A 72089-nucleotide genomic window follows, 5' to 3' on the forward strand; every position below is an offset into this window, starting at 1 on the left:
TGCTATACACAATGCTATATGGATCAAAGTGTGGGAATGTGACTGGTCAAGTGCTGTTAAAGGAGCTATATGTAAGAAATTTAAAGCAAATAGTCGTAAAATCATCCTAATATGTCACAGAGACTAAGGAATAATGTTAATATAACATACTGATCTCACCGACAACAATAGCACAGCCAGAATATTCGCATTTTAAAAAAAAATTTACGGTCTGCAAATTATATTTATGTTTTGAATTTGTGTTTTGGCCTGTTGCACCACCCACCGCTGTCTACCAGTCACGTAGTCAGTAGAGTCTCAGCATCAGTTACGGTTACGACTGAGCTACAATGGCTGACTGGCTGACGGTGCGACTAAACACAAACGACCTTGTTATGATTCTATATAGGAGATGCTTTTGAACAGTGGAGACGGTTGAAAGCGGAGAAGAATTTGAAATCGGATGTCGAAGTGGCTACTCTTCTCCTCGACAGGTAAGCTTTAGCCAAAGTTGGCTAACTAGCATCATAGCTAGACGGGGATGGACATTTCGAATACTTTCAACTGTTATTCATTTTCGATCATACATTGTAGCCCATGTGCAGGTGGGTCATCGACTCGACTGATTTTTTTGAGAAACAAAAGTTAGCAGCACGGCAAGCATCATTAGCAGTGTCCCGGTATATAGCATTAGCAGCCGGCTCCTCCTCAGCTGTATCCCGGCAGCAGCGTTAGCAGGAGAGAAGCCGGACTTGCACGAACGGTCCGCTGGAAAACCGAAGATCAAGGACACGGCGCCGCAGCCCTGCCACGGCAGCCGCCCGTGGGCAAACAAATCAGTCTCCACCGTGCCGCTGTCCAGCAACCTCGAATCTGTAGGGGAGGGGGGGCGGACACGATCACGGCAGTATTTTGAATTTGAGTGCAGTAACCGCTTTGGCCACATTCTTACATATGGCGCCTTTAACAGTGTACAACTTCAGAGGGTCCAGAACCGTTGTGATCTGATTTATTTATGTATGTATTCATTTAACTGAACTGAAGCTTCCTACCTCAAAACTGCCCCACCAACTGACCTTTCACCTCAACCCCAATATTTTATTTGTCAGTATAGCAACATTATCTCATAAATACTGTCATAGTCAATACTATGTATAAGTAATGAATCCCATTGCTGTATTGTAACAATAAAAACTTTCTGCTCATTTGTTATAACTGCCTGTTTTCCACGGCCCGTGTTACCTCTTCCTAACTAAAAGCAAACATTGTATTGTTTCAGTGTTTCCAATTGATGACGTCCTAACCTGCCCTGTGCGTCAGTGAACAGGCTAAGCCATGTGTCACATGTAACACCGCCCTAGCTCTATTATGGCGAAGCTTTGCGCACCTTTTTTTCAGAGCAACAGCAAGCCATTGCGTAGGCTCGCTAAGGGCATCGATAGGCTCCCTAAATGTTGTCGTTGCATGAATATATCTGACATCTATGAGTTCACTTGCTTGCTACCTATATTTTAGGAGGTATTACACTCCAGCTGTGGAGGATTGCACTTTAAAATTCATCTCCAAAGGTTTCTTCAATTTTTTCTCTCATTTGCTGGAATGTTTTTGTGGAGTTTTCTGGCCTGTTGCTGCTCTGGGCTTTTCAATAGTCATGGAAACATTGTATTGATATTGAGCTTTACAAATACAAGACATAAAATGACTTAAAGTATTGCACTATGCAGCCTAATGATTTTCAGTAATTACCGTACAGGTACTGGTCTGGTGAAAATTGTATTACACATAAAATCTTATGCACTGAATTAAAACCAGACTCCTGTTTTGCAGGTGTCAGATAATGGCAGGTAAGAGTGACATTTAGAAAGCAATGGGTAATGAATAACGTGATTGCTTTCTTCTCTGAGTCATGAGTAAAATAATAAATAATCACTGACATATATATTTTTTTAGTAAATTCCTGAACACCACTATTTGCATTAATTCTTCTTGATATAAATGGGCCAAAAGATTCTGACCCGATTTAAAATAACACTGCCAGAACCAGAGACTTGCCTCACTTAAGTACATGTGGTCCTTTAAAGTAAATTGGATTTTTTTCCTCCATTGCAAAGCCTAAGAGACTGTCCCACTTTATCTAAAACATGCTGTTCCACTTTGACTGGGACTGAAAGAGTGGACAAGCTAAGAAAAAAAATCTTCAAAATTCAAACATCATGTTGATGTTTAGGTTGCTTTTACTACACAAGCTGTTCTGCACATTATTGTAATTTTGAGTTTACGTTCATTATTTGATTATTCTGTATTCTGTTATTCTGTTCTGCAAAAACATGTGTGCCTTTTGGTAACATTTTGGCAATTATGTGAGACTGCCCAGCAATGCAGAGCGGATACGCCACCAAACACAGAGTATGTCACCTAAATGAATAAAATCTGATGACAGAAAACGAATCACCGCAGCATATTTTTTAATTTCTTCCATTCCAATCAGAACAAAACGAGGCTTAATTAATGACTGTCAATGCCTTTCATTAGCATCAACTAATAAAAAAAATACCTCTGCCAAATTACATACACATATTTTTAACTTTTTTTAAAAAACACATTTTTGTGAATATTGGTTTTCATTTATTCCACAAAGCATTTGCAAAGTGTAGATAAATTGCAGATTAAGCTGATTAGATAATGCCTGATTGCAGCTTTTGAAAAACGTTACGTGTAATAACCGAGGCTTAATTTGTCTGATTGGAAAGCGGACCACCTTAAATTACAGAAAACACAATGGGACGCTTTCTGTGGGAATAGGTGGAGAGGGCCCGCGCTGACGTATCTTTAATGAATAACTTACAGGCCCTTGGACCAGCAGTGGGAAGAGCCTTGTTTACCTCAGCCCAAACCTGCACTCCAACACTGTATGCTACTTCACTCTTCCATTAGGGTGTGTGTTGAGGCCTGTGCCCACTGTTTAGCCTGGCGCAGAGGTACTTCTAGCTGTAGGAATTTGGTCTCCCACACATTCTAAAACCCACTTTCACTCGCTTCCCAGTGGGCCAGCATACCTTATCTCTGATGCAGAACACTTTCATAAGTGCACTGCTGGAGAGGGAAAACACACAAACAAAGACATATTCAGACATAGATTGAACTTTGTTGTTCTGAACCAATTTGTTTGGTAGGTGGTAGTGGGCAAATGGGCTGTTTTTCCAAATGGAATGTTTTACACATGTAAAATATTTACAAGATGGGTGAGTAAAACATGTACATTGAATGCGGGATCATCATTATGGCATTAAAAATGTAAACATTTCTAGAGGCCTTTTAGAGTCCCCGTGTGAGCGCATTCCTTCTACGCTGATGCTTTCAGTGTTGACCATTTAACGCTGACGTCGTAACTGTCCTCCGGGGAGTTTTTCTTTAACAAAGAGGATAACCTAGTTCAAAAACATTGAGCAAAGGACAATGGCAGAGCAGAAATGGTCCGTAAGTCCATCTCATTCTAGCTCAATGCTTTTAACGTCACTGTTCCTCAGACAGACATCACCCTGCCTCTAAAAGTGGGTCTGAACCAGGAGAAACAGCCATTATGAGCAATTCAACTGCATGAAAGTAGTGTCTGACAGGTCCACTCTCGGTGACAGATGCCATTATAACCTGTAAAATGCGATACTGGCACTTTAAGGTTATATCATTTTACCCTTCAACTCTAGCAGCCCATCTGCTCAATAATAAGGGCACGCTCCTTTGTTTGAGGTCATATCGCCAATGTGTTCGTAATCACCAGTGTTTATTATTATTTTAAATCCCTTTTGAAGTGAGATATTAAGGGATATTTTTAGGCTGTGAGTCTATTGGCCTGCATCTTGTGTTAGATTTTTTTCTCATATACTGTATAATGTTATTATCCTCTCACAACAAAGCAAAATCTATTTTGTCCCTGCCTCTGAGAGCAGTATAGTTTCTAAAGCTTCGAATCAAGACTCCATTCCTTGAGCTCCAACTCCTCCAAACAAGAAGCTATGAAAAAGAAAAAAACCTCAAATTTTCATCGTCACCACAGTTCAGATGACAATTATGACAGCCCAGGTTTAATCATAGAATCGGGTAGTTCATTTTCTCAATGTCAACATGAAACCTTGTCAAAAAATGAATTCTGTCTTTCTCTCGGGAGATAAGCAGGCTCCAGTGCACCGGGCTCATTCAGAGGAAAAAAAACTTGCAGGTCACAAGGCAGCGACTTGCATGTTTTCTTATTTTTTTTTCACCCTCTCGCTCTATCCTCCCCCCTCTCCTTTTTTTCTGAAAACCACCCAAGAAGAGATTAATCATGAAGGGAAAACTCAACTTCACCCTCTAGCTGCAGGTCACAGTTCTTATTTCGTGTGGAATTGGCTTTCGGAAAGCAGAAGGCCTGCCCGGGGGGCAGGGACCTGATATGAGAGGAATTTGAGAATGAAGCAGAGGGGATTGATTAGCCCACTTCATATCCCACACTCCGTAAGCACAGTCCAGCTGCAATCTAACACACCGCTGAGCTGAATAGACAAGAGAAATTGGATTCCTTCCTAATATTTAACCTTCAAGTCAGCTCTAACAGCTGTTGATGGGTTGCTCTCCCAGGTAGTTACAAGAGGACTTTTTACATGTTACATGGAGAGGGAATAGCAAAGTGGGAATGTGATGACTTTTCTGTAGGTTATTCAATTACAATGGTGCAAAGAGCAGCTAGGCCATTGAAGCACATCATCTGCATGCAACTGCACTGAGGGATTTAATTTTACACCTCTACTTGTCTGAACAGGCTGTGTGAGTGTGTGTGGGCACACATATACACCGCTCACACACACGCTGGCAAATGCGCACACATACACAAACAAGCGTGCATGCGTAGACACACATAAAGAGCAATTAATGCCAGGAAAGTTGAGTGTGCAGCTAATGGATGGATCATATACAGCCCATAATGACTTACTTTGATGTTGGTTGTCAAAGTAGACCTATTTTAGACTCGGAGCAAAAGGCGCTTGAAAATATCCTGTAATGCTTCCATTCTTTTTATCTCTTTTCACGAGCAGATGTTAGAACAAAGCGCGATGGCATCATTTCCTTACCCTTAGATCTCGAGAGTGACTACCATTTAGATTCCTGGTTTTCTTGGTCTCCACTCAAATCCAGATCAATGTATAAAAATATGAGGAGTTGACTGATAAATGGTGCATCTCAGTGACTCTGTGACCACATTAGACGCCAATGAATATTTAGTGGCTTCATTTATAGGCCAGTTTGATCATATCCACCCACCATCTCCCGTGCCAGTCTTTGGGAAGTGTTGATAAGAGAGCAGGATGTCATCAGGCTCTTTTCTCAAGTCATTAAGCCATGCAGTTTTTTTCCAAGCAAAGTGTTGCCCATTTGAATGAGCACATTAGCGAATGTCTTATGATAATTAAGTGCTTGAGTTACAGAACTGCAGAATCAGATTCATTAGTAGAGTCACACATTTTTTATTAGCACCTTATTCGGTTCCAGGGCTGCAGCAATGCCTGACGACATACAGCTTCTGCACAATGAGGATGAGAGATTTTAGCACTGAACCTCCATGATTAGGGAGGGCGTATTGTAAAACTCCACATCATAGATTTGAAAGAAGTATATTTAAAGTAAATTTAGCTGATTTTTATGTTCCCCATGAGAATTTAGGTCAATTTGCTGAAGCATATTTCAGGCGCGGGAAAGCAATCCAATAAAGTAGTCTGGTACAAATCTATAGATAAATGATGCTTCACATTCAATTACAGTGAGGATTTTATCTTTACTTTTCAATGATTTTGTCAATTAGTCAACACAGTGTTCCTTAATTCATCAAGGACTCTGGTCTGGTATTAGTCAGTGTGTAAGCATTCATTAGATTAGCAAAGGCACAGGGAGAGAAAGAGAAAACACATTAGACGACATGGATGTTTTTCGTTAAAATAAATCCACTAGTAAAAGACAGTTTTCTGTAATGTGAGAGTGAGCTCTGCTTCTTGAACTGGGCTCATAGCAGCAAACAAAACAAAGCCGGTAAACAGTCCCTTATTCCTTGAGTTTTTGACACATTGACTATCGAGCACACACACAGCACACCAAACCAAATCCACTGGGGAGCCCATGCAGGGACCATGAAACTATACTCACTACACAAATTAATTGGGGGAAAAAAATAACTAATTCTGACATTCCCCGAAGAGGGTCTTTCATCTTATAAATAGTGGCTGCAAACTTGAGTATTTTTGCTTAAGTAACACAACACTGCAGATGATAGGATTCGTTTGGCTCAACCCCAGGGGCCCAGCATGACAAAGAACACTTGTTTAGCAACTGCACAACCGGGTCCCAACATGGGCCTGTGACTGTGCCCAACCTCACCTAGAAACCTGCTCCATTTGCATTCTGCCTCTCCAGACACCAGGCGACAGAGTCTAAGGGGATACAGCGTCCCAGGGATGGCATTGGAAGCTCACACATAAATTAGTCTTTATTCCCCCATCTCTCCTCCCTCCCCCCCTACTGCTGCTCCTCCCCTCTCCCCCTTATTTGTCCCATGGCTTCATCACATCACAGTTCATGCAAAGGAGAGAGTGAAATCCAACTTTTCCCCATCTAATTACAATCTGTATTTACTTTCCTGGGGCTGCTGTGTGAGCCAGCATATCGGCTTTTTAAGTCTGGAAACCAATGTTTAATTCAGCATTGAACATGTCCTTTAGAATAATAAAACAACAGTGTAAAATAAAGTTCACACCAAATCCAAACCCACAGCACTGTATCCCATACTTTACATTGGGCTAAATGTAACATGTTTATACTATACTATCAAAAAACTGTGTTTTCATCAGTGTGTTTTCTGTCTTTTTTGTTGTTTTTCCTCAATATTTTAGATTAAATTAGTGTTACACCACATGCTGGCAGAGTTGTTACAAATACTTTCTTGCCACAGCCACAAGTATCCTTTGAATTTTCTATGTGAGCACACCCTTTTGCCATAACACATGACAATATCAGTTTCAGATGTGAAAATGACACTGAGAGTGTGGGAATTTTCTTTCATGAGCAGTGAACTCACATCAAACTGCTGCAGAGAGACCAACACATTCCCAAATGATCAAAAACCCACACTTGGTCAGTGGATCAGCATGTCAAAATATGATATACACTAGGTACCCCTCCTATGTCAGTTTTGGACCCTCAGGGACAGCATGTCAATTTACACTCATTGCATGCATTGTCTCTTTTCAAAATAAACTTCTAGTTTTACAGTTTCAGTTTCACAGTTTTTGCTCGTTAAATACAGTCTCCAAATTAACTTCGAACATAGGTGAAACACTTTGTTTTTAGGTTCCTTAGATTTCGGCAACAAAATAATGTGGTTAAGCTTAGAAAAAAAACATAGTTTGGCTCAAAGTAAGCACCTTTGTTACCATAATGTGAGGTCATGTGACATATGTCACTAGCATAGTATGCTACACATACTAGCACACTACATTGTCATTAAAATAACTTCATTGACTTTTGGTTTCGTACGGGACACAAACAGCGGTCTCCCAGGTAAAAGTCCGGAGTATGTTTGCAACCACCTCCCCTCCTACCTGCCCAATTTGGACTTTCTTGCTTTGGTAGGGCGGCTGTGGCTCAGAGGTAAAGCAGGTCATCCACTAATCGGAAGATCAGCGGCTTTCAGCCCCTTATATGGTAGCCTCGACCACCAGTGTGTGAATGTGTCTTGTAGTGTAAAAGTGACGAGAAAGGCGCTATTCAAGTGCAAGTCCATTACCAGCATCAAAAATGCTGCCCCCTCGTGCGTCTCAAACCGCTGCTAAAGGGTGCCTCTGTGCATCGATGTCTGATGCCAAGAGCCATTGATCAAGCGTCTGTATTTAACGAGTTGGGAGTGAGACCAGGTTGAAGAAACAGACAACTGACACTGAGTAGACATAGCCTAAAACTAAGTGTACATCACTGGAATGGAGAGGGTGCAGAACTCTTGACATAGGCGATGGTTTGGTTTCCTTACTTCCTTAAATGTATATCAGATTTCTCCCTTCATGACAAAAACAAACACGAACAAAATTAACAAAAGGGCTACACCACAATGAAATTATAAATCACGTATAAAGGAAGGAGGTCAGAGTAAACATGAAGGTTACGAACAACAGATTATTTGTCCCTACATGTATAAAGTGGTTAAGCACTGTCACCTTACAAACCCAGCAGGCTGAGGCTTTCTATATATGTGGTGCTTCAACGTTTTCCTTCTGCTTGCATGGGTTCTCTCCACACTCTGAACACACAGCTCTGAATTACCCATAGATGTGGTCATAGCTGAGTTAAAGACTGGCAACTGGTTCAAGGTGTACCCTGCCTCTTGCTCAATATCTGCTTGAATAGGCAGCTGTACCCTGGTTGTTTACAAGGGATCACTGAATGGTTTAATAAATGAACAAAATGATGTTAGTCATTTTCTCTGGCCTTCACACTCATCACATCTCAATTCAACTGAACATCAATGGGAGATTTTGTACCAGCATGTTGCACAGCGCTCTCCACCTGCACCAAACACCAAATGAGGGAATATCTGTTCAGTCCTCCGGTAGAGTTCAGAGAGGAGGCTCATGGTGGCCCAATATCTTACTCGGACAATTTACGAGTGGTTTTCCTTTAATTTGATACCCATCTGTAGTTGTATGCTCAACATGCCAAGCTAGCATCTTTTACAGCGGATGTCTTATTGTATTAGCAGCTAGTAATGTGTTGACAGTAGAGTCCACAGAGCAGAGAAACTCTCTCTCCAATCTGTCCATCTAATGGAAAAAAGGGAAGACAGAAGACCACTGTGGTGTTGACTCTTTCAAATGCCACCCCCACCCAACCCTTGCCTTTCTAGACAGTCACACTCTGCGTTGACACGTCATTTGCTATTGCCGCAAATGCGATCATTAATTTACCCTTCCCAGTGAAACTTCATATACCCATGACACATTTTTTTTCTTTGTCTAATTAAATATAATTTTGAAGCTCTTTAAATTCAACTTCATCCAAATGCGCAATCTAATTTTTCATTTGCTTTTGTACATGATATAAGACATCAAGTCAATAATTTATTAAATTACTTTTCCCATTCATTTTCTTCTATCTATAATTGATCTCTCCAGTTGAAATTCTGTTGTTCCTCTTACTCAGCCAGTCTGCGGAGAGGCTGCGTGACATCACTGTGAACAGGGCTTGTACCTCGCCAAACCCTCACTGGAAAACACACACACACACACACACACACACACACACACACACACACACACACACACACACACACACACACACAGTCTCTGTGCACTGGAAGTACATGTAGCCCAGCAGTATTACACTTTGCTAGCTGGGGCAGTTTTCTTAGTTTTGCGCAGCTGCTCTATCTTTTCTGTGGACACTACTGCCTCTGCAGACGGCAACAAACAAACAACCTGAGAAAACAGACATTACTGTGAATAACTTTGTTTACAAGCAATTACTGGTAATTGTTGGTTACCTTGACAATAACAAATGGGCATTTTTCATGATTTGCATGAATTAATCATAAATAAACACATGCTGGTTTTTATTCTGAGCAATCATCTAGTCATTCCTCTTGCAGCGCTGTGAGACTTTCATCAGAAGTGACAAAAGCTAACATGCTACCAGCTAACATGTCATGGCGATCAGCGTTGAGGGTAACATGCTACAAAAGTAACACGTTACAACAAAGCAGTAGCAATAGTAGTAATATAACCAACAGGATTTCGGGTAATATTATTACATTTACAATGTCATGTAACAGGTTACCACCCAAAATAAACCGTTTATTGTTTTCATTCATCTACACCGCTCCACTTCCGCCAGTGCGCCACCACAAAAAACATCCCCCTAGGTTGTTGTGTGTTGTCATGTCATTCATTATACGCTACCTTATAGAAGAGTGCCAGTGATCCTGTGTGTTATCATTTCCAGTGTGTTCGTCATAGTGATTTACTTACACGCCATTCTGTCTGTTGTGCTAACCTCAGTATTTGTTTACTGTGTTTAATTTCATAGGCCCACAAATACTTATTCATATCTCATAATTATTAGACTTTTATACTCTGTGTCCCTGTGTCCAAGGCTATTCATTTATCTTAAATGGTCTAGGCTATTTAATTGTTCTATATCGTCATGCTATTGTTAATATAAGCAGGGAATTTTTAATACAAAGTGGTAACCACTGTATGTGAATGCATGAATGGGTCGGACCTGCGCAGCACTGGATAAGAAATTAACTGTAATAAACTGGAGCTTCTGTGCTCTGATTATCTGCTGTGAAACAACATGACCCTCATCCATTTAAAATGCCTACTAATTTTTCTGAGGTCATTTTGGGTAAAGTAATGCAATAGGTAACTTATTTTGTAATGTAACTTATTATGTTAAATGAAGGCAACGGGCAATATGTAATGTATTACATTTTGTGAGTGACTTGCCCAACACTGATGGCCATTCCCTGCACGTTCAGTGGGCCTCACATCCTCTAGATGCGCACTTTATCAAGAACAAATGAATGTTCCTCTCATTTAAATTTTGGACCTGCTGCTCGAGGAGGTTATTTTAACAGTTTCAGTGGAGGACAGGGAGAGAGGACTTGAATTTGACTATTTCCTGGTTCCCACAAAGACAAAGCACAAGACCCATTCTGGATTTCCATCCACTGAATGCTTGCAGAGTAAGTATGCCTCTCTGCTAACATTAAAATGGCTACTAGAGCTGGCTCAGCCAGGTGGTTCACCACTATAGACTTGAAAGATGTTTATTTTTATGTTGCAGTGGCGCCCTGAGATGAAAAGTTCCCCTGTGTAGCTTTCTAGGGAGTGGCTTACAAATACAGCTCACTGCTTTTCAGCTACTTTCTGGGTGCCAAGGTTTCTGCCAAGGTAGTAGAGTCTTCTTCTACCTAAATGACCTTAACATTATTTTTGGCCTGGTCTCCAGAGTCAGCTATTTTCTACACAGTGCAGTTGATGCTTTACCCCACCAGGTAAGAAAAAGAAGGAGAGCTCCCCTCGGCTCATCAAGCAGGTGCTTTATCCAGGAGTGGAAGTGACTTCTGCCACACTAAACACCGGACACTCTGAGCCCAGATGCACAACAGTGACAGCCTTGATTCTCATGCAGTTTTTAGGTTTACTGGCAGCAGCTAACACAGTGGTTCTCTTGGGTCTTCTGCATATGAGGTGCATGCAGATATGTTTGGAGCATTACAGCCTAACCATTTCCCCAGCAGTCAGCCAAGTCTGGTCCAGAGGAGAGATCCTTTCTTTTGGGAGAGTGTCCACCTGTGTTTACAGACGGCCCCATGATGGAAGAGGAATGGACTTGCATGACAGTTCTTCAATTTAGAGCAAAGTCTTCGAACTCCCCAAAACCAAAGGCTATAACTGATGGTACTGATCCACTGAAAGCTGCAACACAGCTTTGTGTTTTGATTCAGCGTCAAACACCTTTGGCTGGCACATACTGTGATGCATTAGTGGATTACAGAAAGTTGTAATAATCAAAACTTTGCTGTGGCAGAAATGTACACAGTGCCTTCAGAATATTTGAAAGTGTTTCCATTATTATTAACAAGTCTAAATCATGTCTGAAGTCTGCTTCACAGCCCTATGAGGGTGAGGTGGGGAGGGCTATCATATGAGATCTGTATTATTTGTGTGACCCCGCATGAGTGATGTTCCTCCACCCTGCTAAGCCACTCTGTTGTTGGCCTCTGAGTCCATGTTTGTACTGTGCTAATTTTGGTTGCTGGACCGGGGTTTCTTCCTTTTTACTACTCAGAGTCAATCAAGCTTGGAGCAGAGTTTTTTTTTTATCTTTCCATCCTCCATCACAACAGGAGCCGGAAAGGCGCCTGTTCCTGTGTAACCAGTTCATGTTGATTTCATGTCATGCTGGTGTCACAGCAAGAGGTGTGAGTGTCATGCGCCCCCAACCCCCTTAAGCCTATAGCGAGCCTGTTCATTGGAAATGTAGCTCTATGATACCAGGCAGAGCTGTTGCCTTTTCACATTGCCACTTGACAATATTGCTAATTTGTGAGTGTCCAGTGGGGTCATGCTACCTCTAATATAAGGTCAATTATAGGTGGGTCAGTAATATAGGTGAGAAAAACTATGCTTGTCTCAATTTAGCAAGCAAGTGTTGTAAATAGTGCATACTTCAAGCAAGGTTCCACAAGGGATAGGTCCGCTTAATGGCTCAGGCCAAACTGCACACGTCCTTTGCAACTGTATACACTTTATCCAAAGCAGTTAACATGTATATATTTGCACTCTCTGTTGTGTTGTGTTGTGAATAAGTCTACTGCATGCCCACAGTAAGACTGCTCTTACAGTTTACAAAAGCAGTATGTTAACAATGGCTCCATATAAGGGGTCGACTGATCATGGTTCAATCACTAGTTCCTTTATACAATACACCCACCTATCAGCCAATAAGCCATCTGTAACTTACCCATCTTCCTAGTAGTACACCCACCTCATCAACTACCACTGAACCACTGCGCAAGAGGTATATAACGCAGACCTGCCGATGTGCATTCAACCTGCGTTGAATCCGTTTATAAAAGTCATCCACGTGGAAAGGCAGATTGTATTGGCTGAAACACAATCTTGGAGCCCATTGGCTATCGTCTGATGTCTTTATATTAGCTTTTTCAGGGGGAAACGCAGCAGGACAAGGACAAAAGTTAAGGCGTCGAAAGTCCAAGTTAGGCAGGTGGGAGCGGTGGCGAATGGGTCCAACAAACACCGACTTTCACCCGAGAGAGCGGTGTTCGCCTACCGTAGGATTCTAAAGCCCAACCCTGTTCTTTTTTCCTAAACCTAACCACTTGCTTTTGTTGCCCGAACCTAAGCGTATTTTGTTGCCTAAACCTAACCATGTGTTTTTGTTGCCTAAACCCAACCACGTGTGTTTGTTGTGTTTGCGCAGTGCAGTACTGACATAATGCTTTTATTTTGAAAGAGACTGTATGTAAACGGTAAATTTCCTGTGAAAACGGAAGTGTATCTTGAAAGAAGACAATGCATGTAACAGGCAGATCTTGACATGGTGTCCCAGTACACCAGCAACAGAGAGAGCTGTGTGTAAGACAAGGACAGTGTGTCAGTGTTGCTCCACCATCGTAGGGTATGTGAAAGGAAACACGCATCACCCAGATGTGCTGATCACTGGTACCCTTCTACATTGTAGCCTGTAGTGGCATGACAACACACAAAATTTAAAAAAGGATCTTTTTCTGGTGGTGTACTGGCAGATGTGTGGATTGATAAAAGAATACAAACAACAATCACTTAATTTCAGGTGGTATTGTGTTGTGACACAGTAAATGTTATGATATTACCCAATATCCTATTAGTAATGTATCATATTACTTTGTTACTGCTAAAGAAACATATTACTGTAACCCACCACTAGCTCCAAATATTGGTCTCTTTAACTACCAAAGATCAGAATTCATATTGGCCCTGGAAATAAAAACATATTGGCCGAACCCTATGCCATATACAGAATGTGTTTTAATGTTTGACTTGCTTCCTAAATTGTCTTGTCTCTATAATTTCTGAACTATCTGGTCGCCAGTGTGATTTAGAAAGCTACAGAGGAGAAAGCGATATGCTTGGGAGTATTACAGAACAATAATCTAATAATTTACAAATTAAAAGAGGCACACACAAGGGCCACATGGACGCCACAATTATGTAATTGCAGAGGTTTGCTGGTACCATGAAAGAGTGTGAAGCCCAGAAGTAGAATCATGCAGTGGGCCTTTGTGAGATCAACCTGTGATCATAGCACCAGGCTTACAAAACAACACACGAACCTATAATAGCATGTTAACATGTTATTCAGTCATCAGTCAAATGCCCCTCGTGTCAAACGCAGAGTGAGACATATAAGATAATTATCCTAATTGTGACCAAAATAATTGCTGTGCGTTTTCTACCTGAACCCTTCAATAGCTCCGGTGACGAGGAGAGAACAAGGGTCTGACAACAGGGCCAGACAAGGAACAGTCTAAGAAAATTGGTCTATAATTAAATGTTTACATAATTTGATGGTTCATTTTAAAATTCGAGTGCTTCCCTGAAACAATTTCCTCTCCCTAATTACAATTTCCGTCTAGACTGACAATTACAATACAATCTTCAGATCTTTGGAAATGTGTTTTTGATTTATTATTTCTGCCTTCATCACAGTAGTTAGTGACAAGAAATGAGTTTATAAAATAAGAGCTCAAATTATCAGGGCCTTTGACTTCTACAGCTGACTCATTATCGTACGTCAAAGAAAAGCTGAACATTTTTGACAACCACGTACAGCCGGAGAAGATCAGAGGGAGAAATAGGTTGTTTCAATTTTCTCAAAATGCCTTTCTGCTATTGAAATGAACTGCAGGGACATCAAACATTCTTGGCTGCGTAGCTTTCAGAGGGGAAGACAGACAAAATTATTTGATGCCATCTGAGGCTCACCAGTGCTGAGGATCACAATACAGCTAGTTGACACACTGGTGATTATTCATGGCACTCACGCTTATTATGCCGGAGAGACAGAACAATGGTTTCCTGTTGTGGGAAGTGAACAGTTAGAAGTTTTAACCTCTGCCAAAACAATCGCCCTATGCATTTCTCAACAACGGAGGGATGGAGGGATGCACACATCTCCGTCTCCCTCGGGTGTAATCTGACTTGGATAAATATTTGCCATGCAGTCTGAACATCACACAAAACCATTGTGATGCTCTTGTGAAGCTTGCTGTGATTGCTTTACTCGACCGCAGAGAAGGATTTTAGCCTTGAATTGACTTTCTTTGCTAAAGTATCTATAAGCAGGCCTGATATGCAGCTGAAAGTGCAACAAAAATCAATTTGGAAATCGATGGAAAATAAAGGAAAAATATCTTGGATAATTTCACAGACACATAGACAGAAATAGATAATTATTCTTGACATGAAATTATTCAAAAACCTTCAGAGTCCAAAGCAATGGGAATGTGGATGTTTCCTTCATATGTCTGAGCTTTATTTCCTTTTGTAAAAAAAAAAAAAAAAACAAGGCAACAAACAGGTGGGTTGAGTATTGGCAGTGACACAAATGATATTGCTTTGTCTTTGAAGAGCTCCGGTAAAGCTGTTCTCTGAATTTCTGCTTACCCTACAGCACGCTGGCCCATGTAGCTCGTGTTTTACTATCACACACATCCATCACTGAGTCAAGAATCATATCAATACTTGCCCATTTCCCCATTTGGGGAGAGCTGAGTAGATCAATTCATTTAAAAGGAACCACAGCCAGACATCCGTTTTAGAGATTAGAGCATATATTGGCTAGTCATCTGATGGAGGGTTTAAGGTTCATTAAGTCAATGGAATCCTTAATCAATAGGCAAACTTTAAGTCCAGGCTTTTATGGCAGAATTTCTACTGCATATCTAGTTACACTGGTAAGGCACAAAGCTCTAAACAGCCTTGGCCTTATTTTGATCATATTTATATTGTATTTCCTAACGTCTCTGTATTTTGTCCTTGGTGAACAACTAGCCCGACAAAATGCCTAAACTATTTGTAACAGAATATTTCAAAAGGCCAGTGATGTATTTATAAAATTGTGAAATGCAGTCTCAGAGAGGAGGTTTTACAAATCCGTTTCATAACCTCGGTGCTGTGATGAGGCTCCGAGGCAATAAAAGTGGGGAAATATTGGTGAGAAATAATTCCTTGTTCCATTCTCAAAGTCAAACAACTGGTAATCTTTGATAGTCAAAGACAAAGGATAAAGACACATGACAGGCATTGAATGCGTGCTCCTGTATCCGTACAGTATTGTCCAAATGACAGTGGGCGAGTCCTCAATCACTGGGTTTATGTAAATCCCGCAACTCAAGTTTCTATCTACAATCCAGCGTATCCCTCTCCAGCTAAATCATGGGGCATACTCCGGCCGTGATTCTTAAGTGTCACTCTGGCCCACCTGAATTATTGTTTGTGTGTAATGCAGGGGAAGAACCAGCATGCAATGAGAAGTGGTTGTGCCCTCTGATTGATTGTTAAGTGTTGTCCAGGAGCCCATTGCCAGACTCCACTTAACGGCCTGCACAGCAGAAAGCAATCAGTGGCTGTTACTAAGGGTCTCGTGGGGACGGGTCCGGTCATGATTGATCTTCAGTGGATCTCTGAAGATGTCTCAGAGAACTGGGTTTGGAGTCGTCTTCAGGTCAGAGAGAGTGCCCTCGGACTTGAATGTGTGGCATCGCATCAGCTGAGAACTTTGGATAGTCAGTGCAACACAAAGAAGCCCAGACCCCTTTTTTTTTACTGATTCAACTTTCCTTGTTTGGAGAATAGGAGAGGACTTGGTGTGTCTAATCATAAGTGGTATTGCCCTGTGAGGCATTTTAATTGGCATGACAAATGGTGTGTATTTGCATACATCATTCATACGGTATGTTAACGGCAAATTACCGCATGAAGCAGTGCATTATAGCCAAATAGTAAATCCCAGTGGATATATTACATGTCTCCAGGCACTATTGTACCTGAGGACACGCATGCACACACACACACACACACACACACACACACACACACACACCGCCGCTTCTAGTACCAGGCAGTAGAGCTGTCGGCTCTCCAGTGGTGTGTCAATGTGTTCAGTGACCACAACGCCTGGTGTTATTCTCATTACAGAGGGATCAAAGGGACATGAGCTTCATAGCAGCGGGGACTCTCTTCAGCCCCCTGAGAAGCAACTCCTCCTCTAATCTCAAAGGTCACATTTAGTCATTCAAATATAAAACAGCATCACATCACTCGCACCAATGTGACCCGCTGGAGTCCTCTCTGGAGCCGAGGTTTCACAGGAAACAGACGAAACTGTTCCATAAAGACTGGGAAACTGTAACACAGAGAACTAACTGCAGTTTGTCCTTTAGCAATAATTGGCCTCTAAGGTGCCCAAATATTATGGTGATGACCCTGTTGATATTTAATCTAGACTGGTAAGTAATGTTATTTAAATATACAATTAATATTCCGAGGCCCATGTAGCACACACAAACAATAATCCTCATTAAGAAGCCGGATGAGGGTTTGTCCTTGCACAGTATCATAATGACTGAAAATCACGGCCATGAATTGTGCAAACACTTTATATTCTGTGCGATCTCTGTTTCAACCATGCTCCAATGTCAGGGGTTAAGCGAGGTAAGGGTATGTAAGTTTAAGATTAAACCTGACACATTCATAAATATCTTTCTATTTTATTTATTTTATCATCATTATTTATATGTTTTTTCTAACTTGCACAAATGTATGCTCAGTTCCCAGGGTTACTACAGTTGATGGCAGGCTAGATTTAGGACATATTTAAGATTTTTTACAATAACCAAAACTGGAGAAAACAAAAATCATGAACCGACATCAATTACTTTGGCTGAGGGGCATTTTTGCCCAAATGTTTATTGACTTTTTTTGGGAAATTCCTGGCATTTGTTGGCCAATTTTCCTTGAGAGTTGTCTTGCCAATTTTGTGTTTCTCACTCTGCATGTGGGATTCCACTGCCTTGACTCCCATCATGCCAAGTTTGAAAAACTTTTTGCATAAAATACACCTTAACTCTTATTCATTGCTGTGTGGTGGTTTCAACCAAGCAGTAACCACCGTGGCTGAAAAATGAAGCCACAGCAGAGGTATCAAAAACTGCAGTTCCTTGAATAGCCACTTGAGGCTGCTTCTGAAAGTCAGTCACTTCTCATAGAACCCTATGTTAGAGTTACGCATATTTTAGGGCAGGGCCACTTGAGTGACAGGCTGTCTGCAAGGTGTCGCTACAGTCTATGAGTCAAATGCTGAACTCAAGGCTCCACAAACTAATGGGTGACATCACGGTAGCTACGTCCATTGTTTTAGACAGTCTATGGTTTCAGTCATGCCACAAAATCTTGGTTAAGTAGCAAATTTTTGTTGAATTTGCACTTCCCCATGTCATCCAGGGAGCAGTGACAGCTGTTCGTCAGACCTACGAAAAACAAAATATGAGTGTTGTTTGTGCTGCTGTCCTGAGTTGCATGACGTTAATGCGAGAGGCATGCAATAACCTATAAACAAAAAATAGATGTTACCATTTGCTTGGAGATTTTACAATGCAACACCAAAAAAAAAAAGATTCATCAAATCTTCCCTCCCATGTCTCAGCATTTTTAAGACTTTTGAAAGACTGGTTTTAACATTTAAATACCAATTAAGGCCTTATCTTTTATAGCAATGAATTCAATGCCTTTCGTGGAGTAAGAATTCCCAGGAATCCTACTTTCATACAACATGTTATATGTGTCAACACAACAATTTAACATGTGCTGCGCAGAATACTGCTGCAGTCAAAGGTACAAACACTGCCACAAACACGCATTCACAATTAAAATCACACCAGTGATTTTTGTCATGGAATTTAGTTTTCATTCTTTAAATGACACAGTGAGTGGACAGTGATGGTGGCAGCTAATAACATTGCAGTGCCAACAGCAGTTCCTCGGGATCTGAGCAGCTGTTCTGCAGTCTATATTGGCCTGTTCTTCAAGTGGAGAAAAAAAAAGAGCAACCTAGATGAGAATTTTGTGCTTCAGTGGCTATTGAAAGATGAGGCAATAAACGGCTAAACTTGAGTAATCACACACTCCCTGAGGAATTTCTCAAATGGGGATGGTCAAAAACCTTGAAATTTGAGCCCCTCGCACGCGGCCCAGGCTTTAACATTTGATGAGATTCATTATTGTAGGGAGCTGAATACAAGTGTCTTCTGATTACAGGGCCCACCATTAAAAGTTCCCACCAGTGTGCATTTCCATGGTGGAGCGTCAATGGGATTAAAATCTCAATTCACTCCAGTCAATTCTCCAGTAACAAGATTTCATTAAAAGCAGGCAGGGAGGAAAATGGACTCGAAAGCACTGAAACAGCTGGACTATAAATTATAAAAATGTGCTTTCTGCTAACTGAACACACCTTCAGCTTGCAGATGCATTATTATTTAATGTTCAGAGGAGCTGGTTTTATGTAAATTGGAGTCTTCTATTCTCTTCAGTCCCCTTCTCAATGCCAGGTACTTCCAAACCAAGCAAAGGGAGAGATTATGCAAACCAATTAACATATGAAAATAACGTATTAATATACTGTCTCTGAACTGTATCCAATCAGTTCCTTTTCACTGGCGTGTGTACAAAACAATTAAAATTAAATTTATACTGCTCTTCCTTAACATATTCTGCAGCAAATGGAATCAGTGAGCAAATGCTGACAAAAGTTTTACAGGCCTGTGTTCTTCCTTAAAGGCACACTGACTTTAAGAATATTTATAAGAAGCCAAGCTAATAAATTCCACTCTTTGTTTCTCCCTAATGATGTGTGCATCTGAGACAAAGCAGCGAAATCCATAGCGGTAGCCAGGTGCTAATGAATGGCTTACATTATGCTGTCCACTAATTACTACCGCACCATAAATAAAACACAAGACAATCAATTAGTGGTAGACGTGTGTTTGTTAGTCATGGGCAGCAAGTTCCTCCAGGCCAGGGCTCTGCAACAGACCTGCCTCTTCAGGGTGTGATTCTGAAATGGATAGGATGAGATCAGATGAATCACATTTTGAATGCTACCGAATGCACTCCTGGAGATCTATTTCCACTCTCGCAGATTACACGTAAATTAATATCTGCACAGTTTCAACTGAGAGGTGTCGTAAAATGTTAAAATGCACATGGAGCAGAAAGTCCTTTCCACTGAATTAGACAAAAGAAATCCAACAGGCGGCTATCATCTCTCTGCCTTTTAATGGAGCTTTGCAAAAAGGCTTTCTCCTCCACTTCATACAAAGCTCCTCCAGTTTCCCAGACACCAACTGGCTGACGTATCACACTTGATTTGAACCAGAGCAGGGGAAATCAGAGTGCATTAACACTGCATGTAGAAGGCACTAACTGAATGATCCTAGCATTATGCGGCCTCTGGCCTGGCCTATCTGCGTAGTTTGATGCATAATTTGAGCATTAATGTAATTTACATTTTAACACAGTCCCAAAAGTAAACTGATTAGGTGATAGTTATCTACTAATGTGCCAAGAGGACCCACATGTCACTTGCATGCAGGCAGAGGGACAGGATTACACATGACAAGGTTGGCCTTGCAGGAGCACAGACAAAGAGACAATGCCTGCCAGAAGGACAGACACCAGAGAGAGGTGCCACACACACACATGCACACAAACACACACTCAAAGTCTAACACAGAATCTTGTGAGGTAAATGGTTGTCGTTCAGGTTTGCTAGTGTAGCATTTCTGTCTAACAGGATCTATCTTTCTTCTTTATTTTCAAGGACCTTTAAACAGATCATACCAAAAAGGAGTGAGAACCGTAACAATAAATCTGGAGGATACAACAATAGGTTCTCGGTTGTGTTTGCAGTCCTCAGACCACTTGGTAGCATCTACAAATTTGTGTTTGTGTAAAGTTTCAAGGGCAGTTCACTTGCCAGACATCGTATTAATCAATCTAAAATTCAAATTTGAAAACTTATTAAAAGTTTTTCTGGGCCATCAAATGTCTTTTATCTCTGTCCCGGCAGAGTTCCTTATTTTTCATGGGACAAATTAGTGCCCCTGTAGATGACAGAGGCGCTTTAAAGAAAGTGCAACAGAGTTGCAGTCCCATGATGCAACGCTCCCAGTGGTTACATCTGCTCCATTCTTTCATCTTTCTCCATTGTTAGGTGGAAGCTGTCACATTAGGAGGAGAATCGTGGCTTCTTCCCACCCCCAAGTACCCCTTTTTTCCCATTCCAGCAGTTGGCAGGGTGGCAGGCCCATACAAAGGAGCGTGCACCAGGAGCGCAGAGGGGAGCACCGTTAGAGGAAAAACAGTTTGGGAATTAAGGTCATTAATTTTCCACTTTCAAGGGCTGCCACACAGACGGAGATAAAGTCAGCATAAATATTCCGCCGAAGTTTCTCCTGTTTTTCTCCTCTCCCCATTTTCATCGGCAGCCCATTTATCTCCATGCTGTCAATTAGAGGCAAAAGCAAAGAACTAATTAGGAACTGTGCAATTTTAATTAGCTGTTTTGATAATTAAACTAATTGGTTCCCTTGTGTTTCTGCAATGTGTGCTGAGAACTTTTTTGATATCTGGGCAGCAGATTTCCCATCCGCTGGTTAATTAGTCACTTTTGCATTAAAAAGGAGCCTTCCTTAATAGCCTTAATTTGCAGTTGAAAAGAGAATCTACCATCAATAATTTGTGTAATTGGTAACCGTTTGATTGTAATTTAGAGGCACGGCCGGACAGCTCGGCATGTCTAATTCCTAATGACTAGGATTAAAGTTGGATTAACTGTTTGGGAAAGGGATTCACTCTCCTCTCTTTCCTACCCACCAAATGACACCTTGTCTACATTTGATTGGTCATGAAATTCAAATTGACTAGGTGAACAGCAGGGCTTATACCGTTCCTATTACTTCCTATATGGTGAGCCTGTCAGGTTACATCAAAAAGATTCCAATAATTCCTCCCCGTCTCAGGAGCTCCACCAAGAAGATAATAAAAAGAGGTTACAATTTATTATGTGATGTGTTAAACCTCTGCTATCACACCCATTTGTGTACAAGTCTGAGGGGAACACATGGCAGAGATCAGCCACTAGGAGGAGCAGAACCTTAAAGCTCACAGTAACAAAGCAAAGTACATCTCACTGTTCAAAGAAACTTCATTCAAGTAGTAGGCAATGCTTTTCTCTCTGAACATTAAATTCTATATAAACACTGCGTACGTTCCCAAACAGTAACAGAATGTCCACCTACAAGTTACAGGCCTAAACTCAATGCAGTGATGGTGACATTACTATAAATCATTTTGTACAAGTACTTACCGAACTGGTGTTTGCTACAGTGGCAGAAACGCCAGGGGAAATCACACTGATGTTTACAGGTGTCCGCTTAATGCTAGAATGCATTTGAATATTGCTAGAAGCTGGGAAAACCTGGACTAAAAGCATATCATTCAACATCTTAACTATCAGGCACCATCTCTATACTTTTACAACACAGAGCCCCGTCAGTAGTCTGATTAAAAAGCACCATTCATCCCACTTAGCCAGAATACAATTAAGGGACATGGCTTTAAAAGCCCAGCCCTGAAGCCTCTCCCCATCCCACATAAAAGGAGCACTCTCCACTGAGCCTTGCCTGTAAATATCATGTTTGATATGAGGTTTTAATCTGCTTAGCCATTCTGAACTATAGAATGGGCTCATCCTCTCTCTGAAACCTCTGTCCAATGGCTGTGTGCCTGAGGACGAATAGGAACACAACACTAGTGCGCTATCTGATTAGGTGGGGTTAATTACAGAGCACTGTTTTGTAGTGGCTGCATTTGAGAGCCGCCCATAAATAGATGGGCATGCCTAATGCATGCTCAGAAATGAATTTTAATTAACTGTGTATCAGAGAGGCCCACTCAGGGGCTTGTTTGTAGTATGTACTGACCCTGCTGTTGGATGTGGAGTGGGAAAGGGTCTGCGCCCAAGACACTGTGAGAGGGGCTGAAGAGTACACTGTGGCCTGCATGAGCCACGTATCATGGACACACAAAATGTTGTGTCTTTACACAAAGGTAATGTGGGTAATTTATATTGATGAGAACCCTGATTGAGAGCCACTCTGCAACCTGTCCATGCCTTCACATTATGATCATCCCAGTTGGACTGAGACACACGGTCTCTGCAGCTACTCCACTTGTCCAAATGAGGATCAAATGCCAGCGACACTTTTATATACATGAAACTTCCTCGGCTACATGATTTTGTGTAAAAAAATTGGCTCAAAAACGTGGCACACTATTGAGGTAATTGTGGTAAATTCCCGACTCCATCCGTTATTACCCACCCCGCGCACACACACCATTTCCGCTCCCTCTCTGAACGGTCTTTATATAGTGTTTTTTTCCACATTCAAATGTCAAATGGCTATTTGAAGTCAAGCCCCGATGATACTGAACCATTCTTTCCCCTTTCATTTCCAGTTTTCTGTGTGATTGGATTAATTATGTGCCACTCACTTTGCTAGAGGTCAGCAAACATACATTCTCGGTCATAAGTCATCAATCTATGTGACCGTGGAGATGAAAAGTCAAGCATGTCAGCCAGGAAGCTGGACGGAGAGGGATCAGGCCATTGATTTCAGGGCCAAGCCAATCTCACCACAGCCTGCTGCCCCGAGAACTGAAATTATCCCTATGGGCTATGTACAGTGAGCTTTATACCTTAGATTTGTGGCGCATGATCACATTAGCGGGGGCTATAAAAGAGGAAAAAAAGTTATTTCAAATGCAGGGCAGGATAATTATCAAATGGGAAAGCATGTGTAGCCCATATACTCTACTGTTCTTACTCAACCTATAAAAACTGCAGTGGGGTCCGACTCAAAATAAATGCCACTACATCCTCCTGAGACCAACTTGTTTTTATGTAGCCTATGTATTTTTAATTTCTCCTAGCTATTTGGGATCAGCAGGACCTGATGAGAATAAAAAATTAAACATTGTCAAAGATAATAAAGTCCTAATGTCCTCAAATGAATACTTACTTAGTACAGCATCTTAGCTTGTTACCGTTGATAAAAAAATTGTCAAATGTGTATAGCATATCATAGTACTAATGTTCTTGATCATAAATAAACAAGCTTCAACCATTAAATTTTATCAGGTTTTGTCCACTTCTGTGTCAGGGTCGGCTGCAGGCTGACCTAGCTTAGGTGGCCACCATCTTGTTTCAACGTGGATTAGTGTAGTGTGGTCTTACTACCACTAGATGGCACAAAAAAGCGTTCACGAACGAGGCCTCAGTTAAGCAAAATGATGTATAAGTTGCAATAAACCCAACATGTGATGTCCTTATATGAGGACACAGGGTCTCGGGAGGACATATTTTATTCGTAGGTTTCCCCTCCACCTCAAATATATACAAAAATAAACTTTAAAAAAGAATTTCCACTGCACTAATATTGATAAAATGTGGCTGAACGCAGATCTTAAAGAGGCCCTTGATCTGAAATAGTTCGAGTATTAATTATTACAATTATTTATTATTGCAATAAACAGCATCCTCGCTTGTTACCGTTGCTAACATTTGTGAAATTTGTATAGCATATCATACTGCTAATGTTCTCGATCATAAATAAACAAGTTTCAACCATTATATTTGATCAGGTTTTGTCCACTTTTGTGTCGGGGTCGGCTGCACACTAACCTAGCTTAGATGGCCACCATCTTGTTTCAGCATGGATTAGTGTAGTGTGGTCTTACTACCACTAGATGGCACAAAAAAGTGTTCACGAACGAGGCTTCAGTTAAGCAGAATGAGGTATAAGTTGCAGTAAACCCAACATGTGATGTCCTTATATGTGGACACAGGGTCTCGGGAGGACATATTTTATTCGAAGTTTTCACCTCCACCTCAAATATATTCAAAAACAATCTTTGTTCCCTTGATCTGAAATTGTTTGAGTATTAATTATTACACTTATTTATTATTGCAATTAACAGCATCTTCGCTTGTTACCATTGCTAACATTTGTGAAATTTGTATAGCATATCATACTGCTAATGTTCTCGACCATAAATAAACAAGTTTCAACCATTATATTTGATCAGGTTTTGTCCACTTTTGTGTCGGGGTCGGCTGCACACTGACCTAGCTTAGATGGCCGCCATCTTGTTTCAACATGGATTAGTGTAGTGTGGTCTTACTTCCGCTAGATGGCAGGTGTTCACGAATGAGGCCTCAGTTAAGCAGAATGAGGTATAAGTTGCAGTAAATGCAACATGTGATGTCCTTATATGAGGACACAGGGTCTCAGGAGGATATTTTGATGTAATTTAGCACACATATTTTATTCAAAGTTTTCACCTCCACCGCAGACATATACAAAAAGAATTTCCACTGCACAAATCTTAAAGAGGCCCTTGATCTGAAACAGTCTGACCGATCATTGTTACAATTATTAATGATTACAATTATTGGATTATAAAGTAGCTAATGATAATGTGCTCAGAGTAGGACTGGTGGAAAATGTAACAGAAGGCAAGGACAGACTGAGCAAGCTCACACCACAGACAGCCTGCTGGCTGCTGACGAACCAGCATTATTGTAGCTATACTCCACTCCACTCTCCTAAATGGCTAATCTTTGTTGGATCTCACCCTTAATTGGTTAACAGTCTCCGCAGGGCAAGTGAAAGTGGTGCTATTTAAGGCTCCACCATGAAACAGCAACACTTTCATCTTGGCAATAACAGGCAACAATTATATTACCAGATTCGAAACTGAACCTTCTATCTACCCACTAATCAAAAACGCAGCCCATCTGTTGTGCTGTCTCTTTTGAAACGACTGTTTATCTGCAGCCTGTATGATAACTGTGTCTGGACACTAATTAACTGCTAAATAGACCGCAATTAGATGTTATTTCTATTAAATTCTGCAGAGAGGGGCGAAAAGTAAGGAGAAGAAAAAAAAACAATAAGCGCATTTTATGTTTACTCCAACTGTACCAGGCACCGATGGAGCAGCATCACTCTGCCTCTATGTCTCTCCCTCCTTCTCTCCCTCTCTCTCTCTCTCTCTCTCTCTCTGACACACGCGCACCCGCGTCCGTGCGCACGTGCATCAATACAACCTTACGTGCATGCGCGCTCTCTCCTGCTCCCTCTCTATCACGCACGTTCAGCAGACTGGCAGGCGCACACACACACACACACACACACACACACACACACACACACACACACACACACACACACACACACACACACACACACACACACACACACACACTTTCCCTTAGCTGTGCTTTTGTGTTTTGTCAGAATTAATGAGAAAAGTTCCCTTGCCCTAGGGGTAATTAGTGTCCTTGGAGTTAAATAAGCTAATACTTAGACACCTCTGGCACAAGCAATTATGTTTGTGTATTGAATAATTGATTCAAAGAGGGGGGAAGGGCTGCTAATCAGATCTGAGCATAATGAATTGATTTAATTAACAGGGGAATCCGAGGGTCTCTAGAAGCTGCGCGCATTTATTCAGTAGCAGCAGAGGCGAGCGCGGCACATAAACTGGAGGAGAGAGGCGGCGTGAGTTTGCTTTTAGCAGTTGTCAGATTTGCAATTGGATTTGTTTGAATGTAGTTGTTGTTTCGGAGCAAATGAGAACGGGAAAGAGAGAATATTAACAGCGAAGGGGGGAGCTCGGCCGTTCAGTCTGAGCGTCTGATCCGTCCGTGTGTGCACACTTACAGATAGGCGACACTAGATTTATATCGCTTTTCATTGTTTTGCCTTTTTTCTTATTCGCATGGAATTTATCAAGAGCAAGCAACGCTGTTTGATCGCGATTTATTTGCGTTGCACTTCAGTCCGGATAGGGGGATCTCGCCGCGTATCTCGCCGTATTCCGTGTATGAATTATTATTGATAGGAGAAGAAAGAGAGAGAGAGAGGAAGAAAAAAAAACGTGCAGACGGCAATTCATCTTTCCAGGGTTTTGGTTTATCGAGGCGTAGTCTAGTCAACCGCGCGTTTCAAAGCCATTTCCAGGAGAAGCTGTGAGCAGACCGAGAGGTGCAGCCTGCTGGAGCCGAGGACGGATCGCCCGGGGAAGGACTCCTCGTTCCTCAGGACGATGGTGTTGGACAAGGAAGAGGGTGAGTAACATCTCCGACCGTAGGATGCTATAACCTGGGGAGTAACGCGGCAAACTACTGACATTTTACACGTTAAGTGTCTCCCGTCGCCCCGGACCCTGCGCACCCGCAGCCTCCGCTTTATATTGGCTTTTTCAAACCCATTTAGTCACGACAGGCTCCGTGTTTCCGCGAACAAACCTCCAACACTGTGTCTGCTTTCTGTACCATGAAGTTGAGGCTGCACTTAGACACAAATACCCCCTGCCTTAAACTGCAGTTTAGTTGGGGAGAAGAGTTGCATGTTTATTGAGAGCAGATTTTGTCTTTTTTTTTTTTTTTTTTTTTGGTGTGCAGCCCAGAGTTTGAGGATACTCCACAGACGCTGCAGTGCATGTGGCTCCTCTTTTCTTTCCTCCTCTAAGTGCTTTTTGCGTCTGTGAAGTTAGCGAGGCAGCCTTTGACATCACCACGGGATGGGAGATGACAGCAGAGTGCTTTTAACTTGATTGCAAATTATGGATAGCGCCGTGCAACGTTCACTCACTTTCCATCCAAATAGGCCTACTTGCATTACTTATCTATTTCAATGTATTTAGGTTAATGGGTGAGGCAATCTAATTAATTTTAATTTAAATCAAACTCGCCTCTAATGACGTCCCATTTTGGATTAGACTGATGTTGAGATGTGCAGCGCATTTATCACATTCAGGTCTAAATGGTGCTCATGCATTTAAATACATTTATACAACATAATGATTAAATTCATACAATGACTATAAGCAGCACTGAAGGCTGTCTGTGCTCTGAAATGAAGTTATCCTCCTCCTTTAAGAGTATTCTGAGTGCTGACCACCGGCTGACATGCACAAATACAACCTCCACTAACCTTAAAGCACATATTTTTGTGTTGTTCCTCAAAGTACAGTGCATAGCCTTTGTGCATTTGAGTTTATCCATGGCTGCTCCTCCTCCTCCTCCAAAAGTAATGGATGCATTTGTAACCCATTATTTATGTTTGAAAATGGATATTTCATATCTCTTAGCAGAGCATCCTTTCACTTACACATCTAAAAACCAATAAAAGGATTGCGGCAGGGACATAAATTGGTCTGTCTGGCTGAATCCATGTTGTGCTGCAAATGTACTCAAATTAACTCAACTGTAAATTGTCTCCTTTGGATGTCTGTCTAGCTAAAAGTTCCCTATATGATTCATGATTCAGATTGCTTTTAACAGTTATTGGCTAAGCAATATGGTAAATGTACAAGGTGATGCAAATGGCATTAGTGGGAAAGGATGCACAGGAGCATGTAATGCAGTCAATACTACATTAACTACTGATGCCCAATTACAGAACCAGGGAGAGTGGCTTTTAGGAGCATTAGGACTTGCAGAAAAGCTGAGATCACCTGCTGCTCATTGCCTAAAAGCTTCACCCTTTATTTGCTGGGCCCGACCAGCAGCTCCAGCATTTTGGCCAGGTTGTCAACAGAGCTGCTCGGATCTGGTCTCTTTCATTGTGGTGCCTCTTAGCGTTTATTGGCTCTAAAGTTATAGGCTTGTCAATTCAACCTTCTTGTCTGATGTATCCACTTAGTGCCTGCACAAATAAATGCGTGCATATGTGGAGAGGGAGGTGTGTGTGGGTCAGTGTTTTTGGGTGGCCATATGGGTGTATGTGTGTGTGATTACTGTCTGTTTCTCTTGATTGATTCACTGTTATGTCCACTGTGTGTGTTTGCACGTGCTGCTTAAGTGTTCATATTTCAGTCCTTATGTGGCCCATAAAACAGATCATCAGTGTGTCTGGTCTTGTGTTTAAAGCCTGCCATCCTGGCTGGCAACAAAGTAGTGCTGCTGCTTGTTTGGCAGGCTGTTTTTTGAACTCTGACTTCTTTTTGAAACGTCTGCAACAAATTGTGCAACAAAAGCAGTCACCAGAAATGAATATACGTGACCCCTTACATTAGCTTCATTGAGAAAATCGGCCTGTTACACACCATTTCCCTCTGTGGAGTCAAAAGTTTAATATAACATTTAAGACAGACTGCCATCACGCGATCAAAACCTAAAATATTCCTTTGTATTTTTTTCACGTGACATGTAGCTCCCTGTTCATATCATGCATCACATGTTATGTGCGCACTGTAAACTTATCACCACACTCTCAGGTGACGCAGTCATTAACTTATAATGTGCACTTTCTGGTAAAGCACTGAGTCAGAAAGCACGGAGGAGGACTGTAAAAGGAATACAGGCACTGCTCTGTGAAGTGACCTAATATGCAGGTCATAGTTGGTAATGAATAGCAACACATGTACCAATTCTGTGTCAACATTTTATTTCACCCTGCGATATGAAGGTTCCAATTTGCGTCTAATTTGAGAGGGAAAAAGCAACTCAGCCATTTTCTCTCCTCCTTCGTACCAACTGCAGGAGAAGCAAGTGAGTCCACACTGAAGGCATATTTTTGCTGAACATTAACACAACTACAGTGTACTCTTTGCAGACCTGTGCAGAAGAAATATCCTCCAGCTCCTGATACATTTCTGGTTACCTCTGCTTGTTAATTTATGACCCTGTTATCATCCTGTCCAGTGAAATTTGTACATTCATAAAGCATGTGATTGAAAAGCAACGCTTCAGATGAATACAGACTGGTGATCTGTCGGCTGCTGTAATAAAACTTGGGCTTCAGGCTCCGATTTTTATTTTGAAATAATAAGAATTGCTTCATTCTTTACCGGTGTTACCATGGTAATACTGTCTCGTAGCGATGTTATATTGATTTAGAAAGTGGACAGTAATATTTCTTTTCTGTTATTTGGTTTCTGAGGGTTGATTTCTAATTTCCAGTTGGAGATTACTTTTATATGTTCCTTAAGTCTTTTCACTTTTCCAAAGGAATGCAATTTGCTCCCCTGTATTTGCTATTTTCTCAGCTTATTGGTTTGCTCTTACTTCAAAATTAAACTTGCCCATTTCAAATATTGAAATTACGTCTGGTTTTTGTGCTCTGGGCCGTGAACAATATTACAAACACATTGCTTCGTTTGATATTTCTTAAGTCACCACAGTTTCTTTTAAAAAAGCTTTATTACAGACACCTGCATCGCCTTTGCAGTACTTTTCCAATTTTGTCTTAAACATAGATAGCTGAGGGAGGCCGGTGTGTGTTTTAAACAGTTATGAGTGTAACCTGGGCACAAAAAATGGATGCAGGAAAATCTCCTTTTATTTATCAGCACACACATAACAAAATATCACCACAACATGCAGTATGAATCTCCTCTGACACATATGTGATTGTAACATTATCCACTCCGCACTGACATGTAACATGTTCTGCGCCCTCATTGCATATTAGACTAAAGCTGCTCTCATTTATTAACACAAAATCACATTTATACCATTTTCAGCTGTGAGTGTTTAATTCCGTCTAATCTGTTTCTGATATTACAAATGCAGAATTCTTTACTGGGGACAATTTCGTCTGTCACCACTAAACCTCCAGATCCCTATCAGCCCTGATGGTTTCACATCTACAAGTGCTCGAGCTGTGTATCATTTCCCATAATCTTAGTGGAATTCAAAGGGGCTGAATTGAGACTTAAGAGACACGTGTTAGCGAGCGCGCCCACCTGCCTTTGATGTAAATGGCTGCACTCATCAGCGTGGCACACAAACTCAATTATGCACTTTTGAGCTGTAAGAGCATCCCTTTTATTATTGCCAGAGGCCACATGCTCGCCATGTTATCACACAAATTCTCACAACAAGATCTGGCTGCCACATGCATCACAGGGAGCGAACGATCCCTGTTGTCTTGTCCAAAGTCTGACCCTCTTATTCACTCAGAATGATTTTTTCAATGTCACCAGGAATTTCTGGTATATTGTCGAGTTGTGCGCGTGAGCGTGGTGAAGGTTGCAGAGATAGAGCTGCCACGTTGAAAATTATATGAACAAATAAGGAACTCTAAACCGCAAGGGCACATACACATCAGTCCAATGTTACAATGAAACCTTTCACGAATTCCACAAAAATGCTGACAAGTTGAGATGAATCTTTACACCACCTTTTAAACCACCTTGGAGGAACCCAGAGTCTTATCACGAGCTCTGAGACAAATGCAGACTGAAGTAATGTTGATGTTGCACAGGGGCAAAGCTACTCTCACCTGCACAAAATAAACCCCAATAACCTCATCTATAGTTGATTTATCACCAGCATGTAATCCAGCTTTAATGACAATGAGCCACCATATACGTATATATATTAGAGATGGGACGATATATGATTTTATCGTGTATCATGATAAAAAACACAATAAGTTGATGGTGGTGAATTTCATTATTGGGATAATCTTACGGTGTCCAGCAGCACCCAAAATGACTGCTAGGTGACCAGCAATAAAAGAGACTCTACAACAGCAGGCTGCATACACACCAAACTCAAAAGACACAAAAGATCTTAATCACGGATTGGCATATTTCATATTGAAAGATATGATACCATTTCAAACTGCTGAAAAGCCTGCCTTTTTAAGAATGATTGTTTTAATTAATTAGATTTTTGTCCCATCTGTGATGCAATAAACAACAAAATGTAAGGTAAAGTGTTCCCTCTCTCACTCTTAGTGCCATTTTAAAAGTTTTAATCATATTCTGATGATTATCGGGTAGGGTTGCAATGGCATGAGATTTTTACGATACGATAATGGTCTCAAAGTGTAATGGTCTCACAATATCACGGTATCATACAACTATTATCACTATATATTAAAATTGTTGGGGTGGGGGTTGAACAAACGCTTTATTATAATAGAAACAAAAAAAATATCCATATATGTGTTAAAAGTCTGACAGGTAGTTGAGGAGGAAAGGTGAGATCCTCCGCCCGGTTGCATATTGTTTGTCAAAACTGTCTGCGACACTATTATCCGTATAATATCGTCACTTTTTTGGCCAGGGTGATCATGACATGTAATTTTCACATCGTCCCTAATATATATTGTCAGATTTTCATGTGTTTGAACCTGTTGGAGGCAGGTGTCACTGCCACTTGTCACTGCGAAGCTGACTCTCGCATGCTGCTAACTACACTCATGTTGACGTGGAGGAAAAAAAGTATTCACACATTGATGCCTCCGCAGACACACACACACATTTCTTACAACATCTCGTTTGTTTTTTTTCACATAAAGTTATTTATTCACCTGTTTACCCATTGCGTGCTCTCTGTTCTGACTTGTCTCGCATTCTGATGCACTCTGTAAAGCTTATTCTTTGCTCTCTCCGGAAAATAATTTCTCCTTTATTCTGTCACCATAGGCTTAGCGAAGAAGACGGGAAAGATGGGAAAGGGGAATGACATGCAGCAAAGTTCTTGAGATGAGCAGATGTCAAAACTACAATGTCACCAGCTACAGTTCTTTGGCAGCTGAGTGCAAGTGTCAAAATGGCCCAAAAAAATGTTTCTGAGGAGAAACCTTCATATTCCACCTGCAGTAATAAAATATCACGTCACCTGTTACACTCTAAGGCAGCGTGAGCACTTTGTACAGTGAAGCCTCAGTGGAAATCAAACATGTGGCATAAATGACACGTTTGGAAGGATTTTAGACCCAGAATAAATGTGAATTTCACATATTTATTTCATTACTGTGGTGCATTATTCATTACTATTATTCAGCCTTTATTAAACAGGTCTTTTTTAATCCCGCCTGAAACAGTCTCTTGATGCATATTTGTTTAAATGAAAGGCAGGGCTGTGCATACGCATAGGCGTGTGTGTGTGTTTGTGTGTGTATTACAGCCTGAATGATACTGGATTTTTGAAGCCAGTTTTGATATCAGTATCGATATTTTAGGAGGTATGATACCTTGACCGATAGAGGCCTACTTTGGTATTGTTTCTAAAATGTCATGTTACTAATCATCGATATATCTGCAGTGAGCTGATAAAGGATTTTTTCTGTCTAGCTCCTGGGTCTTCAACAGAAGGTCCACAACCCTTAAAGGGTCCTCAGAGTTACTTCAGGGGGGCCACCAAATTAGTGTCCCGTGATATATGTTTGTTTGCTTGTTTCAAAAAGTAAAATATGTATGGAAATACACAATATCACAAATCCAGTATATCATTAGCAAAGATAAGTTGGCGTGTTTCTAAAATCCTATTTAATTTACAGGACACAACATTGACCATACGCTAACTGCTACCCATGAATCCTTGTGTATTCATGTTAGCAAGCTAACGCTAAATCACTGTGCGGCATCTGTCCATAACAGCACGGTGAACTATTAAGTGTCACGTACTATTGAAACATATTAGCCAAATAGCAGTATTATTATTTCAACTGTACGAACATTCTTGTGAGCGCTTGTAACTCTTCGCGCAAGACGCTCTTAAACACCGTCACGCCTCAGAAACAAACATGATGTATGAATACAGGAATCTGCAAATAATTATTTAAATAGCTTCGTATTGTACACACCATGAAAATAGTATGTTTATACATGGTACTTTCAGCTGCCCTACAGTGGGCGCAGTTTAATATGCAACTCAATTTATGCAACATATGTAGCTAGTATGGGGTCCCTGCTCCGTTTCTGTTAGCTAAGGGGTCCTTGGCCTGAAAAACAGTGCTGACTGGTGACTGGTCTAGTGTGCACATGAGTGTTCGTTCTGATGGGAGTAGGAAGCCACACAAACTGTCTTGGATTTTAGGGTGTGGACATGTGTAAAATGTGTTACATGAAAATAAGTGTTTCATCAGCTTCTCATGGCAAACATGTGGAGCGGTCTGAAAGCTGCGGTTAACAATTTTGTCTGACTCAGGTGTTGATTGGTTTGATTAGCACTGGTTCATGTTAAACAAGAGGAAAAATGGACACCTGCAGAAATACAATACAGTATTATTGTAATAATATAGCTTCAGAGTTCAGCTGTCTGAACTGGCCTGCTGTGTTCCCTCTATAGTGCACACATCACAGTGCCAGCAGGAATTCTTGCCGATGCCATGTTTCCCATTTGCCAAAGCCCCCGATCGTTGTTGCTGAGTGTATTTTTTCATTTGTTTTTTGGCCCTGCCTGTGTGAGTGTGTGGCTCTGAGGATGACAGTGTTGATTGGTCAGTGAAACACTTTGTTCTTGTGGGTGTAAGGAGCAGCACAGCCTCTAGGGGCTGCTAGCGGGGCTTTTAGACTTTCAGAGTTGTTTCACTGTAAATATCTTTCAAACACCACTCTGTTGTATTCCCACTGCAGTATTCAGAGAGAAAAGTAGCTTTGGCCTCAAGACAGAGATATATTATGGGTTTCCTTTTGCATTTCTGATCTGTTTGCCTTTATCTGGGAGTGCAGGCTCCCAGTTAGAGGATGCCATTTAGTCCAGTAACACGTGAACGTAACAGCAGTTTAACCATACGTTGTTTTAATGTTACTGGATTGGTGTTTGGTTGGCCTATAGTATAACTTAAAGTTCCTCTGTTTTTATGCACATTCACACACAATGGTTCTAATCCAACACAAAATAGCACATGCATCTTTAAAAGCCTGCTTTTTAGTACAAGAATCCAGAGAAATAGAGGAGGATGGAGTCTTTCTTAAGATATTACCACTATCTTGTTGGTAAATAGAGAAGCCTAGGGTGCCTTCTCTTAAATAAGAGCCAACTTGCTGCAAACTAATCTCTTATTGGATGACCTTCAGTAAATAAAATCTTAAATAGCTAATTAAAGTCTGTGATTAAAGGGGGGTAGTTCTTTCCCTCTTAAAGCTAGTAGATTAGGTTTTGGATATTGAAGCTGCTGATTTAATCAGTGCTTAACTGTGCTGTGTGCAACTACAAATTCAGAGACGAGTGACAGCCGCCATCCACACACACACACACACACACACACACACACACACACACAGAGCCCGACATTAACTGGAACTTGTTTCCGAGACCTTAGACCTCCATTATTACAATCACACCTCTTTCATTTTATATCATTTCATTTGACAAGTCGTCTCTAGTTGAATTGCCATTTGATTTTAGCCAGTTACAAGAATTACTCCGTTAGGAAAACGGGCCGGACTTTATATTATGAGGTAATATAAAGTGTTAAAAGGAATTCATTAAAAGCGAGCCATCTTTTTAATGAAACATCAAACGTCAGCCACAATATTCCCCTCATGGGAGATTTAGGATAGGCTGTACTACATGAGACTTTACCAACCCACCCAGGCTATATGAAGATCTCTTCCCTAACTGCACCCAACCAACCTCCCTCATTATTTACCCCATCAGGTGTGGGAGTAGGTGCCTGAATGACATTAGAGGCCAGTGCTGCCAAATAACTGCCCCCTGTGGGGAATTTGCATTATTCAAGATTAAAGAGCCTCACACAGTGCACCACAGTATGGTGTTCCTTCTTCCCCTCCATTTTCGACACACTGAGGACCCTGAATGGCACACCTGTCTCCTGGCATATTCTTTGAAATAATAAGTGTGCAGTAATTGCTGGGGAGTGGGGAGGATTTTGTACATCACTTCCTGACCTCGTGAGTGACACAAACTTTAGAGGGCTACATTTATTCCTCTCCAAATGCATTTTTAATGTGGACTAAAAGTGTTTGTGCATTATTCTGTTCCGGATGGCGGAAGGTGGCTGTGACAGGTCTAATGGTTTGATTTTTTTTTTTAGGGTTTTTTTTTTAAGTTTTTGCCAGGAATCACGAAGTGGCAGATAAGATTGCCTCGTCTATCAAATTTTTAAAGTATATAGTTTGAGAATAGATGGGTTTTTTCTTTATTCAATCTCAGACTCTGGGAGAAAAAAAAAACGTCAGTTGATCGGGCTCCTACTGTATGAGGACTGAAAATGAAGATGCATTCACCTTCTCGGTTATTGACAGCTTGCGCTTAAATGAAAAATGGTAAAATGGCAGGTTTCAAGAACTAAACACCTCAGAGCAACAGCAGACAAAGCCCGACACTACGCCCACATTTGATTGGCTAGATGCAATACCAAATCTTCTCCTCACTGTGTCAACACTCACACAGTCCTCCCTCTTTAAGAGCTCTCATGGGTTTATTTGGGGTAACCCTGCATAATAAAACCATGAATGTTTGTGTCTTTTCTCCTCCTCCTCATTCATCTTACTCCCTCACTCTCATTTTCTGGCCCCATCGCTCCCTCTCTCACTCTGTCTCTGCTGTTGACAGCTTACCTTGCAGAGCTCTAATCTCACCCTACTACTGAGCAACCAAGTGTTGGAACAAGTCGCCTTCTGTAATAATTTGGAAACTCTGCCAGTTTCATGTCTTTAAAAAAAAAAAGCCGCAATGAATTTAATTAGAAAGCTGTTGCATATCTCTGTGATACATTTCTTTTAATTAACCCCATGTGAATAAATTAAAAATAATAGGGGGCTGAAAAGTGTGGAAAGAACACCCTAATGAAGTTTTCCGTTAATTAGGATGGAGTCTGGTGCCAAACCACAGTGAGTAGTGAGCACCAGGAGCTAACAATGCCTTCTGTAAGCCTCAGAAAAGGGCCCAGGGCCTTCGTGCTGACTTCAAGTGTAAGAAATGCACCTCTGACGTGATGGAAATGACCGTGGGCTGGGAGAAAAGGCAGTCCTGTTCCAGGCTGCTCTGCTGAGACTCCCCATGCCGCGCTTGAAGCTGGGCCAGTGTTATTGCAGCCCTAATGCGGCTGACTCATTTGGAGCGGATCAGGAGTAATTATGGTAGGGAAAGTGGCTGCCGACCGTGGGGGTCAGGACACTTGTAACATGTGAAAAGAGCAATTATTCCAGGAGACAAAACCCTCCCTTATCCTGGGCAGTGCCAGGGTCAATGCAAGGGACGGCTGGGCTCCGTTTCACCGGGGCTTATTAGCCACAGCAAGCTGCAAAGTTTGAGAGAGTGCATCTTGTTAATGAACAGTCCCCTCCTCATCCGCACCAGCCCTGTCTGCTCTCTCTCCCACTTACTGTGGGTGTTAATTATGTCATAATCATAGCATGCATACAGTCCCAGAAATCACCTCACAGACCCCAGCATTCATACACAACCATCTGGAAATGTAGCATGCCTTACAGTAACATAGAAGGCTCTTACAGCGGACTATAAGAAAAAAAAAACAGGCTGTATGAAATGTAATATTGACTTGGGCCTTGTAAGAAACTCCTTAATGTGAGAGAGACAGGGGGAGTGTGTGTCTCTCTGTGAGTGTGTGTTCATGCATATCTTTTCTTCTACTCCTTGCATATGCTCCAACTAAGGATAGGGACATGAATCACACAATGAATCAGTGGTGTTTATTTTGCTTATCATTCAGAATACACTCATGAGTCTGCTTTCAACTGGCATGTGTATTCCAGCTGATGTTATTACCAGATGTCTTGTATTTTGTCTTGGCAAAAGAGAAACGTGTCTATGGGCTCAATTACGGCGATGACGGGAGCTGAATGAAAGGGGCTGATTCATGCACACAATGGCAAGACATCTGCATGAGATCCCTATTAACCTTCGTGGCAGACACCTTGGCCTAGGGACAAATTTTACTTGGGATTGCCATGGCCACGGCATTTACAGTGGTGGCTGAAAAATAAAGGGAGTGAGGTTTTAAATCAGCCCCTGTGGCTTCTGAACTGCAGGCTTGCTGAGCGCTTTGGCCAACATAGTGTTTTTGATTTTCCACTGTCCTTATATTGTTCGTCTTATGAAATCATAATATAATTTTGATTTATTTAAATGATTCATTTAGTCATGGAGGGTTAGCGTGTGGTGGTCTGGTATCCGCGTGGAACAGATTCATCGTAGGCAATTAATGTCCGCTTGATGTCTTACGCAGGAGTGCTTGAATTAAGTGATGGTGATGATGATGATGATGATGATGATGATGACAAATGCACTTGTTTCGGCTAAATGCAATCATTTGGTAATGTAGTGTCTAATTTCCCTGAGCATCCCAGTCGTCTGTGTGCTCACCACGCTGGTGGCTAAACCTCTCTTATTTGCTGCAGCTGGGAGTTGGAATTATAGGGGCCCCCGAGAGGAGGCCCACCCAGGGCCAGCTTCCACCCTCCTTGAAAGCCCACCTCCCTCCCCATGTGTCAGGAAGGCTGAGTGATTCTCATCAAGATCCTTTACCTCCCCGTGAACCAGCAAAGTCTGCATCACACCATGGCGTCAGTGCTTTTAATTGATCAAAAGACATTTAACAAAACACAGAATCAGATGTAACTGTCCCCTATGCCATTAAGGCTGAGTGCCTGCGAGAGCAGCTGTTCCACTGGGATCGTGTGTGGAGTGTGTGAAGTCGACTTCCTCACAATTGTGCGGCGTGCACTTGAAAGGCAGAACTGAGATGATGTGTCAAAAAAACGATGTCGAAGAACTTTAAAATTATTTGGCAGATAATTTAATAAGCAATTAATAAGTCCCTCTCAATTTTATACGATGTAAATTGATTATACTTTGGTTTTGACTGTTAGTCGGAGAAACCACGCAATCTGAAGGTGACACGTCAGACTGAGAAACAATAAATCTATTAGTCGAACAACAGAAATGTAGTCTGCAACTATTTTGATAATCGATTAATCATTTGGTCTGATTAAAACATATTAAACAGTTGCTGCTTGCAGCGTCTCATATATGAGGATTTGAACCTTTAGCTTGTCATACATGATAGTTAACTGAATATTCTGGAGGTCTGGACTGTTGATCAATAAGACAAGTTAGTAGGGATGTAAATAAGTTTCATCAAAATACCATATTATTTTGATTCTATGGGCAACAAAACTATATTTGCTGACAAACTCTGCCACAATACCTTTTTAAGTTGATTCAATTCAGAGGCCTGCGATCGATACGACACAGTAAATAAAATATCCTTATTACGATAGGTATGTATATCTATACATTTATTTTTTTTCTGGTTATCTTATCTCATGTGATGGCCTCCGATTGGTTCCTGCCACTGTATAGGTGGGGCCATACCTGTGAGGTATGCTTTGAAAGCCTTTTAATGATTTAGCTAGCACAATAAAAGCGTATTACTATTTCCTTTCTTGTTTTTCTATATTTTTTCGGAGTGCCTGGATTGCCTTCCTGTCGATCCTGTTGTTTCCCGACACAAGACTTTGATCTACGTTTGCATATACAGAGCAACGAGTCATCTCTCCCTTCTGTTTCTAAATAAAATATCCTTATTGTCTTTTTCTTGGCGGCTTGCCATGATCTGCTCAGCGCTAAGCCGTTAGCACTGTTTGAATGTTTAGCAAGGACGTACGCTTGAATGAAAATGGTGACACATACGTGCAGTGGGACTTTAACGATAAAGGCTTATCTTAAATATGACGATATGTGTCGATGTCTTCTCTTTGCATTGACAATACTAAAATCGTTGATCACTGAATTGATATTTTGATTCAGGTAGATGTATCGTTAGACCCATACAACCTAGCTAAATAGATCCCCTTGGGCTGTGGAAGATGAGACGGGAATTTTTCACATTTTTTAAGACATTTATTGACAAAGCGAGCAATCGATTAAATTAAATTGACAATGAAAATAGTTGCTAATTGCAGTCCTGTGTATGTAATAGCAGAGAGAGCAGAAATACAGACAATAAACCTGGTAGTGTAGAATTGATCAGGCAATGTGAATTATTGTTAAGGTTATGATTATTTCCTGGTTCTGCAGGTGATGCCGAGGCAACAACCAATCTTCTTTGAGTTCACATGATATGACAGAGCGTGGCTGATGGCTCAGGGACTAATAGGAAACCTGTATACATTACAGTTTGCAGCTTGATCTGCAAGCACCTGCACACTTGTTATAAAAATAGCAACAAAACATTTAAGTGATAATGACATGGGGAAAGGGGGGTAAATCTTTCTCTTCACACACTCTCGTCCACTCAGATCCACTGTAGCTGTGGCATTGTCTTCAGCATGTGATAATTGTAGTTCTCCAATTTCAAACATTTCTTTGAGTGCTCCAAACAGCGTATTTTCTTCTAAAACCTTAAATATATCAAAAAAGGTTAGCGGACTGATGTGATTTTTTGATAGCTGTAAAGACGGAAGTCTAAATGGGGTAACATAGAAATCGGATGCTATCTCTATAATGGAAAATACATGCTCTGACAGACTGCTTGGGCTGAGAAAAACTAACTGTACATATTCTTGAAAGATACAATCTTAAAGAAAGTAGATGGTAGAGGGGAGAGATGACAGGCCTTTACACACAGTACTAATGGCAAATTAAATTCCCTCTCAGGAAGAATATTTGGCAGGGCAAGTGCTGTCTCTCCACTTTGAGGGGTAAAATGCATCCCTTGTTGGAGAATGAATCGTGATGTGGAGAGGCATGCTTTTGGTGACATCAAATGACACTGGAAGGTCAGTGGCACTTGTATCTGTTAAATGGATTGGATTAAGTGGAGGCTGCCTCCTAGTCTGCTGCTTCCTTTCATAATGCAGCTTTTCTTTCTGGGAGGTGGCAAGCATGGGAGGTTCTGTTCTACTCCACAGTTTCACATAGCGCCAGGAGTGGTGACAGGTGCAAGAAAATGTCTCGTGGCATTAAGGGAATTGAAAAGACATTTACTTTACACACTCATTTTTTTTTCTGTCACTGCTCTTTGTTTAGTAGGTTTGAGCTAGTGCTTGCTACACTACTATTAAAGCTGTTTTCCAGAGGCTGCTTTGGTAGAAGACATCAAACCCATGTTTGTTCCCCACAATGGCTTCAAGAAAGAGGCATCAATGTGCATACTGTTTCCCCCGGCAGACATTCCTCCATTGAGACATCTCTCTTAGAGCCAGAAGGACAGACGGACCAGGACGTATGCATGAAGATATGAGTGTCAGACTCACTGCAAACAGTGTTGTCACTTTGATGGTGCCGAGCAGGGTTTGAAACAAAGTGTGCATCCAATAGGAGGAGGTGAGCTGCATATAGTAATTCCAGGATAGGTTAAGCTTTGGCCTTTTCAAACGTGATGTAAAACACACACGTGATATGTTTAAGGAGTGTGTGGCAGGTGGTGGTCTCAACCAATTAGGGGTAGTTCTCTGGAGGTGGAGGAACGACCTTTTTGTATAATTAGTTCTCTTATTTAAAGCAAAGATTTTGAGTAGAATAACTAATTAGGTGTCATAAAAGGCAAATTAAAGATTTTTGTGATCCCCGAGGGAATTGCAGCAACTCCTTTCGTTTTCTTTGCACAAGCTCTGAAGCGCACACACACATGTACATAGGCATACACACACACACGCACAGGCATTTTCTCTCTCCTCATTAAGACTGTTTTTAGTTCTGTAGAAGTCTGTCAGGCGAGCACTGTTGGCATACCTGCAGAGAGCTCCCCTAACAAGCCATGAAATGCAGGTAGAAGAGTCCGCCCTTAGCCAGTGTGGCTTGAATTTGAAGCTTTTTAGCTTCATTTACACTGAACATTGGTATTTATAGCAGGTTTTGTGATCCTAATGTGCCAGCTTCAAGGGGCCTGTTTTGGAGAGGGAGGGAGGTGAGGGAGCTGGAGGGCAGGCAGAACACTAATTGATGGCTCCCATCACCAGCACCGGACCAATTAGCCTCCCCTTTCCACTTCTGATAAAGAAATAAGACGGCTCAACACCACCAGAGCACTTACTGACATATAAACCAAAGCCATAAATTTGACTAACAAGCTCTCCTATTTCTTTCACCTCTTTTTTAAAAGGGGAAATGCTAATTATATTACATTCATAGCATTATTGATGTGTGGATGGCCAAAAATTGCAGAGCAAATCTGGATCCAATAAGGTACTTTGTGAGTCCATTTAGGTGCAAAGATATGTGTGTGTGAGTGTGTGTGTGCGCGCGTGTAAGAGAGACAGAAAGATGGAGAGAGAGAAAATGTGCTTTTCTAGTCCAAAGAAGTCCTTTGAAAAGTGGTATAAGGTTTTTGTGAAAGAGAACAAACTTGACAGGCTCAGCAGAGAAAAACAGTGCTTAGAGTGAAGCAGTCCCTTGTTACCAGCTGAGGTTGTGTTTATCACTGAGCAAACCACATGAGTTACTGTAAAATGGCAGCGCTAACTACAGAATGACCCCATTCACACTTAACACTGCACTATAGCAACTTACTGTGCATACTTTCCTGCTAATGAAAAGGAAATAAAAACTTTTATCTGGTCTGGACAAAATGTACCTGCGCATGGCTCCGGAGTGCAACAGTGTAACAGTGACATTTCATATAAAACTCAGCGTAACGTGTCTTTAAAACAGGCCTTTATAGATGCCCACACATACAAAATGCTGGCCTAACCCCCTGTGATGCAGAGTGTCCGGTCTTTTTTTTTTAGAGAGAGAGAGAGAGAGAGAAATGTGTTTTGAAAGTAGAGTGGCAAGTGGCGTCCACTGTGTGTTCTTTTAGATGGATCAATAGCTCAGTGTGTGAGAGAGTGTCTTAAGAGCTGTTGTCTTGTGCTTTCAGCTGTGGCAGACCTGTTAGTGCTACAGAGGGGAGCTGCGCGCCCCTGCCTCTGTACCAGCAGTGGCCTGAGGGGGGCTTTTAGTCCAAACACAAATGTCAACCACACATAGACTATTAGTGTTTAGTGCAGTTATTAAATGGACTTTATTTGTCCTTTAGGAGGCTAAAAGGCGCGCTTAAAGGGGACCTGTTGTCCTTTAGGAGGCTAAAAGGCGCGCTTAAAGGGGACCTGCGTGACAGCAGGGCAATTTGCGAGTTTGGTAACTTAGGCTCGCTCGTTGCAGACACATGAGTACAGATAAGTGTAAAAGGAGGAAAGGCTGTAATGCTCTGAGTAGGGAACACCGTGTGTGTGTGTGTGTGTGTGTGTGTGTGTGTGTGTTTGTGGTTTGTGTGTGCAAATGTGTGTGTGTATGTAGGAAACACAGAGAGTGAGTGTATGCTAAAAGGCACTTAGGCCATAACATATCTCACTGGGGTCTGGTAGCAACGTTTTTGTGGTCAGAGGCTTTTTAAAAGGTTAATGTTAATCTATACCAAACAAAGCCCATGAGGAGCTTTTACAGCTGTGGACAGTTGAGTGAAATGGGCTTTGATGAAATGGCAGGTAACTAACGTACTACACAGCTCGCTGTAAATACCACAGTAAGCAAAATAAACATTGTGTCTTTTATCCTGAGAAATACACCAGACGTGCCCCCTCCTCTGGAACCTGCTGCAACTGATCATGTAACTTTTGTATTACAGCATGTTCTTAGTGGAACAAGTAAGTCAGGGCTTTGTAGTCCAATGTGACCTGTGCGCCTATCTACATGGAAGAATGTTTTCTTTAATGCATATGAAGCAGGTAGGCAGTGTGCTGTGGCCACGCGCGAGGCCAGGCTTAGACGCCTCGAGAAGCAGCCGGCTTATCAAAAAGAGAACATGAAAAGTCACTCGTGTTCCTGGGCCGTAAATCACGCATGGCTGTTTGTCTCCTTATCACTACAGGTGTGCCGATGCTCTCCGTCCAGCCCAAAGGGAAACAGAAGGGGTGTGCTGGCTGCAATCGCAAGATTAAAGACCGCTACCTGCTCAAGGCCCTGGACAAATACTGGCATGAGGACTGTCTCAAATGTGCCTGCTGTGACTGCCGCCTGGGGGAGGTGGGCTCCACCCTCTATACGAAAGCCAACCTCATCCTCTGTCGCAGGGACTACCTGAGGCAAGACAGACACACAATCACCTCTCTCTACTCACAACAAACACAAAAGCTATGCCTTTCCAAGAACTCTGTGACATGAAAGCACCACAAAGGTTTTTTTTTTTTTTTTTTTACCTCCTGGTAGCGTTTGGTTTCTCAGTGTGTGTGTGTTTCCTGTGGCTCCCATTCACAGAAACTCAGCTAAATCTAAATCATGCAAGATTCCTCAGCGTTAGAACTACATCACAGCACAACCTTATGTGTTGACAGTTTGTTGTCATATTGTTTTACAGCACGGATGAGGCGGAAAGTAATGTTGTTTTGGGATCCTCCGACACGAGCATATTGCACTGGAAGAAAAAAAAGGAACAGTTTAGGAGCAGAGCGTCTCCTTGTTTTAACTCTTAAAAATTCTAAATACTGTATAACTTATAAGAATTCTTGTGCAACCATCAAAACATGAGTCATGCTGTCATGACATTTCTGTATCACTGCATCCAGAATACAGAATGCAAAGTCGCAGTTTGAATATAAAGTGAGCAGTGGGCTACACTGGGTTGTAATTTACAGTCGGTTGTTTTCATAGCATATTTAACATTTAGCATCTGAAAGAAACCTATTGCGGATTCATTTTGAAGACATTGTGAGCTACTGAATTAACATCTACAAAAGCAGGCATGAAATTCAGTATTATACAAATTTCATAGGCATGCACCAGTTATGAAAGTTTGGGCCCATATCGATACTGATGTTTAAAATAATTTGGGCAATAGCCAATACTGATTTTTTATGTTGTCATTTTGTTTCTGTCGTTAATCAGTTCCTCTTTGTGCCAAGGAAACAAAGAAATCTTTGTTCTATAGTCATTCAGTCATTCATATTATTTTTGAAACAGCACAAATTTATTCATACACATTTATGAAACAACCTTTCACATAAAAAAACATTGAAAAACTGCTTCAAAAACCTTTTTAATATACATAATATATCATAATTCCCTCTTTTATATCCATTTTATATTGCTGTGAAAACATTCAAACATTTAAGTTTCTCGCCCAAAACTACATTTTACATGATTACATTTGAACGCATCATGATAAAGTTATAGTGGGTAATTTTACAGAGCTTGAACACATCATAATTCGTTGGTCACATTGTAGCATCATTAGGCAAACAACAGGGTGCGCCGCCAACTCATTGATAGTGAGTTTACTGCATCCTTTCATCCTGAAGGTGTCCTAGTGAAGATCTCCATTTGTCCCTGGGACCACAGGACGGCGTTAGTCTTGAGCCCTGCTTTTTTGCATGCTCAAAATTGATGTGAAACAGACAAATTGGCCACTGCCATCGATGAATGTAATCTTATTTGCTGATAGGCCGATGGCAGTCAATGAGGAGAATATTGGCCGATACTGATGTACAGTGCAGCCGATGAATCGGTGCATCACCAAAATTATATTATACACTAAAAACCCCAATCAGTGTCTCACTGCTACAAACACCATCATTTTTTGGTCTTATTTAAGGGCTCTTTTAGTTACATGTACCATTATGCTTTGATTTTAAGGTGATTTCTTTTACTTTATACTGGTATTTACACCGACAAGACGTATGTCTAAGTGAATCCACTCCATGCTTGTTTTTGCTGTGCTCTTTTCTCATATTTTAATCTGGTCTTCTGTGTTTTGCATCAACACAGAAGATTTCTGTCATGGAGGAGACTGGCTCTCAGTTGTACCAGAGCTGTAGGCTGTGAGAAACCTCCAGGCAGGCTTGTTGCTTCATCAGTGTCTTTGGCTCTGTATACCCCCCTTCAGATGCCCCTGCCATCTGCTTGTTAAATTAAACATGACCATTTCCTGGGCGTTAAGTCACATTCCCAATGAGATTCTCCCATTTATCTGAGAGGGAATCCCCCAGGGGCCGACTTAGGGATGCCGGTGCCCTAGGCCCCCCCGTCTTCAAACTCCCTGTCCTGTGCTGTCCTCCTCTTTCCCTTTCTCTATTTCCCTTCTGCCTACTTGTCTCTTCACTCCCTCACTGATACTTCCAGTTTACTGCCGCCCACTGGGTCTGCATACGTTTGTTATTCTGATTTCAAAATGCTAAAAAACAGCAATTTGCATCACTTCTAAAATCCAAAGCAAAGAAACCTTAATCAACTTGGTTTTCTTTCTCTCTTACTCATGGATCTCCATGACATTTTACTTACATCTTAGCTCTTCCTCTGACCTGGAAGAAGCCCGCAACCCACTTGAGAGGCGCTTAGGGACGTTACGTTGAGATAGGCCATTACCATCCATCAGTTCCCACCCACAGTTAATGCTTTTAAGATGCAGTGAGAGGTCCACTAAGACCTGATGTTGCCCCCAGAAGGGGCAGATGGTGCAGATGAGGTAATAATAAATGGGCAAATGACCAAGAGAAGGCAAAAATGATGAAGCTCAGAGTTTCACTTGGTAAAATACATCTGCTGAAAGGACAGCAACCCCAACCCCCCAAGCCATAAGTGCCTAACTGGCACTATGAAGGGAGAAGGAAAAGCTTTCTCGCACATTAGACCAGTAAGATGTAGAGGTCAGAGACGGGATGAAAAACTGAGCATGACATATGAAATCAAGAGTTAGGAATACTAAAATAAGAATAAAAAGGAAAGGGGAGGAGGGAGCTTTCTGTGCTCCTCTGTTGCCCCGGATTGCCTAATGAAATCCATCCCACTCGCCTGCTCTTCAGCCTGCAACAAATGCAGAACACTTAATGGCTAGAGATGCTTGAGATGAATTCTATTATGGAACAAATTAAAAACCTTGCCTTGCGTATAGAGAAGAGGCAGTTTGAGAGACCAGAGTATTTGAAAGTAGGTGACGCAGTCTCCATCCGGCACCGGTTTCCTTTTCATTCCTTCTTTTCTGTGTAGTAAGACGAAGGCTCCCCTCACCTGCAGTAATGAAGTTAAATCTGTGCACTGAATTAGCCTCCTGCACTTCATTAAAGACAAGCGGGTGGATCAAACACACTTTGGTTATTTCCCAGAGTTTGGAACCCTGCCATGCTCACATTAATTATTATAGGAGCTCCATCTGTGATTGTCCTTCAGTGGCATTAGCAACTTATTGAATGCACTCACGCTTTCCTGAATCTTACACTTCAACACACACAAACACCAAAGCACACACATACCTTTAACAGCGTCCTCCTCTGCCCTCCAAACCATCGCACCAGCAAAAAGTTCAGTTTCTCATATCCCTGACATTCACTTTCCTGAATCAAGAGAGTTTTTTTTATCAACTTGGCCACACTCTTTCATTATAAATGAGAATAATAGATTAATTAGGCGTTTCCTTTATGTCTAGGGCCCAGGATCGCACGACTTCACCAGAGGGTTGACAATCTAGTCATGGTGTGATCATCAGGACTTGAAGCCTGAAATCATTTAATCCTCTATTTCATATATTAGAGAGGACATAATAGTCATCCACTTATCAAAATGGGGTATAATTAACTGTAAGAGGAAAACGTTTTCAAGATAATGAACATTATAAGTTATCCACAAACCGGTGAAATAGCGAGGGGAAGATGATAGCTCCATCTGGATGTGACTGTTTTTCAAAACTGTCGTCCTCTCCCTACTACTTTAGTAAGTAAAACAATTGCTCTGCTCCCGTAACAGTTGCTCTTCCTCTCTGGGCAAGATAGATCTGAACAGGAAAGGTTTACACTTTCAAAAAGACGCAACTGTTGGGGAGGGTCAGAACATGCGATGCATGCATTAACAGCTTTCCCTTTTATGAAATCTGACAAACTCTGTGCAGGCTGGGAAGTCTCAAAGAGCTCAGAGAACAGGTAGAAAACTTCAAGAGCCACAGCCCAATCTGAGGGAAGCAATACAGAGAGGCAGATGATGCGCTGTAGGAGCTTTAAGGGTTTGAAGTTAGCAAAGCAGCAAGTTGAAAGAACTAAAGAAGGCCCTCTTTTCTCTAAAGACTGATTGTAATAACTCAATAACAGAGAAAGGAGAGCTGGGCGTCTTTACATTCCTGCCATCCAACTCTGCTCCCAACAACCCGTATCAGCACGCAGAGACACATTTTTAGCTACTAAATAAGAGCTTTTTTAAGTAGTGTAGAGTTTGGCAGCTCCCCTGTGCTGGAGACTGTAGGAAGCAGGGATTAGGCAGCGATACATGTTGTCATTCAGTGTATGTAAGAGCTGATATGAGAAGTGATACTGATTATTAGTTGAGTTTGGTTCATTTGTCTCACACACATTAATCCAATTCATGAAATAATAAATGTTAAGTACATGTTAGGGTGTGCTAGAAACCGCTAATGGCTTAAAGGGGTGGGGGAAAACTTGATACAGCATAATATTGCGATATTATATCGTGATATGGCAATATCGCATCGTCACACAGTGCCAAGTATTGATTTTTCAATTATATTAGTAAATACAAATTAGCCTTTAGGTAGCCTACTAGAGTTATATAATCACATGCTTTTTCAGTCCACTACATGCAGTTTGAAAACTTTATCTTACTAGATAACACAGATGTTGACAAAGTTTTCCTGTGGGGGACATAATTTACAATGGAATAAATCGCAATATATCGCAATATATTTTATCGCATATCACAACGAATTTAAAATCGCAATTATATAGAATTGTGACTTAAGTATCATGATAATATCGTGTCGTGGATCCTCTACTGATTCCCACCTCTAATGGCTTATGTTTAAAAAAAACAAAAAAAAACACACACCCAAAGGACACACAAAAGGTCAAATATAAACACACAAAATCACTCGTAGGTTGTAGATATTAGTGTTTAAAAAATCCATATTACTAGGTTTGAGAATGAGCTACCAAAAAGAACTGATTTATACATTGGTGGGAAAAAAAAACCTTGAACCAAATTAAATGCAACTATTTAATGTTTACTAAATAATATGTATATAATTACATATGAGCTACAATAATGACTGCTATTGATCCCCTTATTAAAGCCTATAATCTGAGACAGAGGGATTAGGAACTTTGTAATTCAATATCTAAATATAGTATTAATTATATAAATTAGATGATAATAAATGGATATTATTATTATAATCATGAGTCATATTCAAGTAAGATTTTAGCTTCTCAAATATAAGAATTTGCATTTTGTCACTGCACTTATGGGTGATAGTAAAGTGAATATCATGGACTGTTGGTCAGTCGACAAGACATAAGACTCTGTGAAATCTTAATGGACGTTTTTTACTATACCACTTACCACTATAGCTGCAGCCATACTAACTATTATGCACTATAAAAGGGGTCATATAATATCTGAGAAAAGAAATTTGAAAGTACCTAAAAATAAATAGCCAGCCTGCTTTCACATTTTACTTCATTATGCTGCTCAAAAATCCATGCCAGGATGTCTCACAGGTTGTGGGGAGCAATCCAAATCAGCACTTCTAACCCTCTAATCCATTTAAATAAACCACAGAAGCGTCTATTTTAAAAGAGGACTTTTTGTGCTACAGACCCTGTTGCAATGCTGATGATTGATCGACAAAACCTGACGGGCTCGGTGTATTATGAGCAGCTCCGAACAATACATCTCATATTTTCCAGAAACTCACCATTTACACTCTATTTAAATAGAAACGCTGAAAAAAAAAAAACTGTGTTGATGTTGAATTTTTTTTTTTTTTTCACTTTCCTTTTGGGAATATTGATTTATTTAATCCAAATGACCAGGGAAATTGAAGTGCATGAGCCACTGCACTCCTACAATACGGGACATGTGTCAGAACAATACGTGGGAATTCTGCAGAAAATAGTCTATTCAAACAAAAAAACCTATTGTGAATGGAATGAATGAATGTTTTTCAAAGGTAACCCACAATTTATGAGGGCACTGTTTCAGGGCTGCGGAGCATATCAAGTTTAAAGGAGGAAAAAAAGACAGAAGCAACTGTATTAATACGGTTTTCTTGTGTGTGTATATGCACAACGTACTGTGCATACTATGTTTTCAATAGAATCCTTAACTACAGTTAAAACACAGTCACCATCGGCTAATTGGGAATCTTTGGCTTGTTTTAATCACAGTGTCATCCAAACTTTAGCACAACATAAAGTTGATCACCGACCAGTTCATTCTGCTCACGCACTGCCTTTTTAAAGCTTTAATGGACCTAATTGTTTCCATTCTACTTTGTGTGACTTCTTCATGTTTACGGTAATATGTTGCATCCTCTCCCCTGACCTTTACATTTGCCTCGACATCATAGTTTGGTGTAAAACATTCATTGCTTGCTATACGCAGCTCCACTTCAGCTGTTACTCATGAGACTGCTGCAGCGGCAGTTCAACTCCGGTTGCTTTTAGCTTCATAGGAGCAGGAAGAGAAGAGTGTAATGTGTTTGAACAGTTCTCTCAGGCTGTAATCTCCTTTTAGCACGAGGAGCCCAATTAAGCCTTATGTTGATACCACGTTATAACCCAGAAACATCAATTGTTGGCTGAAGAACTGTGTGAATGGGACACTTTCTTACACTCTATTCATGTTATGGTGAAAATGGAAGACATTTTTTTTTGCCGTGCCAAATTTCTGCAGGTGATAGTAAATCGCTAGGCAGATAAGGAAACAGTTTAGCATGGATGAAGTGGGTCTCTTCATGATTTGAAGACTATCAGAGTGATTCAGAGGAACCGGTGTCAGTTGAGAGAACATAGCACGGTTCTGTAGTTTCGTTTTTACTGAAAGCCTGTCTGTGCCATTAGCTGAATACTTCTGTCTTCTTTTTGGCTAGCTAATGTACACGACCAACTATTTTCTAAAGATGACAGCCTCAGTACCCATTAAAGCCATTGTGCAAATACACCCTGAGAAAGAGCAGCAGGTCCAGCAGAGCAGGGTAGTAGGTGGAGATGGTGTTGATATGGATGTTCTGAGGTAAATACAGCCAAATGCCTGGAAAATACCTGAATATCTTATCAAAACAAAGAAAAGTTAAGTTGCAGTCTGCAGAGAACTCATGGTTAAGTTTTATCCTGGGAACCAGAAGAATCTGCAAGCTCATGTTTTGTTTGCTTTGGCAGGTGCAACTGGTCCCCCTCCTGTTAGACAGATTTCCAGTCGACCTGGCCAGAGGCCGGCATTCATAACAGTTTATCTATCATGGGGTTTGTCTCAGACGATGGCTGACATCTTGCAGAGCCTTTGTACTTTGCACAAAATACAAGATGACATCATTTGTAGCTCACACAACCTCGAGATGGGGACACGACAGCAAGCATAAACCTAGCTTAGTAAAGAGGAGTGGCATGGAGGCATTTCTGAAAACAATCAAGATGTGGACCTCACTTTTTAAGTACTATTTTCAAATTCTGATGGTACAAATGGCAACACTCGTTCACAGACATATTGGGCCTCATTCATAAACAGTGCATACACATAAATCTGAGCTTAAGCCATGCGTATGAACGTTCTAGTAGAAATCTGGGATCAATCAATAGCTTCTTCCCTAACTTTGTCTACTTAATGAACTTTTTTTTATCCATAGTAATTATTAGTTAACAGATTGAACTATGAAAATGGAGTGTCCCAGTGTTATTTCATAGATGGCACATATATGTATTTGTAGCCAACTGGTTAATTGATAGCCTATTAACATGCATACAGGGTAGGCTATATAAAAGACTCTGATTTAGCACCAAGCAGATGTTAAGATATGATATCTAACCTTGCTGGAAGATATTGCCGTCTGTGCCTTCAGAAGCGAGTGCATCAGAGGCCTATGTGTTTTTTTGGTTGTTTTTTTAAAGACTATTCTCATGGCTTTTTTGCCTTTATTAGATAGGACAGGATGAGCGTGAAGGGGGAAGGGAGAGGGGACGACATGAAGCGAAGGGCCAGAGGTTGGAATTAAACCCACAGCAGCTGCACCAAGAACATTGCCTTTGTACTTGGGGTGCCCGCTCTACCAGGCGAGCTACTGGGCGCCCCGAGGTGAACATGTTTAAACATGTTTGACGAGAGTGACGAACAGCTGTTTCCAACTGCCTTCACATTCACAGACGCTCCTTGACGGTCCGGCACTAGTGTGTCAGGGCCTTAATTGACCTATGGCTAAGCCACGCCCCCCTCCACTCACTCCGACAAATTATCAAAATTACAAGCCAAAATTTACAGGTCCCAGTGTAAGTGTGATAAACTGCATCTTGTTGCCGTCACCATCAAAGACAACAAGATAGAGGATCAGCATTGTTCCACTGAAGTTAAGGTTTCTGGCTCAGAATATGAGAAAAAGATAACTGCCTTTTTACCATCTTTACCAAGAGTGTCTCTCCGTTAGTTTGGTGCTACAGTATTTATATTGAATCATTCAGCATAATGTTTGCCAACCTTTTTTATCTCTGCGATTAGATAAGTTAATGAAGCTAAGCTCCAGAAGTTAACGTAAGCTTGACTAGAGCCCTTTGGACAACAGCTAACAATGATGTACGATCACCAAAGTACAAAACTAGAACAAAATAAGCTAATGAACTCCCAGCAAGGCAGCTAGGCACTAACGTTAGGCAAAATTTAGGTAAGGTTAGCTAACGTTAGGCGAACTTTAGGTAACGTTAGCTAACGTTAGACAATATGTTGCCTCAAACACGATGTCGACTTACCTTAGAACAGATGTAGACATCCTTGTTAATCTTATTCACGTTGAGTTGATGTTGTGGTCTAACGTTACCGCACAACTTTATCCAAAGGAGACACTTTGCACTTTTTGCATGTACCCCATGCACACCGTTTGACCATTTTTAAACTTCAAATCTCAGAAAAAGCTCATAAAACCGAACGAAACTGACTTTCTGTAATGCATTTCAATGGATGTCCAGGCAGAGAATGTCAGAGTGTATGGAAATGGCTATACTCACTGTGATTGGCTCATCACGTTTGAGGGCGGGGCTTAGCCATAGGTCAATTTGTGTGTAGAAACAACCTCGGCGCTTTCTCCATGAATCACCTTTATGCAAATGGATTTCCTTGTATAGAGAAACGGGAGCGTGACAGTCAATTAAGAATTATTCTGATTCCCTAACACACATACGGTGATAAGAACAAAATAAACTAGTGCGCATGTGTCATGAATCTAACGCTGATTTTGCGTGCACACTTAGAGTAAGAACATTTCTACGCACATTTTAGTGAATGACACCATTGATGCTACACCACAGCTCATCTCTGCACACTATAGTCTGTTTACATTTGTTTATGTCAGGCTAAATGTTAAGTTTAAATTCATGTTTGATGAACACAAACCACAATACCCATCCTCTATTTTGTTTATGAAACATTAATCACATATTGTCAGTGGTTTAGTGGAGGGTATACACAGGTATAAGGGTTTTCTCGCCTCTTTCTCGGTCCCTTTACAATATACCCACTTATCAGCCAAAAAGCCATTGTACCCACCTCTTCATCGGTAACTTACCCATCTTCCTAGTCATACACTCACCTCATCATCTACCACTACACCACTGGATATTGTCTTCATTAATAATAGCCTATGTGCTAATTGCATTTTTCTTCCTAATAATCAGGTTTTAGCTCTATAGTTCTATTAAAGCCTATATTTAATGCACATTCATTTCCGTTCTTCCTCCCTTGTGGCTCTTGTGAATCCCATCTGTGCTGTGGTAACGCCTCATTATAAGGAGTACTACTTAGTGTGATGATGTCATTGAAAACAAGACATGTTATTTATGGTATTTTAGTATTGATGTTTTTATCCTCCCAGCTTTATAAAATAAGTCTTGAAAGTCAGTCAAAATAGCCTGTTTATCTGACAGGGTAATGAAGATCAAATGCGGTGTACTTGCTGTACAGAAGCTGACACTGAATATGTTAACAGCTCTGCGGTGAGACGATCCTCAAAAAATATCTTTGTGTTTCATAATATGGGGGAAAAGTGGATATATCCACAGTATTTGGATATTGGTTTGCAGAGAATATAGATGTAGCTGAAAGGTAAAAACTAGCCACAGGTGTCGCACACTGCTTTGACTGAAGGTAGAACTTAGTGTCGGCAGCAAGCTGGGCTTCCCCACCAGGCGTTTTCACAACCTGTATGTATCAAGTCAGCACCGTGTCCGCAGCCCAGCGGGGTGTAATGGATAAGGGTTAGAATAATCCTACGAGCTGTTACAGGTGTGTGCATGTCAGACTCTGTAAGTGGCCGAGGCTCTCTGGGCTCTTTTATAGCCTCGGTTCCCCCGAGGAAGAGAAAAAGACATCACTGTGTGACCCTTGAGTCCAGTACGGAGCTCAGGTGTGGTGGGGAACCTGGAGCAGACCCTGCCACTTGACTGTCATGATGACACAGCAGGTGTGAGGCAGTGGGTTGGCTCTAATGGGGACAACTTTGAATGAATAGTACACAAAAGAGAAAAAGAATAAGCCTTCATTTCATCATGTTACAAAACCAAGAAATCAGGGTTATGGAATGGAAACAATGAGCACTGAAGCACTGATATTTGGTCAATTTTTGGATCAATACTGAATGTGTGAGAATCTTCTAGATGTTTGGAAAAGGAAAAAACGGTTTTTAAAAATGCTTCACTGTAGACAAAAACAACTACTTTGTGTTTTACAGAGTGCCCCGTGGGTGGCTGATGTCTACTGTATGAGAACATGCAGTATTTTACTGAAACAGTAACCAGTTGTAACAATGTCTTTGTTTAACACCGTGTGAATCCCTCTCATGGAACATAACAGCCTTTCTCCCTCTGTTTCTGTCTCTCCTGCTCCTCTGGGGCAGTGGCCTCTAATTAGAAGCAGGGCTGCTGGATAGACGTTTTCTTTAACAAGGTGAAAGCAACTGAATGGGACTAGCATAAACGAGGCAGAATATCAACACTGTGACTCCTCTGTCTGAGCCTCTACAAGTTTGGGGGAAAAGTGTTTAACATACTGTTGGAATGGCAATCTGCTGTTGCCTTATTCCCTCTTGCAAAGCTTTGAAACGGTCCTTCTCCTCCTGCAGAATATATAAATCTATCTGTGCTTCAGAATCTCCAAATTAAACATAGGGGCAGGCGCTTGGAAAATGAAAATGTAAATCTGACTGGGAAAAGCATTTGAGGTTCCTTTGCTTTGAGGAGAAAAAAGAGATCTACACCAGTGCCTCTTTGCTCTGTTTGTGACCTTTATCATTTGGCTCATATCTAATAAGCCTAAACAAGCGGCAGCAGCGAGGTTTGAGCAGCAAGTCTGTTCGCTGTGAAACATTTAGTTAACTCTTCAAGGTTACATCTCCCATCACTGTCTCAGGCTCCTCTCTGAATGAAAGAGGGAAATGGAGAAAGGGAGAGAGAAGGGATTGAGCCTGAATCCTTGTAACAGAAATCTTTTGAACTTATGACTACATTATAGAACGTAGCCTCCTGTGTAAAAATCCAGCCGGCTTTGGTTGAAGATAGACTCATTAGGTGTTTTAGTTATGAAAGACGAAAACTTTCAACAATTCAAATGGTTTGCTTCAGACCTGTTTTCGTTGCTTTTGTAATGTGCAAGAGGGGGAATTCTTTGAAGAAGGAGATTAAAACCATGTGATCATTTTAATTAGATCATTAGCCAAGAATTAAAGATCTATGTTTGTAACTCTCATTAACAAAAATACCAAGTGGGTGCCAAGACAGATTTGCGCATTACATTCGACGCATTTCGCCCTCTTTTCCCTTCCATTGCAGCTTTTTTTTTTTTTTTTCGCTGCTATTGTTCTTGCTGTCAGTACGTTTTTGTTTGCTCTTTTACTGCATCAAGGTAAAGGGAAGGTGGGTTAATCTCCGTCTGTGCTCTGTGTCTTTCAGGCTCTTTGGTACAACGGGGAACTGTGCAGCCTGCAGTAAACTGATCCCAGCCTTTGAAATGGTGATGAGAGCCAGAGATAATGTTTACCATTTGGACTGTTTTGCCTGTCAGCTTTGTAACCAGAGGTAAGAATGGGGATCATAACTGCACAACAATATTGCCTTTTTTTTTTTTCTATAAACATGAATGGAGCGTTAAAATGTCCAATAGCTTAAATATTAGAAACTCTCTAAAGGTACAACACCTTTTCTGGCTTGTTATATTATTACAGACCACTGAGCAAGTCTTAAAAAAGTGGATTGTCTTCCTGTGTTGTAAAAATAAAGGTTCCGGTATTGCATTTGTAATGCCCTGCTAATTGTTTCCTATTGTGACACACTGCCAGCAGTTTGTCCGTGCTTGTGGCTAGCTCTCTAAATCTTTTAAGCCAGAGCGATGTAAAATTAGCTCCTGTTCTTATGTGTTCGAGGAGGTGCAGGAGCTACAAAAATAAAGTCCTCCAGAGGTGTGTTGCTGCATAAGGGAGAACGGACCTACACAGGTGTGAAATGGTGTTTCCTTAGCGATAGGATTTATTATGAAATTGGAGTGAGCACAAAGCCTATGGTATGATACACATAGAATATGACATACCCAAATATTGCTTTTTCCCATTAATATACTGTCAGTAATGGCACCACTCTGGGAGCAGAACGTCCTTTGCATGCTTGTCAGGGGTGCTGTGACCCTGTTCCTCCACACAGCACAAGCCCATTAACCTTCTGCAGGCCAGATTCAGTTACCATAGTGAACACCTGCTGTAAGGGAATTATGACTGCAGTCTCTCTTCTCAGCTGGCAGACATGAAGCCAGGTCTCATCTGGCACAGCATTGCCATGGCCGTGACTGTTTTACCAGCCTGGCTCATTACTAAAGCCAAGCTATGCTCTGCTATATTCTTATCTTCACTCCCCTTCAGTCACATTATGGAGCTGTCTCCACTGTGTCACACAAACAAACAGCAGCACAGAGAAGAACATCAGTAAGGCAGGCTGTTATGTGCTATTTTCCCTCTTCAATTGACTCCGAGACTTCAGAGGAAAAAACATTCTCGAGCACTGGAACCAAACTGGTGTGTGAAAAGCTAACCCTATGGCAGAGTTTCCTTGGAAACTCCCGTGGTGCCAGCGCCTTTTTGCCAGGCCGGGGAGAGTTGACCTGCCTTTCATCGGGCGCCAGTGCTTGTGTCTGCTTGCTTTGAAATGATAGGGTTTTAATCCACTTTATTTGAAGCCACACATTCATGATGACCATCAAAACAGGCTTTGGATCTGATGAGGCGCAGTGTCAGCGCGCGTCAGGTAAAACATCTCGAACCAAATGTGCGCAATCAAACAGAATCATCATTACCTGCTGATCTTAAATGCAACATTTTCACTGCCAGAGCAAAGCAGAGCAGAGTCAGCCAGTCAACACACACACACACACACACACACACACACACACACACACACACACACACACACACCACTTTGTCATAACGCCAACAGTAATCGTCTTTGTGTTTTTAACAACAGTTCTGCTTTTGTTTGTTTTTCTCTGCCGACAGGTTTTGCGTGGGGGACAAGTTTTTCCTAAAAAACAACATGATTTTGTGTCAAATGGACTATGAGGAGGGCCAGCTGAATGGGAGCTTTGAGACACAGGTTCAATAGTTGGAACCTCGTGGCAGCAACAATCGGCTCCACACTTTACACACGAGATGGATGTTCTGCTGCACTTGGAAAAAGACAAGCGTCTGTCTGCTTGCCTGCAATACTTTTTAAGACCCCTTTATCAGTCCCTAAGGACTCTATTGTAAATGTTCAACTTTTTGCCCCTCCCACACCCCAACACTGAGCAGTTACAAATTTTGATGTACAGTTGTGCCTGCTTAGCTGAGCACTGTATTGCTTGTATGTTTTGTGAAATTTGTTTCCGGTTTGTTTTATTTTCCTTTTAGAAATGGTTCATTGGAGGGTATGTACAGTCTGTTTTCTCTGTATATATAAACTGGAACATTTATTTTATGAAATGTAATGCAATTTTATTACTAGTGTGAATTAAAGATTCTTAAATGTTCATAGTGAGTTTTTTCTCTTGCACCAAAACCAAAGCTGTCGGAGGAAGTCGGCCCATGTGTTGATATGTAATCATGTCTCCAAAAACGGCAACGCTATAAAAAGCTTTGCAAGAGAAAATATATTTGAAGTCCTTCTTCAAAACATGATGCAACAAAACAAGTTTTATTACATTTTACAGAGTTCTGATGGAATTAGAAATGCTGTTTAAAATGAACTACATAAGATTTTATTTGGAATAAAAGAATGCTTCTCCAAACTGTGTTGTTGTGAGCGTGCAGGTGTCATGAAAGGGAGTGAGTTAAGCTGAGCTGCTCTCCGTGATTCATGCTTCACTAATTGCCATCTGATTATGAGGGTGAATTGGCCTGGAAATGAAATGCAACAGCAAATAAATTAGAGAGAAAATAAATGCTCATTGAGTTTGAGCTCATTCAAACTCATCAGCAACAGAGGTGCAGAGCTGTATTAAAAAGTACTCTTCCCAGAAGACTCTTGTTAATGGAGCTGTGTGACACTGACTGTTTATCTGATGAGGTTATTTCTGATACACACACCAACAGTTGACGATATACTAAGTGTGGTGGAGCTGGCTGATATTCAGCTGATCCTTCAAGTGATAATTCATATCAATGGCTTTGCTTGTTACATGTAGTTGTATGAATTAATCAAGCAATTATTTTATTCTGACACTGGCAACTAATAATACGGGGTACGAATACTTCATTTGATTATTTGCTGCAAATAACATGATGCTGATGATACATCGCTATATATTAATAAGTTAGCACAGTGTTTCTTCCAGATATATCAAAATATTTTACAGATCTTATTTACTTTTATAGACAAAAAACATGTAAGAGAGGTCTGTCACTGCAGGCTGACATAAGTGTGCAGCATTCTTTTGTTATTCCACTGGTCATGTACAGTTAATCTTGGCTTTGGGTCACAAGAAGCTGAGTCAGTTATAAAAAATAGCTTATAACAGGGCTCAAATCAACAGTGATTTTCATTACTGATTAATGATTATACTCTATTTTATCAATTAATGGCTTTGAGTACAAAATGTAAAAAAAAAAAAAAAAAAAAAAAAAATCACAGAGCCCAAGCTGACGTCTTCAAATTACTTGTCCTATGTGACCAAAAGCCCAAAACCCCAAAAATACTCGGAGAGAAAAGCAGAAATTCATCACAATAAAAGAGAGGAAAGTAATAAATGTTTGTCACTTTTGTTGGAAAAAATGACTGAAATTATTATTGAATTATCAAAATAGTTCCTGATTGACTTTCTGTTGGTGGACGACATGATTAATAACTAATTGCTTCACCTTCAGCTTATTACGTTTCACATTTTAGAGCCACCTCGTGCCAATTTTAATTAATTCTGCCGCCTTAAAATCTCCATAGTGCTGTCATGTTACAATTAAAAAAAAAATTAAACAGCCATGTTTCTCACATGGTGAAACTATGACAACTAATTAGAGAGAACAAACATCATTCTCTCAGAGAGAAAAAAAGGAGCTAAGCAGAAAGCAAATGGCTGCAGCTTGGAAAAATGAATAGCTCTTAGATCACATTATCCATTTTATTTAAGTTCAAGTTCAGTAACAGGTAATATGCCATACATCAGTCTGGATGGAGGTCTGTAGCCTTTAATTACACTCTGGTATGTTTGACGTCACATGTTCCCGGACCCTATAAGTGATATGTTAGACCCTGAGAACCCAAAAAGGACACGGAGTTTGTCATCTTACATCACTAGCTTTGATTTAATGTGATGTCATGAAGTGCATGGAAAACTGTGTGCTACTTTTCTCTCACTGCAACCCTGCCTCCTAGAAATTCTGTTTCTATGTTACTAAACTGCTTTCTTTGTTATGTTGTTGTGGCAACGTAATCATAATTGCTGCCTGGATTATGTTCAGAGACGATGTTTCTTTCAGGTAACAAAACATTCATGTACCGTGTAGGCTTCGGAAGGAAATGGTTGGGGAGGATAGTGAGTGCACAAGTGCAGGACCTTGACACCAGAACCTTGAGTTAGCGTCCAGAATCTTGTCTTGGGTTTAGGCAACAAATGCACTTTAGTTAGGATTGGGGAAAGATCTGGATTTTGGTCAAATGTTCATAAAAAAAGGCACCAAAAATAACGTTGTATTTACTATGAGTGGATACTGTGTTGAAAGATTTTGGGGGAAAACAACTAAGATGTGTTCAGTATCAACTTTTTTGCAACTTGCCAGAGACATTAATTAGCAACATTTCCTCATTATGTTATGAAAACGTAATTTGCTCGGCATTATTATTCCTTCAAAACATATTTGCTGTTTCATATTTGTTGTGTGCAAACTTAATTTCTAGGAGACAGGGCTGCTCACCAATGCACAGTGAGTGTAATGCTGGTCTAAAAGATCAAATCACTGCTGGAGGTTTAGATCGAACCTATGCTCTAAAAGCACATCATGCCTACCTGTGTTAATGCTCAATAACTCATACAGATATAATTTGGAATATACAGCTTGCTGTGTTAGGCTCAGCTCAGATGGAAAAGGCCTACAGCAATTACAGAATTGTCATAAACAGGTAATTTGTCAAACCTCCGTTGTTTTATTGTCTATTATAATTATTCAACGCAGTATTCTTCTTCCTTTTTGAGGGAAAAAACTCAAACTTCAGATTTCAACCCATGTGTGACACTCTGTAGGCGCTTTCCTACTAGCAGGACACAGAACAGCAATATAATTTGCTAACACATAAATCAAGTGTGCAAAGAGCATTAATTAGAAATTCATTAAAAATTCAGACTCACCGGCAGGTGTGCAAATAAAGGATTAGGTAGACATCAATTATACTACATAAGAGAACATTTTAATTGCAATTCCTGGATTGATTTACAGAGGGAAACAATCAGGCTCCGTGCAATATGGCTGATTGCTCATTTTCCGGAAAAATAATGAGAAAAACACCTCACCAGGTAACACTGTCCCCAGCTGTAAATCCGTACACACAAACAGATTCAGAGGTGTGTGTGCTCTGTCATGCACAGACACATGTAGGCTTATATACGAGTGCCCGTGCCCACAAACACATTTTTAATGCCAAACTATATAATAAAATACATGCGCGCAAAAAAATAAGGTAGAAACAAACAGACATGCACACACAAAATTACAAAACATGACACACACAGACATCCTCCCACACATAAATACACATGCACTGCAGCTTGGCATTCCCATCTGCTTGTGTTGGTGGAGAAGTTCTTAAGCACCAAATGTTGTGCTGTTATGACTCAAGTTTGTGAATTCTCCAACCTCCTCTGTGTTCCTGATTACTGCATTATGGCATCTGCTTAATTAGCTTGGCTTGTGTCATATGTTGCACACGAGGGGGTGTTAAAAAGTGCCCTTCCTTCTTGCTCATTATCTGCCTCGATTCATGTGATGTATAATCTCTCTTGACAGACATTCATATTGACATAGGGACAGCTGTCAGCAGAGCATGGTCATAAAGAGTGCACATAGAATAAAAACCACAAGGAAGGCAGATAAGTGGAAAGGCTGCCAAATTTCTAAGTGAAACTACTGATTCTGTGTTTCACTCTGGATCCATCAACACTGCAACAGTTCTAATTATACTGAATTTAATTTTATGGATGAGAGTTTTTTGGGAGAAGAAACCGATAGTAGGCCGTGCATTTTGATTACTACAGGTAATATTCAAAGTAGCCTCCTGCCAGTGTATTTTCTAAATTGGTGTGGTGTCCAACTCTTGGCGAGGAATCAACCTCATTATTGCCATGTGGGAAATTCTAATCATTATCTGCATAACAGCTCTGGACAATCATTTCCAACCCACAGAACGCTACTTTCTTGATGGAAGAGAGTTTGAAGATTGGAAATGTCCCTTCTTTACAAGTCAAATTCTGTCTATAATCAAAAAGCATGACAATGACATTACAATATACCGCAACAGACTTGTTATACCAATGGGACCTTCACTTAGAGATCTTACTGCCATGACACAAACCTATCACTAGACAGAACATTGATTCTGCTGAACTGCAGATTATGTACAACAACAACTAGGTATTAAGATTGAGAACTGGTCCAGAATTGTCTGATCCATCGTAATCATAATCAATTCCTTTTATCTCGGCCAGCATGTTCTTCCAACAGATGTGCTCTGTAAAACAATGACGTCAAAGTCTTGTGTCTATGTTGCTAGAAACTTACAATAACAAGTCACTGTAGAGATGAAGAGAAGGTCCAAAGTGTGGCTTCATTTCATGAAGACAGATGACAACTACATGTTATGTCTGTAAAATAACAATTTCAAGTATATGTTAGGGTTGAAACAGCAGCATAATGCTGGAACATCTTTCTACAAAACATTGGCTTAAATTCCAGGGATGCCATGTATTTGACACTGACAAATGAGCCACAGCCCCCCAGTTATGTTATGTTATAACAATATTTTAATCTTATAATAACATTAGGTAAGCACCGTGGTGTGGTGGCACATGGTGTAGTGGTTAGCACTGTCGCCTCACAGCAAGAGGGTTCCTGGTTCTCCCCGTGTCTCCCCGGGTTTTCTTTTGGTACTCCAGCTTCCTCCCACAGCCCAAAGACATGCAGGTTAATTGGTGACTCTAAATTGGCCGTAGGTGTGAGAGTGAGCATGAATGGTTGTCTGTCTCTATGTGTCAGCCCTAGTCTGGCAACCTGTCCAGAGTGTACCCTGCCTCTCGCCCAGTGTCAGCTGGGATAGGCTCCAGCCCCCCCGCGACCCTCAAGAAGATAAGCAGTTACGAAAATGGATGGATGGATTACATTAGTGACATGCAGGCAGGCTTAGCAAATTTGAAATAATAAAACAGTTGCGTTGACGCTGAAAACCTGTGTAGGCCTACTTTTTCCCATCCCAGAAAATTCATTATTAATCAATTGCTGAATCAATAAAGAGCCCGACTGATACGCAAAGTCAATAATGGCACTGATATCAATGTAATCTAATCAATTTCCATCCCTAAAGACAACATTTAATTCAAGGGCAAAATTTTTACCTTTTTTTCAACAATATTTGCCCATGGCTACGACAATACCATTAGGTTAGGAAAATGTCATGGTTACCATATGGATATGATCCTCTGGGGATCATGAATGTCTGCAAACAATACAAAGCAATCCATTCAGCCTAGTAGTTGTCAAGATATGTTAAGATGGACCAAAGTGATGAATGGATGGACGGACTGGTAGTTCCATCTAACCCTAAATTAACATTTCAAACAAATCAGAGTTAAAAACAGTATGGCTGTGCAAAAAGGGGCAAAAGTGCAATTATGTGCATGTGTCAGAGAACTGAGTCCTTCACTGCCTGTTTATCACATTTTGACTATATTTATCCTGACCAGAGGATGATTTGTACTTTGCCACTGAATAGAAAACAACAAGGGGAAATTTAATTGTTTGGAATGATTCAGTATTGGATATACTGCCATCATTACGTGGGTATACGTGGGATATGGCCTCTTTGTGTTTACAAATAAAAAAGCAGCTGATCATTTAAAAAAAAGAGACGTTGATACCAATGAGGTTAACTGATGTATTTTTGTGTCTGTATGCGTAATGTTTATTATATAACGATCTGAATGAATAATCTATATTCTCTACTCATGAACCATTATGCCGTCCTTCACACAGACAGTTGTGACCTTACAGACTCAGAGACAAAGCTACAGCGTTTGTTTTAAAACATGGTGAATACAGTGATCTTAAATAAATGAAAATATGAGCCGAGATGCTAACGATGGTCAAGTGACTATTATTCTCCTTGAAAATAAACTGATTTTGACACCCACTCAAAAACTCCAACATATGTTCCATTGATGCCTAATGGGTCTGCTTGGGCTATGAGAGACTGGAGAGGGCAATTAGTTGCATGTGGCTTTGATTAGCACTGATTCCACAACAGTGCTGGAAGGAATATAGAAAACAAAATACTAAATTACTGCTGAAGCTCTTTCTGACAGAATGCAATGAAATGGAAGAAACTATTAAACTTCATGGTAATAACAGGTAAATGTGAACACGTTAACTATAGCATGGTGCCCACGGCTAAGATTATGCATATTCTACCTACAAACAGCCTCTGCCAAGCAATGCATATAAAACTGAAATAAATGGCTACAGATGCATGAACTTGCCCTGAAAGAGGTTTGCTTACTCTGTGATCTCATTCTTAAATGAAACCAATTTGCCTAGAAATTGGTTCTAAGGCCTAATGCTGAACTCTGTACATCAGCTCCGCCACACACACACACACATACACACGCACACACACAGTTAGCTTTTACAAATGCACTTTCACAGTCACACTGCTTCCACCCCTTCCACCCCTTCCCTCGCTGCAAATCATGTTTGACTTTGAAGTGCTAATTTTGGAAGTTTAGCCAATTTTTATTTGCTGCTTTGAAATGTATCCCCTAAGCTGCTGCACCAGCAATGAAATATACAGACCTTTACAATGAGGGATAAGTGACCAAAATGAGAAGCGCCTGGTTTTCTTCCTAACATTATATAACTGTGAATAATCCCCACATAGCATTTTCTCCTGTGCCATCAGTGCCTCAATTTATATTCAAAAATATTATGCAGACTTTTTACTTTTTGCTCATTGCTCAATCCCCACCTAAAGTTGGAGCTAATTTAAGATATCCACATACAATGCTGCAGACAAAAACCCTAAAATATTTTCCACATAATTACTGTACTTTATCAGTGTTCCTGAACAAAAGCGGCATAACTAAAATAGGGAGAGTAAAACCGTAATGCGAGTAGATGGGTTCACTGTGGTAATGTGTATGGATTCTGCTAAAAGGGTACCTGATGAATGTCTAATAACAGCAACATTGTATCACCAGTACATTTCTCTGCAGGTTAAATCAGAGTCCATATATACTGTAGTGACAGCCCAGTCACCACAATGAAATGTTGGCATTGTGTGTATCCGCAAAACCATGAATAAGTTCCATTTGAACATTTTATACCAATCATATCAACGTTTGTAAAGTGATTTAATATCAAAGCTGACCGTCATCTGAAGGTGGAGCGGAAGGAGGATGGCGTAAAGCGGTTGATTTAGGGAGTCATTTTCATCTTCCCAGCAGGTTCCTGGGAGCCAAGCATGGGTATTTGGTGGCGACCAGTTACTGTTTTTTCAGTGGCTTTTTAGGCACAAATAGGAATAGTTTTTACCAAAACATTGCTGCTCTGTGACTGAGATTGTGGCCCAAACAGCAGCTGTTTTTTTTGTTGTTGTTTTATTTGCCAGACATCACTACTTTTTCTGCCAGGATTGTGCCCCTAAAATGAGGTATTTTAAGCCAAAACATCTTCCTAACCACAACCAAGCGTGCAAACCATGCACCACCAGAGGTCAGTCCCTTGTGGAACTGGATGCTGGTGGTTGTAGGGATAACGTTACAGGATTGTAAACAACCGGCCAGCAACAGTGGAGAGACATACTGCAGAGAAAACGGCATATTTTCGCATCTAACTTAGTGAATTAAGGATTTATTTAGACCAAACCAGAGTTAGTTATTGTTGGAACAGTGGACTAACTGACTAAATGACTAAAAAGTCTAACTAAGATGGTTTTGGTGAGTTTTATTTTGTTTCTGGTTAGCTTGAATGAAGTGTGTTTAGCAATAAGTTAAAGAGGCAATTCAATAAGTCATCGTTCTTTGAAAGAGAAAGTAGAATAGTGTCATATACCAGGTGAAATTTCAGTAAGGTAGCAAGGTATAAAAATTAGATACTGTCCTAGCCTAGTAGTGATCCACTTTATTAACATTTAAACCCTGACAACAAATCATGGTTAGACCATATGGCCTGTGGACGGCTGTGTTTGATATAATTCAGATACATCAGCTCAATATAAACATTAAAATGGCATTATGTCTTTTGAGCTTTGTCCCTACCGTGTATGAAACCCAAACAGTGGGGGAAAAAATGACCACGGTAATAAACGTAGCAGCATTTACCACCGTGATGGATGCAAGGATGACCTCAATCACAATCCTTTTTTTAACTGCTTTCAGCAGGAGCTGGAGCATTATATAGTAAAATAAGTTGATCAGATTGGCTCCTCACCAAGCAGCCCGGCTAATAACGTGGAAGGCAAAGAGCTTGAGGGAGAGAAGATTTGGAATGTGGGCCCCTCCACTTTCCAGCACTGCTCTGCTTTAACACAGCCCTGGACTTGGCAATAAATTGCTTTGGTAATCAGCTTTTTGAAAAGCTTATTTACTGCTTGTTTTGTGTTTATTGTAGTTCTCAGAATGAAATACAAAATTGGATTTTATTACATGTGCAATTTTCTCCTCTCGTAAAGAATAGAGAGAGAGAGCGAGCGCATCACCTTGTTGAGTATGGATGATCCGGAGAGAATGTATACTGTATATTATTTTTGATTATCTCTCTGCTTTGATGCAGTCTCCTTATGCGCCCAAGGATGCACACACTATGGGATTGGGTGGAAACATTTCATGTATAAAATGTCCAAAAAAGCTGAGAGATCAAAAAGTCTACTAGCATAAAATGTCCAAAAAAGCTGAGAGATCAAAAAGTCTACTAGCTACACTGGGGTGTAATCTATATGTGAATGAGTGACAGAGAGTGAGACAGGAAAGGGAAAGTGTGGCGCAGTTTGTTGAATGTATCAGTTTTGCATTCTGTTTGCAAGTGAACAAAGTAACGGCTCGTTCACTGTACAACTAGAATAAAAGATTAATTTATCCACAACTCTGCTTCACAAATGCACAAACCATGTGTTCATGCTTGAAAAATCACAGCCCCAGTGGTTCTTTTCACTTGCATCATTATGCTGTACACAATGCAGTACACTGAGACAATGTGCTTTTGTAGACCACGTTCTATAAAGTTAACATAAATCTGACATACAGTGCTATAGACCTTCCTTCAACCCAGTGGTTCTTTCAATCTTTGTTGTCAGCACCCAGAACTCTTTTTCATGTAATTTTATTAAAGCTTTATGAATGTATTTAATTACCTAAAATGATAGAAAACACTCCAATATTCAAACAACCCCTGCATCATAAAAAAAGCATTTAAAAACGTTCTTTTTTTCCCCAAACACCAACATTTTAATAAAACCACTGTTGTTGGCTCAAGTTTAGCAATAACAATTATCAGCAATAACAATTTAGAGCAATTACCAACAAAACGTACTGGTGACCTCTTTGTGACTTAGTGGTCATTGTCATTCACGCTATGCCTCCTGTGTAGCCACAGTGTCACAACCTGTAAATATGTCATGTCATGTCATGTCATGTCCAGACCTCTGATGAATCACCTATGAAATGCTCATTAACCAAGTAAACATTTTTTGCACAAAAAGTTTTGAACATCCCTTTTATTCCTTTAATTGCAACTTGGATTGTTTTTTTACACACAAAAAAGACTACACATACTGAGCTTTGTAAGGTTACTTTCAATTTCTACAGGTCTATCATTTTTATTCTGTGAATCACTCTATAGAATCAAGCCATGTATGAAATCCTCTTAACATTCCCATGGGGCTTGGAAGATGTATATGGCTCCTAGTAACTGTACAATGACCTTAAAGCATTAGCGGTATTTGTATTTAAAAGATCACTGATATTAAAATACATTTTGAATTAAATGCTTAGTGACTTTAAGTAACTTTATCGCCTGACACACTCTATTATAATCTGATATTTTGTAGGGGTGCATTCCAGGTCAGAGACTTTTATTGCGAACATTTTATAAGCTTGGCTCTTACAGTTGATACAGATGATCATAACATTCTGTTGAACATACTGCCCACCTCAATGCTACATTTTGAGCCTATTAATATTTAGTCAATATGTGTGTCTTTTATGAGTCACAATCTGTTATTGGTTTTCACTGATGATCAATGCTGGTTTATACCGTTACGCAGATGACACCCAAGTGTTTAAGTCTATTTTACGTCACACTAAAACTTTCATTCCACATAATGAGTGATTTTGATTGTGTTGAAATTCATCTAGAACATGCATATTGCCTGTGGCTAATTATGCCAAATTATGTCTAGTTAAGCTGCTTAATCCCTATGTGTTTATGCAATCATAGCAATAAATGCTACACTTGTGTGAGGAGAATTGGAAGGTGGTTTAATGTTGTCATTGACCTCAGCGAGGGAAAAAAAAACTGTCTCAACTTTCTAGTTAGTTTATAACTTCTCAGTATGATTGTCTACTTCATTTGTTTATGATTACAAAACACTGCTATGAAATAAAAACTGATGATTTCAATACAGTTTGAAGGTTATCTATCTTTATTTTCTCTCCTCTGCTGCTGTGTCACTACTTAAAAAAAATAAAGTTAAGTTGTATATCCATGTGTATCCCTGTGTGAGTGCGTGTGTTTGACCTTTCCTACTTTCTCCCTTGGTTTTATATTGCTTTTGGGAAAGTGGAAGAAACAAGAAAGACAAAAAAGTTTACAAAGACACGCACATCTAGATTGTAAATACTAGACGCTGGACAAAAGAACGTGTTGATGGAAAAATGAGTCTGCACATAAGATAATGCTCCCATGAACATAAATTTAATTACCACCAAGGTGACATTTTGAGCGTTGATGTAGAAAAACTTGTACTCTCGCCAATCTTCATTTTGATTAATATCAAAACAAACTTGATGGGCCTCAGTTGTTCTTACTTAAATATATGTATGTTTAAATACAACACAATTTAGATCAGAAAAGCTGTTGGTACAGCCCATGTGCATGGAGAGAAACATACCAAAAACTTAATGTTAACAGGACAATCATCCAGCCCATCATCACCACGCCAAACAACTCCAATCCAATCATTTTACCACTGAACATCTACAAGGTCTTCATCTTACAGTCTCTTACCCTTCAGACACCCCACAGCCTTCTAACATGCCTGTGTGCAGACAGTGAAGGACTCTGAGGTCTCTGAAAATACCTCACCATGACCACGAATTAATCCATGATGACATTCACATACTTTCATATTTAATAATATTTCTATGACAACCGTCAAGCTCTTCTTCAGATCAAGAATATGCAGACACACCTTCAAATACCTACTTGACCCAGTGACAGCGCATCAGCCAGGTCACCTGGTCCTAATCAGCTCCCTTGGAATAAATAAATAAAAACATACATAATATATATACATATTACATAGATTCAATGTATAAAAAATGACATCAGTGTAGAGAGTATGATGATAAAATACTCAGCATGTCAGTGAACATAGTAACTGTGTGACTGCATTTATAAACAACATAATCCAAAATGCAGGTCGAAATACCTTTTAAGTACCTAAAGCTTAATTAAACCAACTTGAGTATCATTTGATTCATCATCCAGTATGAACCATCATGATTTCATGTGATAACATCGCTCCGGTTACATGATATACAAGCTGTTCTGATTAAGCTGTAGGCACTCACAAGGTATATTGACCTGACAGACAAGTGTACTTCTTTTAAGTGCACTGTGGAACTTTGTACATATCTTGTTGGTATATATGGTGTATTTAATTGTAATTGTGTTCATTTTAGTTAGTTCAGCCTTTATGTGATGATCTATCTAATATGTATTCATTTATTTATTTATTCGATCCAAGGGAGTTGATTAGGACTAGGCACTGTCAGGTGACTTGGCCTAGTAGGTATTTAAAGGTGTGTCTCTGCATATTCTTTATCTGAAGAAAAGCTTGTCGCTTGAAACATCCCCTTGGTGGTAATTAAATATATGTTAGTGGAAGCACTACCTAGCATGCTGATTTATTTATTTTTGTCAAAAATAAGACAGACAACAGGAAAGTAAATCAACAACTGTATAAAATTTTGATACACTATCTAATGTAATTGTTTTGCTTTTGTGAAACTAAAATCGATGGACAATTTTTACCGAACCCTACCATTCAGTTTGGTGTACGTATGAAAGGCAAGTACAGAAAAATATATACAGCCAACCAGAGTTGTGTATTTTTTCCAGGTTGCTGGACTCCACCACTGCTCTACCACAAATCACACTACCCCAGATGGCGGGTTTCACACTTGCTGTCAGTTTTACATTGACAGTTTTTAGCTAATTTCAATCAGTTAATTGGTTACCATCTATTTTCTTTTCTGATGGAGCTCAATCTCAGAATCACAATCAGTAATACTTTATTGATCCCCAAGGGGGAAATTATGATTTGTTACAGTTGCTTCGGTATACAGAATAGAGAATTACAAAAAGTGAGAATAAGAGAACAAAATAAAAGTATGTAAATATAAAGAAATAAAATAAAACAGAAATGAAATGTGCATTAAAATAAAATGTTAATTATGCTACAGTCATTAACACTAGTACTTAAGGTATCAAACATTTAAATATTATCAAAATATTACAATCTAAAGGAGACACATCTGAATTACTTTCCCCAAAACATACCTCTAGCCTGAAAATCAGACTGAGGCGCCATTTTGTTTTACTTCAACCATTCGGCCTGTGTTGAGTGCACATTCTTGTGTTATGTTTTGTCTGAACCACTGAGACGCGAGTGACGTATCCATCCCACTAATGTCATTTTCAGTCAACAGTAGCGAGTGATAGTAAGCTAACATTTTCCACATAGATCAAAGTAATTTGTTGATTTCTTTATGTCGTAATAGCAACTTTTTGTCAAGAGTTGTTCTATCTACTACAGCTAAATCAATCTTAGACATGCTCGTTGCCATTTTTAATGAATGTAGCCAAGTAGCTGGCAACCTCTCTATGTAGGTATGGAAAACCTGCCCACAAAGCTCTGATTGGTCCATTATTTCTCTAGCATATCATCAATGACATCTATGTTGTGTTTTATGCTACACTTAAATAAGTCAAAGCATAATATCTGACCTTAACCCTGCTACTGTTAAGCAGTGATAAAATATACAAAGGGAGAGCAGGAGTTCAGATTCAGTACATTATGTCCAGCATAACTTCCAAAGCTAGTCCTATTCATATTCAGCAATTATTCTGGTGGCACATAGTTACAATGAAATCCAAATGAGATCTCTGTAGCACTGACATACTTTCTGCTAGCAGGTACAGGATGCCTCATATATGATTAATTAATTGCGGCAGCCTGCCATCTGTGTTTTAACTGATTAAATAGCTCACAAAGTGGGATGCACCTTTTGATGTGAACCTTTGGGGAACTGGCTCTGTCTTTGTATTTCTACCTTGATTAAGCACAATACTCCCGCACTTCCTCCAGCCCTCTATTTCAAAGTCTCTTTAATTTGGGAGGAAAGGACACAAAGGCATTTGGGGTGCTTTAAAATGTTGCCCATTTCCAGTAGTCAAGGGGCTGTCTCTCTCTTTCCGTCTTTTTGGGTTTTTTTTATAAAGTGAATGTTTCACACAGGGCTGGGCCGGTGAGCAAGCGTCGAGCTTTCAGATAAAAATTGATTCCAGTAAATTCTCACCTGAGATCCATCACGGTGAAAGGCTTTAAAAGGTCACACATGTAATAAGTTCCTATGGTCTCAGTCCCTCCAATAATAGGCCTTTAGTCTGCCATGGAAGGCTGGTATATAGAAATAATTGAGTAATCTGTGGACCATTCAATTCAATCGTGGGACTCAGTGACAGTGCAAGGCCTGCTGGGCTGCGAAGAGGTTGTTCTGGAGAGTCTTTCTGCTGGCAGGGAAATGTTTTGTCCCCTAAAGCCATGCACCTCCATCTTTGCAACGGCACAGTGGATCGCTGACATTTTACAGGCTCTTCCAGGCCTAAATTGCACAGGATCATGTCAGCGTTTCAACTCAGAAAGAAGTGTGAATATGCTGTACAGAAATGCATGCCTGAGAGTACTAATTCAATGAAAAGCTATGTTTGCATCCTCATAAATTAGTATGTATCCCCAACATACAGTAAAGTCCATCTGCTATATGAGAAACATTACTGAATGTTTCTGTATCAGGGAACATTTGAGGAAACAAAGTAAAAACTACTTAACTCACAACATCAGCTCCATGAATTGGTTGAAAACATAGTATCCAGCTTATGTTTGAATAGTTTTAAAATGAAAATCTTGGAAAAATGTGTCTTGATGGCCACATAACATGATATCGTGCTGAAAGACTGAGGTTTAAGCTGTATGTTCCCAACAAAAAGTCAGCATCCCCTCCAGTCGATGATCCACATAGGAGACACAGAGACAAAGAAACAACACTGGTCCTGTATTGCAATGTTGAGTTAGTTATTTATGATAGTGGAAAATACAAAGTCTGACAGAAAAAACTTTTAGGTGGAGAACTAATCAAAATGTTTGGTGAACGTAACCCTATCTCTGTAACAGCTGTGGTTGCTCGAGTGTAAACTTTCTAAAATCTTTTTTTAAGATTATTTTTTGGTATTTTCGCCAAAATTTGAGAACAGTTTGTAAACAGGTACGCAGGAAACATGGCAGAGAGAGGGGTACAACATGTAACAAAGGTTCCCAGCTGCAGTCAAACCGGTGATGATGTGGTTACGTGGCATGCGCTGTAACCACTAGAATACCAAGGCACTCCAAACCTCCTCAAATCTAATAAAGAACAGGACACAGTCACTATCCTACACACAGATGGCA

The 72089-nt window shown here is 40.5% G+C and overlaps 1 protein-coding gene across 1 annotated transcript; it reads left to right on the top strand.

Annotated features, from left to right (window-relative positions):
• The first annotated feature begins 26162 nt into the window (after positions 1–26162).
• Positions 26163–57420, top strand: lmo1 (LIM domain only 1). Its single transcript, XM_050050640.1, has 4 exons — positions 26163–26814; positions 43271–43484; positions 55320–55445; positions 56909–57420. Exons 1-4 carry the CDS (start codon positions 26793–26795, stop codon positions 57012–57014), a joined length of 468 nt encoding a protein of 155 aa, XP_049906597.1. The 5' UTR covers positions 26163–26792; the 3' UTR covers positions 57015–57420.
• The last annotated feature ends 14669 nt before the right edge of the window (positions 57421–72089 follow it).

Source organism: Epinephelus moara, chromosome 1 (assembly GCF_006386435.1).
Source record: "Epinephelus moara isolate mb chromosome 1, YSFRI_EMoa_1.0, whole genome shotgun sequence".
NCBI classification, from domain to species: Eukaryota; Metazoa; Chordata; class Actinopteri; order Perciformes; family Serranidae; genus Epinephelus; species Epinephelus moara.

Excerpts from the sequence above, each read along its gene's own strand:
- lmo1 (XM_050050640.1), top strand. The coding sequence starts at position 26,793 with ATGGTGTTGGACAAGGAAGAGG. Across the intron at positions 26,815-43,270 it reads GGTGTTGGACAAGGAAGAGG|GTGTGCCGATGCTCTCCGTC; the intron begins GTGAGTAACATC and ends TTATCACTACAG. Across the intron at positions 55,446-56,908 it reads TGTCAGCTTTGTAACCAGAG|GTTTTGCGTGGGGGACAAGT; the intron begins GTAAGAATGGGG and ends CTCTGCCGACAG.